Source organism: Mauremys reevesii, linkage group 5, assembly GCF_016161935.1.
Source record: "Mauremys reevesii isolate NIE-2019 linkage group 5, ASM1616193v1, whole genome shotgun sequence".
Lineage (NCBI taxonomy): Eukaryota > Metazoa > Chordata > Testudines > Geoemydidae > Mauremys > Mauremys reevesii.
In genome coordinates, this window is record NC_052627.1 from 125,396,424 (window position 1) to 125,460,387 (window position 63,964).

The following is a 63,964-nucleotide window of genomic DNA, read 5'->3' on the forward strand; positions in this document are numbered from 1 at the left end:
TCTTCTCCAGCAGCACTCAGGGCACGTATTTGACTACGGCCCCCTCTCTCCTACTTAAATCTCACTGGGTGGGTGTGTGTGTGAGGGGGGAAGCAGCATTGTTTCCTTACTGAAAGAGACCAGATGACAGCGCAAGGGACACACACCAGCCCACCACTTACCACTGTCTCAGCTGTTGGCTCCTGACAGACAGAAGCATGTGGTTTCTAAAAATACCCTCCTAAAGAAAATAGGTGCTCTTTCCAATGGGAGAGGGTTAATTAGACGCTGTGGCCATAACCTATACAAATGCTTTCAGCTTGGGAAATAATTCCAACGTGTTTTTCAGACGGGCTTATCCTAATGAAGCAAACAGTGCCGGTCACGCGGGACCAGCCCCTTTGATTTCTGGGCTTAGAACTATATGAAGTAAAAAGCTCCCCCCACAAGTGGAAAATGGTACAGCCTCATGTAGATGGGTGTGATGGGGACCATCTATTTCTAGGATTGGTCCTGTGGCAACCCAAAGGTGCTGAAAAAGCAGGAGTGACAAGGGACCTAGCTCACAGTGGGACACCTGCGTTGCAAGCCTGGTTTCCCTGACATGACACCAGGGGAAATGGAGATGGTGGAAGTGTTCACTTCGGAAGGCAAAGGCAGGGGGTTGAAGGCAGCCAAGGAATTCTGGGCTGGGGATGTCATCTTCGCGGAGCCAGCCTACGCTGCGGTAGTTTTTGACAGGTAAGAGAGAAGTTATTACACAGCAAAAAACCAATCTGTGCTGCTTGTGAAGCCCAATCTGGCTGCAGTCGGCGAAGGCTTCATTAGAGTCTGGATAATATCAAGAAAGGCTCAGAATCGCAGTCAGCAGCGCTCCACTGAGAGTCATTCTGTGGAGCTGCAGGTCACAGCGGCTGTCCTCTTGCTAGGACGGGATAGTCAGTCTGCTTGCCTGTTTTAAATACAGTGCAACCTGCTTCTGGGACATGATCTTGGAAGGTGCTCAGCGCTTTCAGCTTCCATTGAGAGCAGAGGGAGTGGAGGGAGCTCAGCGCCTCTCAAAATTGGGCCCCAGCAAATTATTCAAGTGAATTGCAGTGTTCAAGCTGCGATTCCAGTTACAATGAACCTCTAACTGACTTTGCTATAGGAGGCTTCCACTATATGATGCGGGTACAATATGCCATTATGCTTTGTTTTCACATATAACCCCTTTGACTATATACATAGAGAGGGCACTAATGCTGAAAGTCAGTAGATACATTCATGCCACTGATAGTTTGTAATAATTTGAGATTCTTTCATCCTGTGCCCCTTTATAACCAGTTACCCCCAAACAAATGGCCTAATACATAGAACTTGGCAGCAGTGTTGTACTTGCCAGTGGATGAATTAATGGGCTGGGCTGGTGCAATCATCTTTGAGAGGAAAGATTGGATTTCTGTAACTTTCTTGCGATATTGACGAAACCCGAAAGTGACTCCTGATGAAGACGCATTTTCCAGTTATGTTACTTGTCGTGAGCTTCTTACTTTTACATGAATAATATTTGATCAATTTCTCTTGTGGATGTGGATGTTGAGGGCTAGATCTGCAAAGGGATTTAGGCACCTAACTGCCATATTAGGCACCTAAGTCCAAAATTTAGATCCTCAAAACCCCTGTTCAGATGCTACCTCCCCCTGTAGATGCCAATTTTTGCTGTTAAAATCCCTTAGGCACCTACATTCCCACCAATGGGCATGCACAAAGCTTCCTGATTCCTGGTGCCAAGTGTCTAGCTCAGGGGTCAGCAACCTTTCAGAAGTGGTGTGCCGAGTCTTCATTTATTCACTTTAATTTAAGGTTTCACGTGCTGGTACTACTTTTTAGTATTTTTTAGAAGGTCTCTCTCTATGTCTATATATTATATAACTAAACTAGTGTTGTATTGTAAAATAAACAAGGTTTTCAAAATGTTTAAGAAGCTTCATTTAAAATTAAATTAAAATGTTGATCTTATGCCGCCGGCCCGCAGCTGGTCTGGGGTTCTGTTCAACTAAGCCGGCAGCAGGTTGGGCAGGGCCTGCAGCTGGGATCCCGGCTGGCAAGGGTCCAGCAGCCGGGACCCCAGACCGACAGTGGGCTGAGTGGCTCAGCCCACTGCCATTCAGGGGTTTCAGCTGCCGGCTCCTGCCAGCCGGGATCCCAGCTGCCGGACCCGCTCAGCCCACATACAGTGGGTACCTACCTTCTCCCTGGTTCTGGCCCATTCTCTTCCTCTCTCTGCACTGAGCTGAGGGTGGGAGTGCTCTGAGCACAGGGCTGGGGGTGAAGGGTCTGGCCAGGAGCTAGAATGAGGGAGGGGGCTCAGGGTTGGGGCAGGAGATTTGGGTGTGGGGCACTTACCTGGGCAGCTCCCATTTGGTGCGAGGGGTGCAGGTGGGAATGGGTATGTGTGTGTGTGTGCGCAGGAGCTCCCGTTTGGTGCTCAGGGTGGGGTGGGGAAGTGGGGGTGCAAGAGTCAGGATGTGGGGATGCATGGGGTGTGGGGCTGGTATGTGGGGGGTGCAAGAGTCAGGGCAGAGGGCTGGGGGGCATGGGAGGGGGGTGCAGGTGTCAGGGCAGGGGGGGCTGGGTATGTGTGGGGGTACCAGAGTCAGAGCAGGGGTAGTGGGGGTGTGTGTGAAGGAGTCAAGCAGAAGGGGATGGGTGTATATGAGCGGGGTACAGGGTTCAGGGCAGAGGCCTGGGGGGTATGCAGGGCTGCGGGGCTCAGGGCAGAGGACTGTGTGTGTGTGTAGCGGGAGATCAGGGCAGAGGGCTGGGTATATGTGAGGTGGGGTCAGGGCTCAGGGCAGAGAGATGGTAGTTGAATTATGCCTAAATACCACAATGGGTAGTGCTATATAAATGCCAAAATCGATTAGACTAACAGACTATGGGCTCAATGCTGCTGCGACTAGGCCAGATTCTGCCTCCCCTTACATTGGCCCTGATCCAGATCCCATCAAAGTTACTAGGGGTCTTTCCATTGACTTCAGTGGGCGTTGGGCCAGGCCCATTGAGTAACTTACTCTGCAATTAGTCCCACTGGAATCAATGGCTCTATTTGTGAAACAGGTAGTACTCACTAAGAGTAGGGGTGGCAGTACCTGGCAGTACCTGTTGAACTCAGTGGAAAAATGGAAGCAAGATCAGGACTAAGAGGTGATTTTATAGTGATTTGTTCCTAAGCTTGGTCGTTTAATGCCAGCTAATCATTCTGGCCAAAGCTGAACTAGGCTGGGTCTCAAGGGTCCCTATAATGAACTTTTTTTTTTTTTAAATGAGCAGCAGGCTAATTAAAATACCACCGGAAGGATGTTTTGTCTCAGGCAGAGACAGAAGTAGCTTGCACAGAATGTTCTAACCATATCTTTAAAATAAAATGGTTTTATTTAGTTAGGGTTTTTTTTTTAAATATGTTCATAGTAAAGGGACACAGCCCATTGAGACTAGTCTTAAAGATTGTAGCTGCCATTCAGACTCATCTAGAAATGGATCGTTATGATTATGCACCATTCTTGGAGAACTGTTCTTACGAGCCAGTTATGCTCATGTTAAAGGCGTAGATATTCTTCAGATGGATCTTTGCGTACAGATCCTTATCTCTATGATGAGCCCCTTTGACTGCAATGGAGCTACTCCACTTTACACCAGCTGAGATCAGGCCCTTAGATTGTTTTCTTTGACAAGAAAAGGCTGCTTGGTCTCTTGCAGCTAAGGATCTCAAAGTGCTTCACAAGCCCTCATTAATCCACACAGGGCCCTGTCAAGGTAGGTATTATCCTATCAGTGCTCCACCTATTCTACACTGCTTTATCTACTGAACACAGTAAGCCACATCCCCACGTGGTATAAATTGCCATAACCTATGTCTATGAACACCAGCTGGGGATTGGGACCAATATACGGAGTTTTGCAGGCTTACACGTGGAAGCAGTGTGTAAGGCACCTGTATAAAAGTCTGTGTCTACACTAGATTATTTTTCTTAACATTTCCTACCCTTGCTGCTACCAGTTCAGCTCCCCCTGTGCTAGTGGGGTGCTATGGGCTAGTGTAAACAGGCTACCTGCTTTGCCACCATGTCATCTTCCAGGTAAGGCCCGTGCCTGGGAGTGTGAATTGCCAGTGAAAGTCCTGTTAAAAGAAACTTTCCATTTTCTCCACCGCCCCCCACCTCTTTTTTATTTTTTGAAAAATGATCCTTGGAAAATGTCAATTATTATTGGGACTCCACCCGCCAAGTTGTTTTCAGTGTAAACAGAGCATAGTAATCCCTAGCCATACACCAGTATATTTATAGTCAGACTCCGGGGGCAGCTGTTTCAAAGCCTTGCAGGTTTTGAAATAATACAGTTTAAAAAAAAATCAGTTCTATAAATAATTCCAACATTGCCCCCCTCGCCTCAAAAATGTTATCTGGACAGAATAGCTTATACTGCCTGCAGCAAGGGACTAGATGTTATGTTTGCAATGGGATGGATTTCCTATCCTAACAGACCTTTTCCTTCCCGAACTTCTATCAACAGAACAACAATCCATCTAGGCTGGCATGCTGTTTCTAAAAGTATTTCAGAGCAAAGGGGGCCTCTGTATGATGCACCAAACTGTGCTACATTATACCAAGGAAAGACATTTTTCCCTAACCCCAGCTGGTGAGCAGTTCACCCCCTTGTTATTTGTATTACAGTACTGCTGAGAGGTCCCAGCTGAGCCCAGAGCTCCATTGTGAGGCGATGGGCAGACGCATAGTCAGTGATACTACTTCACTGCTCCAAAGAGTTTACAATCTAAATAGACCTGGCAGAAAAAGGAAGTGTTGTTATTCCCCTGTTACAGAAGGGGAGCTGAATCAAGCCACAGAGAATTAAGCAGTTTGTGTAAATTCAGGTCTAACTGGCTCACTTTAAGTAGTTGTTGCTCCGGTGGCTGTCATTGGGTCCTTAGAGCATATCAGTAAAGTTCAGCCCTCAGCTACATACATGTGACTGCTCCCAACTGGTTGACTAGGTTTGTATAAACGAAGGATAATAGAGCCGCATGAGTTCAAAATTCCTCTTGCATTTTCCATAAGACCTGGGCTGCTGCTTCACCTCCTGTCTTTAAAACCTCATGTGGTTTTGTTGTGCAATGTTTGAAAGGCTGCTGTGCTCCTCCCCGAGGTGGCTGCTTTTCAGAGATGAGTGAAATGCTCCCTATCCATGCTGCATGTCAGTTTTGCTTTGGAATCCTTCTACACAGGGATACTATGAATGTCAGATCAAAACCTTTACTTTCTTCCTGCTCTCATGGGGGGGAAAAAACCCCAACAGCCTTAGGTCAGTGGTTCTTCCGCGACACATCCTCCGGAAAGCCTTCCTTTGCTTTGACGGGTACATTTTTTTACAAACCCTTTTCAGCTGCTGTCTACCTGTGTGCAGCAAGAAGGCTCCCCTTAACGACGGTGCAGAGGACCCCTCCATTCCCAGGCATTATCTCTCTCCTTGCCTTGTACAGTACACTTGTGTGTTTTTATCAGTCCTGTGGCTCTTTGCTGCCTTACAAGGAGAGTAATCTCTGCTGCACCTTTCTGCCCCCATGACTTGACAGCTGATAGAACACAGCCTTGCATTTCTGACCAGCACCCAGTTCTGCCATTTGACTCAAGAGAGCGGGCCACTGCTCCTGCTATTAGCACGGAACCTGCTGGCCAGCCTGCCTCTTGTTGGCATTCCTGCATGCCTGATCGTTGTCATCCTGCAAGCCACTGTTTAACGTGGGACTTTACACTCTGCCTATAATCTTGTTTGCAATTGTCGCTTAATAAAACTCTGTTTGCTTGTGTTGCAAAACCTAGAGTGGAGGGAGCAAGGCGTATGTTGTTAGCAGCACAGGTAGCAATGCTAGACGAATTACAGCTGTGCTGGCCTTTCCATTGTAAGTAGAGAGGAAGGATGGCTGTGTGGTTAGGGCACTGGATAAGGCCTCTAAAGCTCTGGGTTGAAGTCCCAGCTCTAGCACAGACCTCCCATGCATGGCCTCTCAGAATTGGTAACACAACTCCCACCTTTTCATGCTCTCTGTATGTGTATATAGATCTCCTCAATATATGTTCCATTCTAAGCATCTGAAGAAGTGGGCTGTAACCCACGAAAGCTTATGCTGAAATAAATGTGTTAGTCTCTAAGGTGCCTGTTCTTTTTGCGGATACAGACTAACACGGCTGCTACTCTGAAACCTCCCATGCATAGTTGCTCTCAGCCTCAGTTTCCCATTTGCAAAAGGTGGGTGATAATCATAGGATTGGAAGGGACCTGGAGAGGTCATCTAGTCCAGTCCCCTGCACTCATGGCAGGGCTAATAAATAACGCTTCCTTTGCCTGTCTTGTCTATTTGCTCTTTGGAGCAAGGATTCTCCCTTCTAGGTGCATCACAGTGCCTACCTAGCTCCATCATGCATTGCTTGTGGCCTTTGGCTGGTAGGTTAGACATGGTTACGCTTATTTGGATTCTCTTGCACTCAATAAGACACGCTTAGACTTATCTACGCCCACTTACCATGGTTAAGGGTGTGTTTCCACAGCAAAAGCTGTGCACGGGCTAGCCCGCCTGAACTAGTTTGAACCCAGCTAGTACAGGTGACAACAGCATTGAAGTAGGCTCAGTGTGAGCTTCAATGTGAGAAGTACAAGCCCAACATGACCTGTCAGTACATACTCAGTTTGCTAGCCGAGGCTGTGCTGTATTCATTGCCTTTGTTACCAGTGCTAACCGGATTCAAACCAGCTCAGGCAGGCTAGCCTGTGCACATAGACATAGCCTAAGTTTCCAGTTCATTCATGGTATAACTCTGTGTCGGAGACTGGGGTGGAAGGGTCCTGAAGGTTCTGTGGCTTATGGCAGAGGAGAGAAATGGCTTCCCCTTTTTTTCCAAACAAAGCAAGTGACCAGGAGAGGCAGCTATACGGATGAAAGTTGTAGTTAGGTGCGTTATGGGTGGGCTTCTGCCTCCCTCTGAAGTATCTGACATTGGGCACTATCAAAGAAAGGATGTCAGATTAAACAGACCCTTGACCTATTGTGCTATTGGCACTTCCCATGTGTTTTATGAGAGTCACAAATGAAGCCTTTATGTGCTTAGAGAGGAAAGTCTAAATCTCACCCTTTGACGTGTAATCGGTAAGCTAGTAAACTACAGAGCCAGCTGGCTGCACCTGTTGTGTCCTCTGGATAGAAATGTCCCTTGCATTTCAAATGAACTTTCTGGGGACAGCTGGTTCTTCTGAGAAACCTGCCATTGCCAGCCAGTCTGCATGAAGGAGGAAGGTGTTCTAAAGAGTAAACACAAGGTTATAAACCCCTCTTGAAATGTGTGGCACATAAGCGAGAGAAGTTACTCGTTACCTTTTAGGTTTAATAGTAGGCTGGTGATGAGCGTATGAAGACACCAGTGACAAGTTCTAAATTGCTAACCTTTGAATTTTGCAAGTGCACGTGATTCATTACTAACATCCTCTGATGATTGTTAATGCTAGTCTCCTGGCTGCATTTGGCTAATATTACAATCTGCCACCTAAAATCCTACCTGCGTTCACTAATTTAGCATTTTTTCAGAATTCTTCTTTATTTCCTGGCCTCAGCTATGGTTTAATGTTGCTTGTATACTGTTAGACAGCTAACACATTGGATCCCAGAGGTGGCTGCACTTCAGTGATAGGTAAACAGATTCCTGTGTGTATATATGGTTTTATTCAGGAGAAAGCAAAGCTAGCTCCTTTTTTAGGGCCTGATCTTGTTGCCATTGAACCAATGGACAAACTTCCAGTGATTTCACTGGGAGCACAGTCAAGTCAGTATGAGACAACATTTCAATCATTACATATATAGGACCTGATCCTGCAAATCCTTACCATGAGTAGTACTTGTGATGCTGGCGGACCAGGTGCCAGCTCATGATGAAGCTCCTGGTTAAGTCACTTGTGTGTTAGTATAGATCAAAGTGATTGTTAAATGTAGAAGAGTGCATTTGTGTTTAAACTTCATGAAAACTAATGGGATGTTAGTTGCATTATATTCACTTATCTGTATCCTGTTATACTATAATAGCAAACATTTACTTTGTGCCTATCCCATAACTAAATAACCCATCAAACAGGAAGAGGCCTTGTGGAATGCAAATGAAGAACTTTAACAGAAAAGTGCTAATTTCAAAGCAAGAAGTCATTGTGTGCAACGATCGGAGGTCAAAGACTTTAAATGAGTTCTTCACTCTCTGTCATCAAAGGAAAAGCCCATGTGGGTAGTGACCCTGTCAGCTCGTTTCCTGTGAGAAGACACTATAAGTATGGATTCAAGGCAGGATCTCTGGACTGTTTGGACTCTTACAGAGAAATGTACTTGATGCAAAGCAGAGATCCCCACAGATAATCAGCGTACCTGAAAGACATTTGGGAAACTGGCAGTTTATTACATCACTGCCACCATTTGAAATTACAAACCATGATTCACCTGTGCATATAGTTTACCTGCTTTAACCTCTCAATAATTCTCACTAGCTTAGCTAATAAACCTTTAGTTAGTTTCCTATAGAATTGGCTGCCAGCGTTGTCTTTGGTGTAAGATCTGGAGTACCAATTGATCTAGGGTAAGTGACCGGTCTCTTGGGACTGGGAGCAGCCTGATGTGGTGTGATTTTTGGTGTAAGTGACCTTTTATCACAAAGTCCAGTTTGTCAGGGTGGCAAGATAGACTGGAGAGTCTAAGGACTCTGTGACTCCATGGTAAGACTGGTACAGTGATCCAAGAGTTCACCTTTGTTACTGGCTTGGGGAAATCTAATTATGAAACAAACCTTCAGCTTGGGGTGTCTGCCCTGTTTTCTGACAGTCTGCCCGGAGGTAGGCACTCACAGTTGTGAACCACGCCAGACAGCATGACAGTACTGCCTCATGCAAATAGTCCAGCTGGAGTCAATGGGGCCACGGGCCACTATTGGGATTAAAAACCATTCCCATGTGCTGTAGTTGTCTGTGCACACAGACCAAGCACACACTTTCCATCTGAATTATCTTTATTTTGCATTAAGGGAATAACTAAAACAAGAGACAACAAAATTAAAGACTTCATGGGAGAGCACAGAGAGTGTTTCCTGTGTAGCAGGCTGCATCTGAACGCCCAATGGCAGCTACCCCTGCAGCTGTGTGTATGTGGAGGGGCGTCTTCTCTCCGTTTAAAGGTGCACTACACAAAAAAGTAATAATGGAGACAAGTTCATTAATCATAACATGAGTTTGAAGATCAGGCCCCTAGTGCATAAAGTTTATAAAGCATTTGGGAATGAAAAAATCTGTGTCGGTGGAACTTGTTTAACTGACTTTCATCATATTATCAGTTTTTTAAACAGCACCATATCAGCAGTGCAGTTAAGCCTTTTCTAGACTGGCGGCCTGCGTAGATTTCAGTCATTAGTTGCCAGCCATTGAAGTACCTGCTACCAGCCTTTGGGATGGAATGTGGCAGCTGTTTAACAGTGTACAGGCAACACTAAACAACAGCTGAGGGCAGAGAATACAGACAAATTCTATGAAAGTGCAAAACTCCTGAACGCAGGTAGATTTTAGGTCGACACAGTAATATTAGCCAAATGTAGCCAGGACACCAGTATTAATGACCAAAACAGGGTGTTAGTAATGAATCAAGTGCTAGTTTAACCCCCAGTGTAGACAGACCAGGCTGCTGTTTGCACTAGTAGAGCTTACTTTGGTTTTGAGCAGGAGTAATCTCATCTGTGCAAACAGAGGTACGGCTACACGTGTGGTTGTAATCAGGGCAATATCCCCAGTCTAAAATCAAAGACCTAAATCAATGATGGGTATGAACCACTGGAAAGCAGCCCTGTGTATTGAAGATGGGACACTTGGGGATTCCCTTATACAGGAGTCAATTTAGGTTCTGAACTCCCCTGTGTATGAACCAAACTGTCTAAGGCACTTATATGGTAGAATGAGAGCACCTCACAACCTTTACTATCTTTATTTATCCTCACAACACCCCTTTGATGTAGGGCACCACACCCGCAGCTCCCCTACTATTGTTATTTGGCTAGCTAGATCAAAACTAGCTCAGGCATGTCTATGTGTGCTCTGATTACAGTGCAGACCTCTCCTTAGGGTACGTCTACACTGCAGCCAGGGCAGTGAATAGCAACTTGGATACAGGTACACACACTTCTTTAATCTAGTAGCTCACTGAAAGTAGCAGTGAGGACACAGCAGTAAGAACTGCTGACCCACCCGCCCTTCTCCTCCAGGCATGTGCTCGCTTGTGCAGCTCACGCTGCAGCATCCTCACTACTATTTTTAGCAAGCTAGCGAGATGAAAGCTAGCGCAGGTAACTGCACATCACGCACCCGGCTGCAGCGTAGATGTACCCTAGAAGCTAGATGATTTACCCAGGGTCACGCAGGGAGTCTGTGGCAGGACAGAGAAATGAACCCACGTCTCTAAAGTCCCAGGCTAGGACCTGAACCACTGGATCCTTCCTCCAACTGTCCCTAAGCTTGTGTTCAATGTCTATTTCTACGTATTGTCAGCACCATGGCAGAGAGGACATTCCTGTTTTACCCACTTGCTGCCGTACCCACTTTACATTACAGACTTTTTTTTTAATTAGTGCTTTAATATTTTAAATTCCTGCCAGACACAGGGTGATCTGCAGTAAAAAAGTGCATTTGTTTTTCCTATTCCCACACCATAAATTATATGCTATGTTTCAGGTGGAAGAGTTGATAAGGTTTCTATGACATTTTCCTTATTTCCCAATCCGAACTGTGTTCTGGAAACTTTCAGGCTCCTAATATTTCTTTAGGCAGAGGATCATGTCTGCAATGCATCCTAACAGTCACAAACCTGTTTTTCTGGGAGTTAGACAGGCTCTTAGAGCAAAGAAAAATGATGCAGTAAACAATAGCCAGGTAGATGGCGGGAGCTATAATTGTGACCAGGAATAGTTGCAGAGAGAAGTTGGTAAATGCTTTGTAAACAATGGTAGTCAGTCGTGTGGTAACAAGCAGTACTGTTCCCATGGATTGTCCTAAGTGTGCACTTTACTCGGACAGGCCCCTATTCAGCAAGGTACATGAGCTAACTTTAAGCATATGAGGGGCCCCTTTGATTTCTGTGAGACAGCTTACATACCTAGCTGGTGAAGCAGAGCTGTAGCCATCCATTAGAAGGCAGTGGTGCATGCCAACACTAGCCATCTTGTTACAAATCTCTCCAGGTGATTTATTGCTATCCAGTGCTCTTGCCATGCCTCTATGGTGGTGGGTAGGTTACGGGTGGTTTATGCCCTAGGCAAATTCTCTGTGGTTATGTCCCGGAGAAATCCTAGGTCTCTCTCTCTCTCTCTCTCTCTCTCTTTCACACACACACACACCCTTCTCAGCCCTTCCAGTAGAGTTGCTACCTGTACAGGTTTTTCCCAGAATTGTCCCCTTTTTTGAGGTAGCTCTCAGAAATCAGTAAGGGTGCTCAGTAAACACGGTCCTATTTTATGGTCTCAGGATCACCCCAGATGTCCCCTTTTTTGTACCTCAGAGGTGATCACGTCTTAATTTGTGCCAGGGCTGAGCCCTGGCACCTCTAGGCTTGGCACTTCATAGTCAGTTACGAAAGAAAAAAAGATTGCATGAGCTCTGGCACCTCTTTCATTATAAATTAAGGACCGGTGGTGGAAACCCTAAACTCTCAATGAAAATGGGAGGTAGAAACTGGTATCCCCAAGGGGGTGCCCAAAATCAGGACCCTCCCAAGTAATGTGGAAGATGGAACAGCTCTGGCTGGGGCCTTTGGGGACCATCTTGTGGAGAGCAAGCCAGGGTGTCCCATGATGTGTATCGCTGGGGTGTGTGAAGGTGGCAGAAATGTCCCAGTGGACAAAGCAAGCACTCCTGTCTGTCAAGATGGATTTGCTAGCAGCAGCCCCTTATGGGAGATGTGAAGAATCAGAGTAATCACTCATGAATTTCTTGGCTGAGGGAGGGTGAGTCAGTGGGGAGGGAGGAAGGAGAGGGAATAAGGGAGAAAAAATAAGTGTCGGGGGTGGGGACTGCCTGGGGCAGCACTCCTAGGTTTTAAACCTCAGCTTGGCAGCTATTCATTTGACACACAGGGAAAAAAACTCACATTGGTGAGTGTCTTTACCTGCTTCATGGGAGAGGAGTTCTTGCCTCCCGCCTCCCACTCCTCTTTGCTCCCAGTGCACTGAGGGATTTAGGCCTGCCTGTCCCACCCCTGCCATTGCATGGGGGAGAGAGGGGGCGAAAATTAATGCTTCTCTCTCACCTGTGAGAAATGTCCCCCGTGGAGCCACAGAGGGCTTGTCAGCTGGACTCTCACGCAGGTTTGAACTCAGTGTAATCTGTTGAATTCAGAGGAGTTACTCTCAAGTTACACCAGTGTAAAGAGGTCAGGATCAGGTCCTCCGCACTGAGTGTGGCAGTTTTTTTCTGGTTCTGTTGAGTGACAGACTCACTAAAACAATGAGGAGTTCTTGTGGCACCTTAGAGACTAACCAATTTATTTGGGCATAAGCTTTCGTGGGCTATAACCAAAGTGAGTTATAGCCCACAAAAGCTTATGCCCAACTAAATTGGTTAGTCTCTAAAGGTGCCACAAGGACTCCTCATTGTTTTTGCTGATACAGACGAATACTGCTACCCCTCTAAATACTCACTAAATGAATTTTTAGGGCAAATTCTCAGTGGACAGGCAGCTAATGTTTTAACAAGGGCCTATGGGAAAAACGGTGTCCCTTTAGCAACGATGATACGAACCAGGAGTGCATATGCTAGAGACAGGAAGCTTGGCAGACTGGGGAATGCATCCATTTGTTCCCTCTTTTAAACAAAAAAGCTCTCTCATCCTTATAGCCCAGGAAAGAGTCAACAGCACTTGGCAAAGACATTGATATTAACTGCACTTTGCTTGAAATGTTTATCCTTCCTTCCCGCTAGGCATGTGGAATATATTGCTCAGCATTATTCAGTTTACTGGGTATGATGCCTCATGGGGTTGGTGTGATGGGTTTGGTCACAGAGACCCCCTTGGGACTGTCACCTGATGTGCTGAAGTTACCTCTGAGCTTGAAATTTCAAATTACCTGCCAGCTTGGGACTCCAGAACCCTGCCTTGTTGAGCCAGACACACTAGCCTGCTGCAACACAGACCCAGGGTCTGGGCCACGCTCCCAAAGCTGCAGACTTTAAAAACAGCTCAGCAGGTTACCTGTCTCCAGCACCCAGCCACCCAGCTCCCAATGGGATCCAAAACCCAAATAAATCCGTTTTACTCTGTATAAAGCTTATACAGGGTAAACTCATAAATCGTCTGCCCTCTAACACTGATAGAGAGATATGCACAGCTGTTTGCTCCCCCAGGTATTAATCACTTACTCTGGGTATATAACAAACAAAAGTGATTTTTATTAAGTATAAAAGTAGGATTTAAGTGGTTTCAAGTAATAACAGACAGAACAAAGTAAGTCACTAAGCAAAATAAAACAACACATGCAAGTCTAAGCCTAATACATTAAAAAGCTGATTACAGGTAATCTCACCCCTAGAGATGTTCCAATAAGCTTCTTTCACAGACTAGACACCTTCCTAATCTGGGCCTAATCCTTTCCCCTGGTACAGTACTTGTTAGTTCCAGCAGACATCTTAGGTGGTAAACAGGGGTATTCTCATGACTGGGATTCTTTGTCCCGCTCCACCCCCTTTTATAGTTTTGAAACAAGGCGGGAATCTTTTGTCTCTCCGGGTTCCCACCCCTCCTTCTAAATGGACACATGCCACTGTAAGCCCTCATTCTTCATTACCTCGGGCTGGCCCACAGATACACAGGAAAACTTGCAGGTAAATAAACCATTTACAACCAGTTGTCCTAGTCAATATGAGCCATCAAGATTCTAAACCACCATTAATGGCCCACACTTTGCATAATTACAATAGGACCTCAGAGTTATACTTCATATTTCTAGTTTCACATACAAGAATGATATATTCATACAAATAGGATGAATATATTCAGTAGGTTATAAGCTTCGTAATGAGCCCTTACAAGAGACTTTTGCATAAAGCATATTCCAGTTACCTCATATTCACACTCATAAGCACATTTCCATAAAACATATGGATGCAAAGTCACAGTTGGGACCTAGGCTACGCTCCCTGGGAACGTCTCCATGGAGCCTGGGGCCAGCTGGGAAGTCTGGATCGGGATCCGATGGACTTTTCCTGGGTGCTGACTGCCGTCTCCTTTTGTCTTTTTAGCCTTACTCATCTGGTCTGCCACACCTGCTTTAAAAGGCAGGAGAAGCTCCACCGTTGTGGTCAGTGTAAGTTTGCCCACTACTGTGATCGAACCTGCCAGAAGGACGCCTGGCTGAACCACAAACATGAATGCTCTGCCATCAAGGCGCATGGGAAGGCGCCCAACGAAAACATCAGGTGAGCGGGCGAGGGGGATGATTTTGGTTTGGTTCCTGAGGAGGCCTGAAAAATGTAGGCTTGAGGAGGGGGTTCTCTTCTGTGCTCGCTCCTCTCCACCCCTCTCTACCTGTCGCTTTCCCTTAAGGTAGGAAAAAAGTGGAAGTGCAGTGGTCTCCAACCTTTTTACGCCCAAGATCACTTTTTGAATTTAAGGGCAACCCAGGATCTACCCTGCCCGTTCCCTGAGGCCCCACCTCTTCCCTGAAGCCCCACCCCATTCACTCCATCCCCCCCTCTGTCCCTCGCTCACTTTCACCAGGCTGGGGCAGTGGGTTGGGGTTCAGAAGGGGATGCAGGCTCTGGGCAGGGGCCAAGGGGTTCACAGTGTGGGAGGGGGCTCCGGGCAGAGCCTGGGGCCAGGAGTTGGGGTGCAGGAGGGGGTGAGGGGTGCAAACCCTGGGAGGGAGTTTGGGTGCAGGAGGAGTCTCTGGGCTGGGGCAGTGTTAGGGTGAAGGAGGGGGTACAGGGTGTGGGCTCTGGGAGGGAGCTCAGGGCTGAGGCAGGGCTTGGGGTGCTGGAGGTGGTTCAGGGTGCAGGAGGGGGTATGGGGTGCTGGCTTCAAGAGGGAGCTCAGGGCTGAGGTGCAGCCTCCTGCCGGGCAGCACTTATCTCTGGCAGCTCCCAGGTGGCAATGCAGCAAGACTAAGGCAGGCTCCCTGCCCGCCTTGACCCCATGCTGCTCCCGGAAGGGGCCAACATGCCCCTGCAATCCCTGGGTGGGCAGGGGGCACGTGGCTCCGCACGCTTCCCCTCTCTGCAGACTCCACCTCTGCAGCTCCCATTGGCCACAGTTTCCTGTTCCCAGCCAATGGGAGCTGCGGGGGCAGTGCTTGCAGCCAGGACAGCGCATGCAGACCCCTGTCCCCCAGGGCTGTGGGGGCATGCTGGCCACTTCCGTGAGCAGTGTGGGGCCAGGGCAGGCAGGGAGCCTGCCTTAGCAGCAGTGGTCAGCCCCACTGCACCACCAGCGATCGCGATTGACGGGAGAGTGTAACGGCATGTAGACTAACCCGGCGGCGTCTCCTGCTGGTCATCTCGGGGAATTAGCTTCCAGCCTCCAGAGCACCCCCTGTTGGATGGTGTCATGCTACCGCTGGCCCCCTGTGTCCCTCCTGGACCCTGGGTGACCCTTTCACTGGGTGCTGCCCCCTGGCAGTACCCCGACTGTTTCTCCACGTCTCCCCACTCAGGGGAACCCCCACCCACTACCCCCACCTCATCTCACCTCAGTCATAGGCTACTGCCAGTCACCAACTCACCCCCCAGGCCCTGGGGCAGACTGCAGCGTAAGCCACTCACCATAGGCAAGGTTGAGTCTGGACCTGTTGCCTCTTCTTATTGCTAGGCTCCCCCTTTGCAACCCCAGTGCTTGTCTTAGGCCCTCAGCTAGGCCCGCAGCCTGGGGGCTTTCCAGGCAGGAGCTCCCCAGCTCCTCTAGCCTTCCCCCAGCCCTGCTCCACTCCCCAGCAGCCAGGCCCTTCTCTCTCTACAGGCAGAGAGAGAGTGTTTGGGTTCTGGCTCACAGCCTCTTATAGGGGCCAGCTGGGCCTGATTGGGGCATGGCCCCAGCTGTTACTGCCTTCCCCAATCAGCCCAGGCTTTGCTTCACAGCCCCAGCCCTCTCCCGGGGCTGGCTTTAACCCTTCCAGGGCTGGAGCGGGTGACCGCTCCGCTACAGAGAGTCTCTAGGATTGACCAGTCGATCGCGATCGACCGGTCGGTGACCATTGCTCTAGTGTATGGAATCAGAACTGCTCACTTGTGTGACTTAGATTCTGCACTGGAAAGAGCAATAGGGGATTCCCTTTTAGCTCAGGTGGTAGGAGCCTGTGCTTCTTGGAGCAGGCAGATTATTTGTATTGTGCTAGCGCCCAGAAGCCCTTATCCTGGACCAGAACCATTGTGCTAGGCGCTGTACAAACGTTAGACTGTCCCTGCCCCAGGAGACTTACAGTCTCCATCCCTGCTGTCTCTGGGAAGGTCTGAAAGGCTGTGGCATGCAGCTTGGTGAGGATCATTGGTGGCTAAAGGTCCATCTACAATACACAGTGGAGGAGAATGCAACACAAAGAAAGAGTCAGGTTCCTTCCTCTCTCAAACCATTTCCTCACTCGTCCCTAGAAGCAGCTGAGCCCTCAGAGCTGCACATGGCTGAGTGTGCTTTGCATTGCATCACGCCGTACTGACTGTGCACAGTGTGTCAGGCGGCAGGCAAGGGCCTCCAGGGAAAGGAGACAGAAGGGATTTCTGAAGGGGCTCTGGGAAGGGGTTATGCTCTGTGCACTGCATCACCAAGAGGGATAGGATGGGGAGAGTCCCTTTTCTCTCTTCCCTTTGCTGTGACCAGGGCCGGCTCCAGGCACCAGCGAAGGAAGCAGGTGTCTGGGGCGGCCAATAGAAAGGGGCAGCACTCCATCCATTATTGGGGTGGCACGTCCGGGTCTTTGGCGGCAATTCGGCGGCACTCCTTCACTCCCTCTCTTCCTCTTTGGCGGCACTTCGGCGCCAGCTCAATCGGGTTTTTCTTTCTTTTTTTTCCTTCGCTGCTTGGGGCGGCAAAAAAACTGGAGCCAGCCCTGGCTGTGATTCTCAGTTCTTGGCCTGCCACCTACACTGCCCACCTGCCATTTGCTGTCGCGGATGTTTGAATTCAGCACGCAAACATGTTGGGCCTTACAGGGTGTCTCGGGTAACGTAATGCTGTAGCATAACCCACTCATTCGAGGAGGATATGAGTTGTTACAGCCCCCAGCTTGGGTGCTGGGCTCTAGCCAGGGGTGAAAGTAACTTACAGGACTTACCGGTACTGCCGGAATCCTAAGGGGGCGTGGCCTCATCCGGAAGAGGCGTGGCCTCAACTGGAAGAGGGAGGGCTTCTCAAGATTTAAAGGCCCTGGTGCACCAGCTGTGGCTGGGAACCCCAGGGCCTTGAAATCAACCCACGGCTCCCAGCTGAAGAGGTGGCTGGGAGCCCCCGGGGCTCAGGGGCAAATTAAAGGGCTGTGCTGTGTATGCTTCCAGCCCTGTATAAATAATGCAGCAGAGGAGAGGAAAATCCATTCATTGCTTGGGAAGCTACTGAATGTTTGGAGTTGTGGGGACAGACAGCTTAGAGCAGTGAAGAGAGCTGGGAATAGCTTTGGCCTTTCACTTGCCCTCTCCAAATAAATAGGGGAATCTGCTGGTAACCCTAAGGAAGGTATGTCTAAAAGCCGTTCCTTCCAACAGCAAAGTTGACAGCTCTCGCCATCCAGAAAATAACAAACATTTCTGCAGTGAAGCAAGTTAATCTCCCCTTAAAATAAGAAGTTAAAAGGCAGGTTGGCTTTCGCTAGGACATGGAATTGCCACCTGCTTTCCCTGGGTTTAGTCTGTCGAGTTCCTTCACTTATCAGGCTAGCTATTAATAGCCTCTGTATAAAAATACCCCTTTGTGATACATGAGACTGAAAGGTATTATTAGCTAGTGGCAAACATGGCTCCAGGGGCTAGCAATCACTCAGACGGCGCTGGCATTGGAGTGTTTGTTGCCAACCACCAGTGTGGGTGTTCAGCCTGCAGGACAAGCAGAGGAAGGATGGAGACCTCATTTTAAAGTGGCGTTAACAGTCGCACTGTGCACATCGTCCACCCACAGGGCCTGTGGAGCTCAGGGTGCATTATCCTTCAATGGCTCCACTCCACAGGGGGATCCCCTTCATGGGGGTCCACTGGGCAGCCACTAGGTCTGGGAGCTCTGCCAGGGGTGGTGCTGGAGTCCCAGAGGATACACATAGAGTGGAGTGGAGAGTGGGTGTGTGGGGTGAGTGGAGAGTGGGTGAATAAGATGGTGCCATTTCTCAGCTCAATAACTCTCTAGAGGAAGGATTGACTAGTGGTTAGAGTGATGGCTGGAGACCTAGGTTCAATCCTCCGCTTTGCCATGGACTTTCTCTGTGATCTTGGACAAGACACTTAGTCTATTTCAGTTCCACATCTGTAAAATGAGGGTAGTAGCACCCACTCCCTGCCCTTGGAGGATGTATACATTAAAGAGTGTGAGGTGCTCAGATACCCAGCGATGAGAGCCAGGTAAGCACTGTAACTAGAGCCACAAGTTGATACATTTTGTACCATGTTTTAAAAATGAAAAAATTACCGAACTCCCTGGTTTTAGAGTTTCGTGCTTTACTTTCCACGACTAGAGAGAGGACACGAACAACAGAAAATTCTCGTCACTTTTCTCCTTTAAGACTCTGCATTGTTTTCCTTCGGTGCTTTGACGGGCATGTTCAGTTGTATTGGTAGCTACCTGCAAAGGGAGCCAGGAGCCATTGATTGAACTAATTCCAGATGAGAAATTCATCAAGGCCAAATCCCACCCCTACTTTGCCCTAGTGCAGTGTGATGGCCTCCATTCGGTCCCTGCCACCTTGCTGGGCCTGGGTTTGATTGTCTGTGAATTGCACTAGCACACTGGAGTTTCCTAACACGCTTCTGTATTGGCCAGGCTGGCAGCCCGCATCATGTGGAGGATAGAGAGAGAGGGAGGTGGCCTTACGGAAGGCTGCTTGGTCTCCATCGACGACTTGCAGAACCACGTGGAGAACTTCGGAGAAGAGGAGAAGAAAGAGCTGAGAGCCGACGTGGAGAGTTTCCTCAACTTCTGGCCCCCCCAGAGCCAGCAGTTTGGCATGCAGTACATCTCTCATATATTTGGAGTGGTATGTCAGCCTCCTGGGAGAACAAAGCGAGAGCTATTTATAATGCCCAAGGACGAGGGCTATGCTGAGTTCACAAAGAAGGCTGAAAATGAGCCTTCTGCCACTGACTCCTGTAGCCAATTAGTTCATTTTATCATCCATTTATCATTGTGCTATATGGCGTTATGGTCAAGGCATATGCTGTTGCATATATAATCAATGTATGCTAAATAGATTTAAGTTGCAGGATTATAGAAGTATAAGATTGACAAGTATTTAGGAGTGATGAGTGTGTATTAGATACATGAGTAAAGCATGGCTGGAATGCAAGCCTACAGGCTGAGGCCTGTAAGATCTTTGCTTAGACAAACTAGGCCATAGACTTGACATGAGTGGATGACGTAGGAATAACGCTATGTCAGTAAGGCCACAAGACTACTGAAAAAGATGTGCCAATAGTTAGCATTATGGAAACCTAGATTGCAATAAACTGCAAGCTGTTGTCCAAGATCATGAGACGCCTGATTGTAAAATCATGGAATGTCCTGTCCTGACTGCAGGGTACATGTTGTGTGTAGCTGCTATGAGAATAAGAGGAACTAAGAAACAACCTATGTAAAATGGGTCACCCCAGTATTCACAGGGTGTGGATGTACAAATAAGGAAAAGAGGTTTGAAAACCTCATGCATATGCATAAGGTAGGTGTGGTCAGAACAACACTTCCCAGTAAAGTAGCTTGCACTTTTCACTAGAGGCTCTCCCGACCCTTTACAAACAGTGAGGAAAAACGAGGAGTCCTTGTGGCACCGTAGAGACTAACTAATTTATTTAGGCATAAGTTTTCTTAGGCTAAAACCCACTTCATCAGATGCATAGAATGAAAAATACAGGAAGCAGTATATATATTACCGCACATGAAAAGATGAGAGTTGCCTTACCAAGTGGGGGGGTCAGTGCTAACGAGGCCAATTCAATCAAGGTGGAAGTGGCCTATTCTCAACAGTTGACGAGAAGGGGTGAATGTCAACAGAGGGAAAAGGAGGAGGAGACAGAAGGGGGTGGGGTGGCAGCAGAGCGGGGGTGGGAAAAGGCGGGGTGGGGTGAGGATGGAGCAGGGGCAAGAAGAGGCGGGGTGGGGGTGGGGTAGGGACAGGAAGAGGTGGGGCAGGGTGGGGCCTTGGGGGAAGGAGTGGAGTGGGGGCAGGGCCTGGGGCAGAGCAGGGGTCGAGCTCCCCCAGGGAAATGAGAAAGTTGGCGCCTGTGGGCCGCAGTGAACCAGTTATGGCTCTGATTCTCTGCCTGTCCCCGGTACTGGTGAGAGTCGACATGAGGATGCTGTAACATAAACAGTCCCAAAGATCCATCACCAGCTGAGGATAGATGGACAGAGTGTGCTCCAGTGATTCCTTCTCCCTGCCCCAGGGGCCAATGGGAGGATTGCATAGGAATTGGCTATGCTGACGCTCAGCCTGCTGGGGGAATCCCCAGCTAGGGGGATGCAGCCAGTCTCCGCTCCCTCTGTGCTGCTCCAGCAGAGGGAACCTGTCCAATGGGTCAGTGGCAGGAATAACAGAATCCAGACTCCCTCTCACCTCTGCTAACTGCTAGACTACACTCTGCTGGTCCTTGGCTGGAGGATAGGATCAGGGAGGCCAGGAAAGGAAATAAAACAGATAGTAGTTGAGTGAATTATTATTGAACAGTTCATTTGACGGATTTCCCCTCATTTTCTGTCTGTGCATTGTCTTAGAACAGCCTATGTTTTTTGTTACTGAAATTAGTCACTGAATAATGACTGCAAATCATTCTCAGTTTGTCGATCATTTGGGAGTTGCCTGGATGTGGTAGGCGAAAGTCATTACGAACTGGGTTATTTTTATTTGGATACAGAGGTCAAGTGACATTGTTGTGTTCTCAGATTGGGTGAGTGTAGCCTGTAGAATTAGGCTGATCCAGGTACTCTCACAAGTCTGGAATTTGCTTCCTGTGGCTGTTCTGCACAAACTGCTTAACAGTCCCTTTTCCCACGTGACTCGTTTGCTGGAATATTTGCAGAACGTGAACACAAAAGGGGCTTGGACACACTCAAAGCAACAGCATTTACAAATGGGAATAAATATTAGCAGACAGTATTTTGCAGTGTTTGCTTTAGATCATGCAGTCTGTCTGCTAGAGTTCTGCATTGAGAACTTTCTCGTGCTTTGTCCAGGCTAAAGGAAGCTGTTTCTAGCACTCCCTGTGTGTATCTCTCCCTTGTTCCCAAAATTTGAAGGCCACACCCCTATGCCTGGAGCACAGAAAATACACATTTTATGAAGAATCAGTGAAAAATATTCCAAAATCTAGGGTGCTACTGGGGCTCATTTAAGTCAATGGCAAAATACCTGTTGAATTCAATAGGGCCAAGATTTCATCATTATTCTCCTCCCCTAATACTTTTTTTGCCTATGTTTTGGGGGCTAGATAAACTGCAATGGCTTCACCCTGAGTGACCAAAGGGGTCTGCAAGCTGTCGGCGTGGGCGTCTTCCCCAATCTCTGCCTGGTGAACCATGACTGCTGGCCTAACTGCACTGTCATATTCAACAACGGCAAGTGAGTACGTTTCCATTCCAAGGGGCAGGGGGAGACGTTAGCCCCAGTGCATGACTCATTTTCCAGATTTGGTCCCAAGCCTCACGTTGTGCACTTTGGGAAAATCCCTTGGTTTCCTCTTTTTCTGGCTTGTTTGTGGAAAACAAAATATTAGACACAGGAAAGCCAGACCCCTTCGTGGTGAGCTGCAGGGCTGCTGCTTTTTCTGTCTTTTGTTGTTGTTGTTGTTGTTGTTTTTTGGTGCACAAAACAAATACGCAAAAGACACCTGGAAGGCCTGGTCCAAACCATTGAAGCCATTGTTTCAATTGATTTTAGTGTGCTTTGGATCAGGCCCATAACACTCAAATGGAGTAAAATACTAACAAGACGTATCGGTTACACTTTATATTAAGGTTCCACTTATAAATAATTTACAGTGAATGGATGCTTATGGTAAAGCAATTGTTATCAGAGTCCAGGTCAATAGGTTGCTTATAACTGTGGCTTGTAACCACATATAATACCTTGAGGAGTTTATAACCATCTATAACACAAAATACTCATGTGTCTGACATGCTTATAATACCTAGCAATCATTTATTAACCCTTCATAAACCATTTATAAATGGAACCTTAATATCAATTGTGACTGATGTATGTGAACGGAGACCCTCATGTAAATATGGTGCCGAGCACCCACAATTCCTCCTGGGGTCACCTAAAAATAATAGCTGAGACTGAAAGGGATTGTGCAAGTTCCAGTGGAAAACACAGCACCGGTTGGACAGGGCTGGTAGGTTGCCAGCTGCCAGAACATTTGTCCAGCCAAGTCAATGGGAGGAGTGCGTGTATGTTCAGCACCTCTTGGGATCATGCCCGCAGATTTTAACATACAAGGAAGGCCAGATCCTCAGCGGGTGTGAATGGGCATTGCTCCATTGACTGACATTGACCTATGCTGAGTTACACTAGCTGGGGATCTGGCACACAGCGTATAAATCCGAGCAAAACTGCTGTCACTTTAATTAAAATAAGAAACCCTCAGAATGGCTGTATCGTTCGTAGGGTTTGTCACATCCTGTTTTCACAAAAACTAAATGTTGAGCCTAAATCAACCTAACAGTGTCCCCTTAATTATCTTCCTTGTGCACCAAAACTGGGAGCTTTAGGGGTGCCAGGAATCAGACTGTAACCCTCATGGCATCTACCGACCATTCAAGCTTCTACGCCCACCAATGGGGAATGAGAAAAGAGCAGGAAACTGCTTTGTAACTGTTAGATTTGGGGAGATAGGGCCTGATCAATGGGAGTCTTTCCATTGACTCCAGTGGGCTTTGGATCAGACCTATGTCATGGTGATGGAACCTTATAAGAACCTAGATAGATAGCGAAGTAGTGAGATCAACAACTCTCACATCTGATCTTGGCTCTTTGGCAGTTATGTACGCCCAGGCACATGTTCTATTACTGAATTTAAACCATTTGGTTATTTTTTTAAAAAAGGCATTTCAGTTCACTTTCAATAGGCACTGCACACCAGGCCTGGGTTACTTGCAGAGCTATCTGTCATGCCAAGTGTTTGCCTTCAAAAGATGGAGAACATTTTGAGCTGCATTCTAATCTCAGATGTGTGGCAAACACGGGCCTGTCTCTTTAGGACTCTGCTACTGTGCATATACCCCAAATCCTCCCCCGTGAATGAGGGTACATGCATTGTTTCTTTAATCTGTGGCAGGAAGAGGGCTGGGGATGTTCTGAGGCAGAAACTCTCCAGGGAAACAAAGAAAAAGTAGATTTCAGGACAATACTGTTTCCCTGCTCCTAATAAATGTCCTTGTTCAGTGCTAGAAGAAAGTGACTCTTTCTGTGATTATTTGCCATTGCCACCTGGCACGGCTGCACAGACCTGGGCTGCACACTGCAGATCTACCCAGGGCCTGGGCTGCAGGAACTTTTCCTCTCTGCTCCCAGGATGGCAGTGGAGCTTCTCCACGCTTGCTACTCCAGCCACAGCTGTAGGACTAGCTTCCACACTGCTTGTATCCCTCTCCATTGGGAGCGATGGCCCAAGAATCCATGTGACAGCTGATCCAGTGGTCTCCCCTCACCTTGCTTCCAAATGCCGACTGTGCAGCCATGGGCCAGGACTCCTTCTGGAGCTGGCCTCTGCAAGGCACAGGCTGGCCAGAGCCTGCCCCTCTGTATTGTGATGTCAGTGAGGTCCTGCCACAGACAAGGTCTCCTGGGTCCCCATACACTGTGCTGTGCTGAGGAAGTGCGAGCACACTAGCAGTGTGCGAGCACACTAGCAATCGGTTACATAGACATGCATCAATGCCCACCACATGTCTGAGCTTAGAATCTGTGCCTTTGCTTGGAATATTGCTGTTTCTCATGGGTCCTGAAGCCTATTACTATTTTAGCTCCAGGACCCGGTGTGGAGTGAGTTGGAGGTCTCAGTACAGTGCTTAGGAAACAAGGGTTCATCTGGCAAACCAAGGGGCCCTGCAGCTGGCAGCTTCAGCTGAGTTTCAGAATTAACTTCCCTGGAAAATGTGGAGGGTTTTTCTCCATGAAAAGTCATACATTTAAGATGGTTTAAATCATGACTTTACAGATGGTTTATTATCTGGTTAGTTACTGCTCTCCCAAATCCCCTCTCAAAGAAAACGTCCCAGACACTGGTATTCTCCAGATCTCTATGCAGTTTTCCCCCCAATGAATTTACCAAGACTTGCAAAGTGGGTAAACATGAACAAATATCATGTTCAGGACATCTGCTGACCACTCAGTGGAGTCAGGAAGGACACTCTCCACCCCTCTCGCAATTGGCCAGGGGCATTATGGCCGTTTCTTGTCTTCCTCTGAAACCAGTAATAGGTAATGGGGCCTGCTCCCATGACAGTCAATGGATATTTTGCCATTATTTTTAATGGGGCTGATCAGATATGATCATTTCTATGTTTCTAATAACTGGGTCTGATTTTCCTTTCACACTGGTTTTAAGCCAGTTGTATATCTATTGGTGTCAATAGAGTGATTCATGATTTATGGAAAAAAATCAGATCCATTCTTTCCATAATGTTGCAAAACATAAGTCTTTCTCATCCAGTGACTGAGGTTGTCCATATATGCCCAGATCCTAGCAGATAACACCTGTCCATGGCTAAACTAACTGCAGATAGACCTGATTCCCCCTTGACACTCACATGCAGTCTTGTGCAGAATGCTCCTTAAGTCACAGTACCAGGACAGCTGCCAGCTGAAATTGTCCCAGGCCACCGATGGCCGATTCGGTTACAGCAGCTGTATAGTGACAGCAGAGAGCTACATCGCTTCAGACTCCACCCTGCAACCGGATACGTGTCTGTCCCTGGGACCCCTGTATGTCCCCCGGACCGTGAGCAGCTACTGTTCCATATACTGTATGTGCCGATTCCATTTTGCTTGTGTCATACGTGTACCTGTGTAAACTGCAGATGTTTGTTTTGTCTTTCAGTCATGAGGCTGTAAGATCAATGTTCCACACACAGATGAGGTGGGTTGGTCTTGTAAGCATAATCCTTCCCCTTTGACCTTCCCTTCTGACCCTGTGTTAACTAAAAGCCACAAGCAACAATGATGAGGCTTGAAGCTGCCTCAGTTTGTGGATAGTTTCACTCTACCCATTCTCGGAATGTAAATGTTCCCCCCACCCCACCCCCCCATGTGTAAAGTCCCACTAAACCCAAAGCCTCCCTTTGTAACCTCTGCATTTTGTAGTAGATTTTTAAAAAAGCGGACACTATTCAGTATGCTCAGACCTGCCACTTGTTAATGCCCTCTCTGTCTCCTCCTTCCTTCCTTCCCCTGCCCTGCTTCAGTATTTCCCTTCATGCACTCTTCACTCCTGTTCTCTCAACTACAGAAAGAGCATGAAAGTCCAGCAAGGCCTCGCTAACCTTGCCCACCCCCAAATAATTGCAATAAAACCCGGTTTATTATGAGATGAGAAGTGATTGCATTACTGACAAACTAAATACTCTGTTTCTTTGTAACAAACAGTTCCCTCTGGATGCACTGACTACAGTGGCAATACACTGAGATTTAGATGTTATCCATTTTTATCTTTACAGTTGTGCCTGTTATGCCTTTTTACGATGCCACTGTTACCTGTTCAAAATATTTTCCTGTATGATGTTTTAAAAGGATTTTTAAAGGTGTATTTTTTTTTAATTCTCTGGTTACCTCATTGCACTTAATATATTGCAATCTGTTTCGTTTAAAGAGACACTGTTGTCTTAACATATATGATCCAGAATCTCAACACATGTAAACCAGCAGAGCTCCATTGACTTCAATAGGATCTGCATCCAAAACAAGCAGGCAATTCATTGTCATAAATTAGAACTGAAATATTTTTAAATGATTTTCACCATTAATGTTGTTTGTTTCCTCAGTGCATTTCCATGAAAATAGACTAGTGAGTTTCATGTTTGTTTACAGACATCATATCTGGTCAACTTCACTTTCTGGCTGTTTTGTGTCCGCACACTGGGGCAATGCTCCGGTTACAAACACTGCAAGTTCATTGGAATCTTGGAGGAAGAAGGGAAGGTCGTGGGAGCAGTTTTGTTGATCTTAAAGTCTTGTAAAAACCCTGTTTTCAGCCCTTATCAAGCAGACAGTGTCCCTGTAACTGTATAGTTCCAAACAATTCCTGGTATTTCTTTTTTTCCCCAAAATGTTGCCAGTTCCTTCTATGGTACGGCGGGCTGGTTAAAAATATCTAAATGTCTACTGTGCTTGGGCTACCAAAGCATCATCAGAGTTCAAAAGCTTGATTTTGTTTCTCCAACTTTATGATTGGCCTTAGTTAAGGCCCCACTAAGTCTGAAAAGGGATGTGCATATATGTAAATCTTCACCATGGATACTGTACCTTATGCATTTTCTCCTTAGAGTCACAGCTGGTTGCACCTTACTCTGTGTAAATTTAGTACTTTCTTGTGACATAGCTAATAGCTGTCCTTTTTGACGGCACGTCCAGTGATGAGTCTAGTATGAAATAGCCTGTTGATTATAATCTAATGCCAACAGGTGGTCAGGGTCAGCCGCACAGGATGAGTAACTTAGGTAGCAGCCCTAGAATTTTATGGCTGAGAGACTCAAAATTGCAACCCCTGCATAAAGAAAAACAAAATGAGGTGTCCTTGTGGCACCTTAGAGACTAACAAATTTACTTGGGCATAACCTTTTGTGGGCTAGAACCCACTTCATAGTTATGGTCAAAAAACATAGTTATCCTGTGCAAATTTTAATCCTCTTGGGAAAATGCAGTAATGAAAATCACTGAGGTAGATCTGCTCCATCCCTTGAAAATTCTGTGGGTATGCTTTTGGCTCTATTTGCACTAGATGCCACTGTTTAAATGAAAGTCAGGAGTTCCCATATGACCTACCCTGTACTGCTGAAGTCAACGGGAATGTTGCTATTGACTTCAATAGGGACAGGCTCAAACCTTTAGTAAAAGAGGATAACTATTTGAATTGTTTCACTTCCCAAGGCCCCACTTTCCTCCTGCTCAGGTCTGGTGTGCTGCTCCATTTAGCTCTGCAGTTTACAAACTAATGTCGTTACTGCTGCTCTCAAGGTAGTGAACACTCCCTGTAGGGCTTTATCCTGCTCTGAGAGCGGGGTGGGGGTGGGGTTCTCTGGATATGATTTGCTGAAGTATAGACCTCATTCGCTACAAATCCCCAGGCCTCGTAGAGAGGTACGCAGCCCTTTGTGATGGGTCATGCAACTAACCAGCTGAGTAATACCAGGATTGGGAGCATGGTGATAGATTAAAACAAGGTAAAATGTACTGTAGATCCGGTCACTGGACTAGCTCCATTGTGCTGATATGTAAGTATGCTTAGCAATGCACAAATACATTTTGCCCACTAACTGGCATTGCGGGAACAGCCCTGGAGCTCTGTTCCCCAAAATGGAGTGATCTAGTGCTAAGGAGTTGCTAATAGGTGGATGGGGGGAAGGGTCAAAAAGGGTCAAATAAAGGAGATATAGATATAAACAACCTAATACTTTTAACCATCTCCAAGGTCACTTGATGGAGCTTTCCCCACCTTAAATCGTAACCCCATTGGGCTAACTTCTCCTCTCAGTCACACCAATGCAGCCCATTAACGTCAGGGGGCTTGTACCAGTGTAAAGCAGAGGAGAATTTGGCCTGCTCCAGTGAAACAAGCTATGGTGGACTTTTGAGTATCCCAGGGCGTTTAAACACATGCTAGGGGATGAAACGAAGATGCAAAGTGCTGGCTCTTTAAAGAGGTGGGCTGGCATCATTCCGCAGCTTTCACCAGATCACTGTAGTAGCAGTTGGTATTTTCTGTATGGTCAGTGAAGACAATAGTAACATGCTGGCAGTTAGAGACATGGGACAGTTTTGTTAGGAAACCTGAAGCCCTCGTGAGACTGGCCTCAGTGTACATTTGAAGCGTGGCCATCTTCACTGAAGGATTTGCTTAATCTGTGAGTAGAGACTGGTGAAGGGACATGAAAGTCACTTTCAGATTCCTGATCCAGGGCTTTGGAAAAACCAAAGAGTCTCTCCCACCTTTCAGGAATCCACTCCACGTTTTACACTGAGTCCAGTATGGCCTGGGTGGGGTGGGGTGGGGAGGCAGCTTACTCAGCGCTTTGTGAATATTCACAGGGTGCAGACATGATCAGAAAGGCTAGTTTTAGTGGTAGCTGTGTACTATCAAGTGTCCGTGTCTTCATTTGAGGAGATTCCCCAGTAAATCAGGACACAGCAATGGCCTGGAACCGAAGATCCACATCCAACTACCCTTAAACATAATAAAAGTTTGTATCTTAGATTCAGCCCTTAACTATATAAGTGGATCCAGATCTGAATATCACAATTCAGGCCATTTACTACTTTCAAGTGAACTTCTGGTTGGGACAGAGAGAGGGGCAAGAGACGGTGAAGGGTTTGGACGAGGCGTTTTGTAGTGTGATTTAGAATAGCTGAAGTGCTGCACAGATGTGTATTTTCTTCAGTATTCAAAGGGTTAAAGTGGTCCTTTAAGACAACAGTTTGCTTATCGGAGGCAGGATCTTTAGTGGAAATTGTCCCTTTCCGTTTTGCAAACAGTGTCCTGGACTTGAGATGTCACTTTCTAACTCCACATCTCTTCCTGTCTGAAACCAGAATCGAGCTGCGTGCGCTGGGTAAGATCTCACCTGGGGAAGAGCTGACTGTCTCCTATGTTGATTTCCTCAACGTCAGCGAAGAGCGGAGGCAGCAGCTGCAGAAGCAGTACTATTTTGACTGCACGTGTGAGCACTGCCAGAAAGGGATCAAAGATGATCTGATGCTGGCTGTAAAAGAAGGTGAAAACAAGGTACATCCCTGACTTCATTCGCAGCTCTCAGTCATGGGGCGATGCTTCTTCTTCACTGTTTGTATTGCAGCAGGCAGTAGGGGCTACCGCCCAGGCAATAGGAGGCTGGGTAGGCCAGAGCTAGCCCAGCTGGGTTAAAAGTAAGTTTCCCTGGTTACAAACACAGGGTCTAGGTCAGTGTTTTGGCCGCCAGGGGCTTTTCTTGGGTAGTGATTTGGGGGGAAGGGGCAAAGCAGCGGCCCCTCCTCTGGGGCTGCCAGGAGGGGTTGGATTCTGCCCACCTCTGGAGCCACAAACACCAGAGGAGCCGGTGTGAGTTCCCCACCTTCCCGGGGGTGGTGGGACTCAGGCTTCTGGCTTCAGCCCTGGGGTGGCAGATGGCAGGGTCCGGCTGCGCAGCAGCGGGCTCCTGCCACTGGCTCTGACGTGGGTCTTTGTGCTCCAGGCTTTGGCTGCACTGTGGCGGGCTCCATCCCCCGGCCACAGGACTCCATCCCTGAGCTGACCCCTGCCCCCCCATCACCCTGTTGCCTCCCTACTCACCTCCCCATCCAAGGCTTAATTTGTGCCCCAGCTTGCCACAGGGCTGAGTAAATCTGCTGGGAAAAGTGAGATATGAATGTTTGTTAATATCACTTTCGCTGCCTCCCATCTAGCTAACAAGTCTGCTGCTGTGAAAAGTGATATTAACAAACATACAGATGTCACTTTTCACAGAAGCAGACTTACTAGCTAGCAAGTCTAAAAAAATGCAATCAAAAAAGCAAAAGAAACAATTAAAAAAAGACAAGAACATGCAAAGCACCTTATTTGTGTTTCTATTCTGTTTAGGTCCAGTAAAGAATAGATACAACTGTACATTATTTTGATTATTGAGTCTGCAAAAAAAAACCCTCCATAAATAAGTTGTTATGATTTGGACATGTAAATGTGCATATTTATATGTTTTTCATAAAGTTAATTAAGTATTTTAGGAAAAATTGTCTGAGTGGCCACCAGCAAGAGTTGGTGGCCGCACTCTGAGGCCACCAAAAAAATTGTTGTGAGAACCCCTGGCTAGGTCTTTGTGGGTGGCTGCATTGGGTCGATTCTCTGTGGGGAGTTCACACGACAGGCATAGTGAAGCATAGTGACTTGTGTTTGTTGATTATTCAGCTTCACCTGAGTTCTTGGAAGAATAGCTTTATTCACACAATGATCAGCCCCTCTCTAAATCGAAGCACAGCTGAACTACCTTAAGGACCTAATCCTGCAACTTTGCACTCATGCAAGTAGCATCACTGAAATCAGTAAAAGCTTGATCCTGCCATGTGAGTCTTGTACTTGATTTTGTTAGGGTTACTCCCGCAAGTAGAGGTTTACAGGTTCAGGCCCTAATTGAAGTCGAGGGGACTACTTGTACAACCAGGAACCACTCACATGAGTAAGGGCTGCATGCAGCCCATAACTCCTACTCACTGCTGGGAGACCACTGCCAATTAAACGGTTTCGTTTTTATTATTTACTATAATACTTCATAGCGTACTAGTAAATTACCAGTCTCTGTTCTGTATCTGTGGCCACTTGTACCACACTTATCACTGTGGGGTCTGAACACCTCCAGCAATATATTCAGAAATCTGAGATCTTTCTGCAGCACCTGCTGTTAAACCTTTAGGCTACATCTACACAACGAGTGAGGGAATGCGATTCCTTGGCTCATGTACATATACTTGTGTTAGTTCTCATCCAGCTAGCGTGGGTATAAATAGCATTGTAGTCATGGTAGCACCGGTACAGGAGCGGAGGCACATACCCACTGCTTTTCAGGTGGGCTTGTGCTCAGCAGGGCTAAGCCAGGCCTCTGCAGCTGCTCATAGCGTAGAGACAGAGCCTTAGTGAGTCTCTGTGTGTGTGTCATTGGGGATCTGCTATACATACAGTCAGCGTGTGTCACTTTCAGGGTGAATATTTTCCATATCTTTTAGTGACCTCATGGAAAAATCTCCCTGCACCTATGCAAGGCCTGGGATTTTACGTATTAAAAATACTCTCCATGCATAGGTAATAAATCTTGGGATTGACCTTAACAGGAGACAGTGTCTGCTTGCTGCCCGGCTTTTCTTCATTCCCCGAATTCAGGCTCAGTCCCTGGTTAGTAGCAGCCCTCACAGCTGCATGGAAAATGCCCTCTGAATATATGCTGGAATGACAGTTTACATACTCAACAGCTGTTCCATTCTCTGATCCTTCACCCTTTCAGATGAGTGGCAAAGCTTCCATCGATTTCAGTGGGACCAGGATTAGGCTCTTAGTGAAGGCAGGAAACAGCTTTCATTTGACAATTCATGTAGGCAAATGGGGTAGCCCCCCTTCCCCGCAAGCATATGCTGCTACTGTTTAAGTGACATTTCAAGTGCCCATTATAGGAGTCCCTTACTCAGCCAAAACAACTGGCACTGACATCAAAATGCCTTTTGAACAAAGTCTGCAGGACAGGCTAGGACCCCAAGGGTACGTCTACACAGCAGCCGGGAGGTGTGAGCCCCAACTGGGCTAGAAAAGACATACACTAGCTCTGCTTGAATTAGCATGCTAAAAATGGCGGTGTGGATGTTGAGGCACAGGTAGCGGCATGAGCTGGCTGGCTGCGTCCAAGCCTGCCTGGACCCACGACCACAATCTGCTGGCTAGCCTGTGCCACAATGTCCATATTGTTATTTTTAGGATGAGTTTGAGCAGTGCTAGCATGTGCCTGTCTACCTGGGCTGGGAGGCGTGCTCTCTCACCTGCGGTGTAGACATATCCCAAAAGCACTATTCAGGCTTAAACCCGGGTTAAAATCTTAAAATCTGGTTATCTTCAGTAGTTTCAGTCTTTTAAGCTATAACTCTGTATATAGGCTCCGAATAAAAGACCATTCTTGTTCCTCATATTGTAAATATTCAGGGCCCTTTCTAGCCTGGCTGTCATTAGGATCACAGGTGGCTGTCTCCACTAATTTAGCAAAATCTAGCACAAAGATTCTCCAAGCCTCCCACAGTCCAGATGTTAAAAGCAAACAACGGGACAAACCTAGAGCGTTGCATCCAAACCCCTTCTTCTTTCAGGAGGGATCAAAATCTATTCCTCAGGTACAAACCCAGGATTACTGCTTTGGTTCTTGGTCATATAACAGTGCTGTCAATTTTATTGTGAATTTCACAATAAAGGGTGTTTTTCTTGAAGCCCCACCTCAAGGCATCATGTGATTATAAAACAACTTCAGCTTTCCTTAGAAACAAAAAAAGTAGATTTCTAGCCCTTGTGATTGCAGGGGAAACTGTAGCGTTTAATTTCAGAAAGGGGAACTACACAAAAATGAGAAAGTTAGTGAAACAGAAATTAAAAGCTACAGTGCAAAAAGTGAAATCCCTGCAAGCTGCATGGAAACTTTTTAAAGACACCATAAAAGAGGCTCAACTTAAATGTATAGCCCAAATTTAAAAACATAGTAAGAGAACCAAAAAAGTGCCACCGTAGCTAAACAACAAAGTAAAAAGCAGTGAGAGGCAAAAAGGCATCCTTTAAAAAGTGGAAGTTAAATCCTAGTAAGGAAAATAGAAAGGAGCATAAACACTGGCAAATTAAGTGTAAAAAATGAATTAGGAAAACCAAAAAAGAATATGAGGAACAGCTAGCCAAAGACACAAAAACTAATAGCAATTTTTTTTTAAGTACATCAGAAGCAGGAAGCCTGCTAAACAGCCAGTGGGGCCACTGGATGATGGAGATGCTAAAGGAGCACTCAAGGATGATAAGGCCATTGAGGCGAAACTAAATGAATTCGTTGCATCGGTCTTCACGGCTGAGGACGTGAGGGAGATTTCCAAACCTGAGCCATTCTTTTTAGGTGACAAATCTGAGGAACTGTCCCAGATGGAGGTGTCATTAGAGGAAGTTTTGGAACAAATTGATAAACTAAACAGTAATAAGTTACCAGGACCAGATGGTATTCACCCAAGACTTCTGAAGGAACTCAAAGGTGAAATTGCAGCGCTACTAACTGTAGTTCGTAACCTATCATTTAAATCAGCTTCTGTACCAAATGACTGGAGGATAGCTAATGTGACACCAATTTTTAAAAAGGGCTCCAGAGGTGATCCCGGCAATTACAGGTCGGTAAGCCTGACTTCAGTACTGGGCAAACTGGTTGAAACTATAGTCAACAACAAAATTTTCAGACACATAGATGAACATAATTTGTTTGGGAAGAATTAACATGGTTTTTGTAAAGGTAAATCATGCCTCACCAATCTACTAGAATTCTTTGAGGGGGTCAACAAGCATGTGAACAAGGGAGATCCAGTGGACTGTGTACTTAGATTTTCAGCAAGCTTTTGACAAGATCCCTCACCAAAGGCTCTTAAGCAGAGTAAGCTCTCATGGGATAAGAGGGAAGGTCCTCTCATGGATTGGTAACTGCTAAAAAGATAGGAAACAAAGGGTAGGAATAAATGGTAAGTTTTCAGAACGGAGAGAGGTAAATAGTGGTGTCCCCCAGGGGTCTGTACTGTGACCAGTCCTATTCAACATATTCATAAATGATCGGGGGAAAGGGGTAAACAGTAAGGTGGCAAAATTTGCAGATGATATAAAAATCAGCAAGATAATTAATTTCAAAGCAGACTATGAAGAGTCCCAGGCAGATTGCGAAGAGCTACAAAAGGGTCTCTCAAAACTAGGTGACTTGGCAACAAAACGACAGATAAAATTCAATGTTGATAAATGCAAAGTAATGCACATTGGAAAACATAATCCCAACTGTACATATAAAATAATGTGGTCTAAATTAGCTGTTACCACTCAAAAAAGAGATCTTGGAGTCATTGTGGATAGTTCTCTGAAAACATCCACTCAATATGCAGTGACAGTAAAAAAAAAAAGCTAACAGAATATTGGGAATCATTAATAAAGGGATAAATAATAAAACAGAAAATATCATATTGCCTCCATATAAATCCATGGTACACCTACATCTTGAATAATGTGTGCAGATGTGGTCGCTCCATCTCAAAAAAGATACGTTGGAATTGGAAAAGGATAAAAAAATGGCAACAAAAATGATTAGGGGTATGGAACAGCTTTCATATGAGAAGAGATTAATAAGACTAGGACTTTTCAGCTTGGAAAAGAGATGATTGGGGGGGCGGTTAAGATAGAGGTCTATAAAATCATGACTGGTGTGGCAGCAGGTTTAAAACAAACAAAAGGAAGTATTTCTTCACACAACACACAATCAACCTGTGGAATTCCTTGCCAGAGAATGTTGTGAAGGCTAAGACTATACAGGGTTCAAAAAAGAGCTAGATAAGTTCATGGAGGATAGGTCCATCAATAGCTATTAGCCAGGATGGACAGGGATGGTGTTCGTAGCCTCTGTTTGCCAGAAGCTGGGAATGAGCACTTGATGATTATCTTTTCTGTTCATCCCCTCCGGGGCAAGTGGCATTGGCCACTGTCGGAAGGCAAGATACTGGGCCAGATGGACCTTTGGTCTGACCCAGTATTGCCGTTCTTATGTTCTTATTGCAAAGAAGTGGGAACCCCAGAAACTCAAAAACCAGAAGGCAAAGAAAAAGAACCCAACATTAATTAGTTTTTAAATTGCATGATTTTTTAAGACAATCTCAATATTTTGGGGGCCTGACTTGTGGCTTTGGAATGCTTGCAGCTGGCATTCCAGCATGGAGAGATGGAAGGAGCAAGCTTTCACGGCCAGGTGGGAAGGCATGTTTTGGCCCAAATGCTGACAGTTTTTCCAGTATGTAAATAAAATATAGGGTTAAATTCCTCCCTGGTATAACTCCATGGCAGTCTTAGTCCATGGCCCCAATCTTGCCATACATGGTGCACATGCAGCACCTGGTGACTCCATGTAACCCCACTGAGGGCAGCCTGTTTTCTGTCTCCCATGCTCAGTCTTTTTCATTCCCCCGTGAGGTTTGCAAGAGTCGCCCAATTGCCAGTCACTAACTTTTGACATTTTGCATGAACAACAAACAAAACCAAGCCCCCGAAACCACTCAGGTCTCTCCTCTGCCCCCACACCCCCATCCCAGTGAGAGCACAGTCAGGCCATATATATGCATTCGCAGCTCTGAGTGACATTGTAGGTTAGTACAGGTAGGGGCTGATCTGCTCCCGTTGAAATCAGTAGAAGTTTTACTATTGAGTTCAATGGTAGCAAGCTTCAGGACCTCAGTGTGGCAGCTGGTTCTAGTCCAGGGAGCATGGGTGTTACTTCAAAAGTGAATTAATTTCAATAGCTTTCCAATGCTGTCCCCAGCCCTCCCAAGATGTAGTGAAGGAAGTTCTTCAGTTCTCCAAGGACACCCTGGAGAAGATCAACAAGGCCCGCTCCGAGGGGGTCTACCACGAAGTAAGTCACAGTGTCTTTGGTCTCTCGTTGCTGCAGAACTTCAGGGAAAGGAAGCTGGCTTGGCTCTCTCCTGGCTTTCTCACCGAGCCACTGGGCGGACTCTGACAGCATTTGTATTGTCATATTAATGAAACCGTCCTGCAGACAGGGGCAATAGTTGCATACGCAAGCTGATGGGTCAGTTTGCTGATGTCAGTTTTTATGGGGCAGACAATGAATGAATACACTGAAATTAATTCACCAGTATCCACTTCCTTCCTTCCTGGCTCATTCATTCTCCTCTGCCCATCTCCTCCGCCACTCTGTCCACAGCCTGCCAGTGAGTGACCCTTCCACTGGCGCTGCCCATCGCGCTGGAACTCTCTTGTTCTCTCTCCAGGGCGATGAAACAGGGATGGGACCAAGTCACAAGGGTTCTGAGCTGGATCCAAACTCCCCCGGTGTCCAAGGGGATCAGATCTAGTCTTTCCCCTCAGATCCATCTCACAAAGGATGAGCCTGAACCTCTGGGGTTGATGCTGGATCCACCCTTCACCAGCACATGAGAGGTTCAGAGCCGGTGTCACTCTGGTCCCATCTCTCTGCTGATGCCCTTTAGTGATGGGAGGAAGTTTGTGTGGTGGCCGCCATCTTGGCCAGCACTCCAGGGATCTCCAGAGCTACAAGCATGAGCTAAGAGCCAAGACTCCCTAGGGGAGGCTGAAATAGTCTCATGTCCTTTGCGGATGGGGACACAGGGGAAACCGGTGACTCGCTCACCAGTGGGTTACATTTGCACCCTTCACTCTTACTTTCCTCGCTTGTTTATAACTGACTCTCTCTGCAGAGCAGCTCTTGAGCAAATAGGATAAATGTGAAACATACAAAATACAGCGCTCTGCCATGGCAGATGTGCAGGCAATGCTGGCAGGCAATGCTGTGACGTTCTCTTGAACTCATTTGCCTTTCATGGGTGCCTAGGTTGTGAAGCTCTGTCGTGAGTGTCTGAAGAAACAAGAGCCCGTACTGGGAGACACTAACATCTACCTGCTGAGAATCCTGAGCATCGTTTCGGAAGTGCTCTCCTACCTCCAGATGTTCGAGGAAGCATCAGGCTATGCAAAGAGGATGGTTGATGGTTACATGTATGTGATCAAATCGCCCGTTTTCACGGTGGCTCTTTTTGATTCTATAATTTAATTAAGACATTTCTACAAAGAATCTGGACCTGACTCTGCTCTCACTTTACAATGGTGTAAAACAGGAGTAAGTCCACTAAGGTCAACAGAACGACCTTGGTGTAAAGCCTGTATAACTGAGCTCAGAATCAGGCCCTGCTTTTATCAGCAAAGAGAGAAAGAGTTTTGCTCACTTTGTGAATGGAAAGTTCCAAAACAGGATCATTTTTCAATGTATCTGCATGTAACTTCAGAGGGGGACTGGACAGGTTTCATTAACCCATCTCTTTTGTCTGAGAAACTGCCCAGAGCTGCTTAGATGGTGTCAGAAAAATTAGACACGGAGAAGACCTATCATTATGTAAAGAACACACTGTGCTCCTGGAATGTGATCTCTGACTGGTAAAGAGATGCTACTGTGATAAGAAAACTGCTGGTGGATTGCACAGGTGTTACCAAGTGCAAATTTTTGTCTTGCCCTTTTACTTTGCACCACTTCAGGTCACATCTAGCCCTTGCTCCTGCTAGTAATTGTTCCTTGCAGTTTATTCCTGGGTGTCAGAGTCAGTGTTTAAGGCCAGAAGGGACCACTAGATCATCCAGTGTGACCTCCTGTATATCACAGGCCACCGACACCCACCCAGGACCTGCACACTAAACCCAACAACTGAAGTCAGACCAAAGTAAATGAAACCCATGGAAGACTAGAGTATTGTGTGTGACAGGCAGAGAGCAGGAGGGACTGAGGTGCACCTGTGCCCGAGGCCCCCACAATGGCAGGGAAATGATTAAATGAGATACACCCAGATAATCCTGGCAAATCACCTGCATCCCTAGCTGCAGAGGAAGGCGCAAAATCCCCAAGGTCCCTGCCAATCCGATCTGAGGGAAAATTCCTTCCTGACCACACACATGGTGATCAGTTAGACTCTGTGCATGACAGCAAGAACCAGTCAGCCAAGCCCCTGAGAGAACAAATGCTTGATGCTACCCCAGAGCCCTGGCCCACCTCGCCCAGTGTCCCCTGTGGCATCTCTGATGCTTCAGAGGAAGAAGATTAAAAAAAACCTCTCCCAGAATACATGGGGAGAGGGGGAAATCCCCTTCTGATCCCCTGCAGATGGCTTGGCCCAGTCCCATTTTAAAGGACTCAAGTGATGGGGGTTAGGGGACAGGCCTTTAGGAAATAATATGTATTCAAACTTGTTTTGGCTGTTGAGCTTTTCCATTGTGAAATAGTCTCTTGCTTTGTTGAAGCATCTCCACCTGGAAGCTGCCTTCCTTCCTTCCAACAGTTGGCCATCAAGAGGTGATTGGCCAGAAACAAATACCCAGTTGGTCTAGAAAGAACCTCAAACCATCTAGAATTTCCTTCCATCTTAGCAGCCCAGCAGCATCTTATCTAGGTGCTTCCCCCATGTTGTGATAATTTTAATGTGACTCCTTTTGGACAGCTCAATCATACATGATGGACATTGCTGTCTCCTTTGAACACTCTGTATCTACTTCTTTACGGACTAAACCAAGTTTCTACTGCAAAGCCAGTAAAGCTATGGAAAAGTGGGTTGGGTTTTATTCTGTTCAGGCTAAGGGTACCCGATCTGGCAGGTAGTATCGATCTATCGGGGATCGATTTATCGTGTCTCATCTAGATGCAATAAATCGATCCGCGAATCGACACCCGTACTCCACCTCGGCAGGAGGAGTAAGCAGCGTCGACGGGGGAGCCGCGGCAGTCGACTTGCCGCCATGAGGACAGCCAGGTAAGTTGAACTAAGATACTTTTGACTTCAGCTACGCGAATAGTGTAGCTGAAGTTGCGTAACTTAGTTCGATCCCCATCCCCCCAGTGTAGACCAGCCCTAAGGCTCTGCAATTTTTATTTTTCCTCCCTCATATTAAGTGTAGCTCAAATGACAAAGTGAGCACAGATTCTTAGAAATCACAGGTTTTAAAATCATAGACATTAGAAGTAGAAAAGGCCTATCGTGTCACCTAATTCATCCTCCTGTCAAAGAAAAATTGTTCCCAGGAGTGTGTTGTTTGCCATTTTGTCCAGTTTCATTTTAAATGCCTTTGACCGCTGTTGTTTTATGAGAGGCCACGTGGTCCAGGGGAAGGATCATAAGCCTGGAAATGGAACCTACATTTAAGTCCTGGCTTTGCCGCTGATTTGCTAGGTGACATGAGGAAAGTCATTTCACCTCGCTGTGACTCAGAGTCCCCATCTGTAAAATGAGGACGAAGAAACTTCCCTTCCTTTGCAAAGTGCTTTGAGATCCGCAAATGAAAAATGCTATATAAGAGCTAGGTTTAAATCTAAATTCAAGCAATTGCTCACTGTGCTGGAACTGCAATGTTAGGGGCATAGCACCAGATCCTGACTGCAGTTATATCGATGGCATGTGGTGTTACAAACCTTCGGAGCCTGTATCAGACCTTAACGGACTTTGCTCTCAGCACATTGTTCGTTCCCAGCCAGGTTCTGCCACGCCAAGTAGCAGCAGTTTGATTGATTTCAATGGGGCTACTCACAGATTGAGGTACCGCTCAGTGTGAGTAAGCATGACAGAATCTGGCCCTCAGCAAACAGTGTTTTCGGGTAATATTTACATTTGGAAAGTTAGATTCTCACCACAATGAAATTTCTCAATGTTTTCCCAGGAAAATATACCATCCCAACAATGCACAGTTAGGGATGGCAGTGATGCGGGCAGGGGTCACCCACTGGCATGCCAGTCTCATTGAAGCAGGGCACGGCATGATCTGCAAAGCCTATGCTATTCTTCTGGTGACCCATGGACCTACCCACCCAATCACCAAAGACCTGGAGGTAGGTGGCCAGAGTCTCTTGGACAGTTCCTACTTTGACATGTGTCTGTGTAATCTGGTTTGTTGTCATATATGAAGAGTTAAATTTAAATAAATGGTGAAGCAGATGCCTAAAAAGCTGGGAACTGCTCATATAAAGCTTGCTTCATGCAGTGTCTTGTTAATATGTTTTCCATTAGATTTCACTAGAGCTGGTTGGAAAATGGAATTCCTATCCTCTGAGACGTTCCAACGTTTTAACATTGGTTTTCATCCCAGTTGGGAGAAATAGTCAAAATACAGTATTGAAAACATTCATGGAATGAAAAGCGATAAAAAAATGTTGAAACCAGATGTTGATTCAAAATGAAGTGTTTCATTTTGGAACGTCGATTTGAAGCGAAAATGTTCATATCTAACAGATGTTTTGACTAAAAGTTGACATTTTAAAGTAAAAATGTCAATTCAAAACAAAGTGTTGCATTTCCAAATGCGGCGTTGGGAAATTGAAAAACGTGACATTTCCCGATGAAGTTGTTTCGCTCATCAATATGTTAGCTCCAGAGCTGGAGGTAGGCTTTGCTGGCCCTTTGGAGAAGTGACATGTTCTCGTGCCAGCTCCGTCCTCACCTGAACTTGGACAGTGGCACTGTGACTGCTAGGTCAGGGGTGTGTGTGTTTGAGAGAGAGAGACATGCATAGGTGTTTCTGCAACCGCCTCAGCAGTATAGTCCTAAAGTCACTGCCAAATGTGCATTTTATTTCCTCAGACCATAATAAGGGGCAGTGTGTTGCTGTGCTCTCCCAGGAAAGGAATTGTGCTTTAGGGATCCACTTCATTCCATTGTAATGCCAACAGGCCCCAGTGGGCAGGATCGAACCTGGGACCTCTGGAGCTTAGTGCATGAGCCTCTATTGCATGAGCTAAAAGCCATATGCCCCTTAGCTAAGGCTGTAGAGCAGATTCATTTTATCTCTCTCTGAGTGGTCTTGGTGCCACTCAATGGGACAGAGCACCACACCCAGGAGGAGTGTGGGTTACATATGCTCTCCCCTTGCTCCTGGGATAGTAATTTGTTGTGGGCCCTCCTTTGTCCCTGGCGCACTGACTTAGCTCAGTTGGCTGGTGTACTGGAGGATGGAGTCAAGACTCTGCTCATTCCCTGTTGCTCCTTGCCCAGCTTCTCCAGGAGGAGAACAGTGGGCTCACAGCATCCACTTACCCTTGTGTGCCTGGATCCAAGGCCAGCTGGCCTGCAGAGGGGTGTAAAGGGAACCCTTAGCACCTCTTCTCTGCCTGTGTAGGCACAGGGGCAGCCCTGTAATCTAACACTGGCCGTGAATTTGTGCTCAGGAAGAACTCTGGGTTGACAACTTTGGGAATGGGAACCTGTATTTGTCTGCAGAAGAATCACAGCAGACAGTGGCAGTGCAATCTACGCCACGCTGCCTCACCACTGATTAGCCTGGTCTAGGAGGGACCATGACTGGGTTTGGGAGAGTAGCTGAGTCTCTGTTTTTGGGCAGCCTTTGGCCTCCCTGATGGGGGACGGGTTATGGAACCGGTCTGAGGTCATTCTCCCTTGTCACATGGGCCACTGAACAGTGATTAGATGGCACCGATGTTCAGCCATCTAACAGAACTGTGGAGCAGGAGGCCGCTATCCTACCTTAGAAGGTACTTTATTTCTTTACTTTGAGAGATATGGTAGAGTTTTCACCACTTGGTCTGCCCTTTGATTTCATCCCTGCAGGTCATGCGTGTCCAGTCGGAGATGGAGCTGCGCATGTTCCAACAGAATGAGTTCATGTATTACAAAATGAGAGAAGCAGCCCTGAAGAACCAGAAGATCCAAGTTATGCCTGAGCCCACCAATGAAGCTCCATCAGGCCTCTTCCACACAAAGCAGTAACCACATAGCTTCCAGTTATCTGTATTCCTGCACATCTGGTAGAACATCAACCCTTTCCTTCCAAATCTGAAGAGGTTATTTTTAATGAGCACAATGCCATCTAACTAAGAACACATAAATCTCCCGAGAGCGGCTCTTGACAACTATTCTTCCAGGAGCTCAGGGCACCAGCTAAGAAATATTTCACAGGAAATAGATCTTGTTTCCACAAATAATAAAAGGGTCATTATAGCATCGCTTCCGCAATCATTCATTTTAGGGCTAGTTCTCTTCATATAAGGCCAAATCTTGAAGTCCTTCACTTAGACTTTCAATCAGTTCTTTCTCAAGCAAAACTTCCATTGGAGTCAACGGGTGCTTGCCTAAGTGAGGATGGGGATAAAACCCAGTAACAATGAAGATGGACTACAGGGTTTGGCCCAAAGAGAGTCTTATCTGTGTGAGGATTGAGTGAAAACTGAGGAAAGCTATTAGGATTTGGCACTGAGGAAGTTTTAAGTAAAGAAACTTTTCCTGCCATTTTTCTATAGTTCAAAAATGAGTTTGTAGTGTAGGAACTAACCTGCTGAATGGAGCAGACTTTAAGCAGTACTTATGACCAGTATGCAGATTAATTAGAGATCCTACCTTAGGTAGAAGAATTTAGGTACCATTAAGGCCGTATAAACTAGGGTGGCGATGGCTCAGCTGACACTGGCCTGCCAATTAAAAAGTGCATAGACACTTGGTTTAAATCTCAGCATGGATGAAGTCAAACCAGGTTAGGACGGTGGTCAGAAATGGGGCTCTGGTGTAGGTCCAAGCCAGTGGCCAAAGAAGATGGAAACAGAATGGTTAGCTTCCATCACACCAACCAACGGGCAGGGAGCGGCAGGGAAGCACGGCTTCCCTCGGCCACAGTGTGGGAGCTCCCATCTGCTGTTAGTGGAGGAGGGGGAGATGTCCTCCTCACTGCTCCTACTCACTTTAGTCCCCAGTCCTAACCTGGGCTGGAGCACTATCAACTGTGTCGTGCTTACCTTGTTTCAATACAACAACATTTAAACCACGTAAGTGTGTTTGTGGTGTGTGTGCAGATGGGCAAGTGAGAGTACCACAGATGGCTCTAATGTAGTGTATAACCAGGGGGTAGTGGTGGGGTGGGGTGGCTGTTAGTGTGATGACTGAATGCTGGGGGAGAAGGTAGAAAGGGAGGTAGGTAGAAAGAAAGAGAATGACAGATGTCACTGCCAATATCTTTCCTGCATACTTGGTTTGGTTCAAGAAATGTCAAGTTCAGCTTGGATTTATTTGGTGGTTGGTAAGGAATGGTGGTGGTATAAATGGGTGTAATGAGCCATCATCTGTATTGTTCTTCTGTGTTCTGTGTGTTTGTCTTTTTTATAATTCTCTCCTCTCTCTCTCTGCCAAGGTCAGAGTTATTCAATAAAAAAAAAAAAAAAAACTCTGGTGAGGCTGGAAAGAAATGTAAATTACATCAGTTTAGCTTCACCTTTGTATTTGGCCTTCTGTGCCATATTCAGCAGGTTTAAAACAAACAAAAGGAAATATTTTTCGCACAATGCACAGTCAGCCTGTGGAACTCATTGCCAGGGGATGCTGTGAAGGCCAAAACCATAACTGGATTCAAAAGAGGATTAGATAAGTTCTTGAAGGATAGGTCCATCAATGGCTAATAGCCAAGATGGTCAGGAATGCAACCCCATGCTCTGGGGGTCCCTAAGCCTCTGTTTGCCAGAAGCTGGGAATGGGTCACGGGATGAATCACTTGATGATTGCCCCGTTCTGTTCATTCCCTCTGAAGCACCTGGCATTGGCCACTATCAGAAGGCAGGATACTGAGCTAAATGGACTATTGGTCTGACCCAATATGGCCGTTCTTATGTTCTTTTGTTCACCATCTGTAAAGTGCAGGTTCATAGATTCCCAGGCCAAAAGGGACCATGTGCTCATCTAGTCTGGCCTCCTGTATAGCACAAGCCATTGGGCTTCCCTGAATTAATTCCTGTTTGAATTAGATCATGTCCCTTAGAAAAACGTCCAGTCTTTATTTTAAAATTGCCGCTTATGGAGATCCACCCCAAACCCTTGGCTGTTTGTTCCAATTGTTAATTACGCTCATTGATCTAGCCTGAATTTATCTAGCTTCAGCTTCCAGGCAGTGGATCTTGTTCTATCTCTGTCGGCTAGATTAAAGTGTCCACAAAGGTACTCACAGATTGTGATCAAGTCACCACTTACCCACCTCTTGATTAAGCTAAACAGACTGAGCTCCTGGAGTCTAATTGGATACCAAGCCCGTCTCACAGGAGTGCTGGGAAGATGATTAGATAATGTTTGCAGGGTGTTAAGTGTTGTTGATTTTCACTGCATGGAAGAGGCACAGCAATCTGACAACCAGCTTTGCCCCTGCATGTATTAACACAGCGGCTCTTTAAACCTTCCTGTAACTAATCCTATTCAACAGATGCACCTACAAAGCAATTCTCATCCACTGTTAGTGAACGCTAGACCATGACCATGCTGCTAACATCATCCTTGAGACTGGTTTGGGTTCTGTACAGTGCCATTAGCAGGTTGTGTCACTAAGGCTGTCGGTTTTATGTTGAAAAGGAAATACATTAGAAACAGCATTTTTAAACAAAAAGGTGTTTTCTGTCTGTCTGTATTTCAGAAATCAAATTCTGCCAATTTTATCAAGCCGATAAAATTAATGGCATATTCAAGAAGTTTTTCACTACTCCCGACCAGAAAGGCTGGTGAAATAAGGCCAGGTTCTTCTCTCATATTATTAATTGACTTTGCTGCAGTTACTCTAAATTAACATGGGTGTAATGCAGACGAAAATCTGTCCCTTAAGGCCCACCTTACATTAGTCCATTGTGTGTATGGTATCTGGGCTCCAGTCTGGCCAATCCCTGATGATTCAGGGGGATGAAATTCTTTCTTGACCCCTACAGTGAACACTTCACATCTTTAAATAATGAGAATTTCCTACCTGCTGCTATTGTCCACAGCTGCTGATGTTATTAAAGGTCATAAAACTATTCAGGGAGACAAAGTGGGTGGGCTAATATATTTTATTGGACCAACTTCTGTTAGTGAGAGAGAGAAGCTTCCAAGCTTACACAGAGCTCTTCTTCAGGTCTGGGAAACACAGGGAAAGTCCACACTTAAAATGCTGCATTGATGCAGCTGCACTAATGCAGCTCTGAGGCTGTAGCACTTTAGTAAAGATGCTCTAAGCCGACGGGAGAGAGCTCGCCTGTCAGCGTAGTTAATCCACCGCCCCAAGAAGCGGTAGCTATGTCGGCGGGAGAAGCTCTCCTGTCAACACATCACTTTCTGCATGGTTTAGGTCGGTATAACTACGTCGCCCAGAGGTGTGGATTTTTCACACCCCGAGCGCTATAGTTATATCGATATACACCTGTAGTGCAGACCAGACCCCAGTGTGTCATAGCTACATACAAGATGGACTGGATTGTTTAGCAAAAGTAACTAACACATATTTCAAGGGCCCATTCAAGGTGAAGGGGCCTGTTAACAGCCCTACGATGGTGGGGGGGAAGTAAGAGGAGGGGAAGGCATCTGGGCGGAGGTGGGGGGTTGTAATAGCCCTCCAATCACAGGGGGAGGAAGAGGAGGGGCAGGAAGCTGGGGTGGAGGGTTGTTAGTGGGTTATAGATTGTCGTAATAAGCCATAAATCCAGCATCTCTGTTCAGTCCATGATTTTCAGTGTCTAGCAAAGTTATGAATTTAAGGTCCCAGGCTCGTCTTTTGAAAATGTTGTGGAGGTTTTCTTTGAGGATGAAGATTGATCGGTCAGATATGGAGCGATCACTCTGTGAAAAGTGTTCACCCACAGGCAATGTGGTGTGTTTGTCTTTTCTCATTTTCCGGTGTGAGTTCATTCGAGAGCGTAGTGATTGTCTGGTTTCACCCACCTAGCCGTTATTGTGGCATTTAGTGCATTGGATGAAGTACACCACATGTTGTGATATTACCTCACCCACCTTGTCTCTCTAATATCCTGGCACCAACACGGCTACAACACTGCATACATAAAACTATCCAGTCCTTTACAGATGACTACAACATTTGACTCTCTGGTCTCAGTCATACAAGTTAAAGACCTGATCTTGTGCCCACTAAAGTTAGTGTGAGTTTTGCTATTGCTTTCAGTGTGTGGAAAATTAGGTCCTAGGAGAGTCATGATACCCATCTGCTCAGAAGCTTCCAGTTAGGAAAGTGATCCTCCCTCCTTACTGCTGTGCTAATGAAGTGAAGGAGGAATCAGAGCGGATGCCATGGAGCTGAAGACTTGGGTGTGTGAGACAGAAGTTGCTGCAGGGTCATGGCAGGGAGGCCATAATACTGGGTAGAGGTAGGGGGACAACTTACCATTTTGGAAATCATCTTGTTCTCCACATAGTCAACTGTAATGGGCATGCCCAAGTGTTTCCTTTTAGCCCAAAGCTGCCCATCCATATGGGATGGTTTAGGTTGTGTTCCTGTGTTCTACTGCCTTCTGCTGGCCTGGCTATCACACCTAGTCGCTATGCAGCATACTGGACGAGCTGACAGTGTTACTTCTGGAGTTTTGTGACTGACCGTGGTAACTTTTTCCGCTTCTTTACTGCTTGCCATTGGCTGATGACCTTGGTCTCTGTCCGCACACGTCTCCGCTGATTGCTTGTTACGCATCATTCTCTATCCCCACATAGCTGGGTGAACAGAACGTTGGGAATCATTAAGAAAGGGAGACAGATAATATCATATTGCCTCTATATACCTTCATGCAGGGCTGTCCCTTGGGGGCCCGGGACATAGGTGCCAAGTTTCCAGCATGCTCCCCCGGCTCCGTCCAGGCCCTGTGACCACTCCACCCCTTCCTCCAAGTCCCCACCCCCACCCTGCCTCTTCCCTGCCCAGTTCCTCCCCCTCCCCAGACCGCGCTGTGCCCTCGCTCCCCGCCCCCAGTGCCTCCAGATGCCGCGACACAGCTGATCAGCGGTGAGTGCTGGGAGGGACGGGGAGGTGCTAATTGGCGGGGCCGGCCGGCGAGCAGGAGGCGCTTGGGGGAGGTTGGTAGAGGGGCTCCTCACCTCCCCGCCCACCTCCTCACGAAGCACAGGACCCCCCAGAGCATGGGGCCTGGGGTGGTCACCCCATTTTCCCATACCCTAGGGACGGCTTTGCCTCTATGGTACGCCCACATCTTGAATACTGCATGCAGATGTGGTCGCCCCATCTCAAAAAAGATATATTGGAATTCGAAAAGGTTCAGAAAAGGGCAACAAAAATGATTAGGGGTATGGACCAGCTTCTGTATGAGGAGAGATTACTAAGACGTTGACTTTTCAGCTTGGAAAAGAGATGATTAAGGGGGGATATGATTGAAGTCTATAAAATCATGACTGGTGTGGAGAAAGTAAATAAGGAAGTGTTATTTAGTCCTTTTCATAACACTAGTCACCAAATGAAATTAATAGGCAGCAGGTTTAAAACAAACAAAAGGAAGTTTTTTTCCTACAGAATGCACAGTCAACTTGTGGAACTCCTTGCCAGAGGATGTTGTGAAGGCCAAGACTATAACAGGGTTCAAAAAAGAACTAGATAAGTTCATCGAGGATAGATCCATCAATGGCTATTAGTCAGGATGTGCAAGGATGGTGTCCCTAGCCTCTGTTTGCCAGAAGCTGGGAATGGGTGACATGGTATGGCTCACTTGATGATTATCTGTTCATTCCTTCTGAAGCACCTGGCATTGGCCACTGTCGGAAGACAGGATACTGGGCTAGATGAACCTTTGGTCTGACCCAGTATGGCTGTTCTTATGTTGATGGGCTGACACATATAAGCGCCTGTCTCAATTGGCACAGGAGATCACAAGAGTTTCCCTGAAACCAACTGGTATTGTTGTTAGGGCTGTGGAAACAAATTCTGCCCACCAGCAGACTCATCAAAACCTCACATTTCATCAAACACGCATTGTGACTTTTCCCCATGGCAAAAGGGAAGTGAAAGAAATGATTCTCCATTTGTTTGAAAGTATGTATGAAACATGAGCAAGGCACTGCTTTGAGCCAGAGGCATGAGCTAATACCCCAGAACTAGGGGCCAGGAACTCCTGAGCCCAAATCCTGGGTCTGCCACAGGTTTTCTTTGCTGCCTTGAACAAATCACTCACAACTGCTCTATCTGTGCAAGGGAGATGATATTCACCACTGGATGAGGGAGTCATGAGGATTAGCCAGCTAATATCTGTACAAGATGCTGAGGATTAAAAGTGCTAAGTAGTCTATGAAGGAAAAGAACAAAAAAGAGAGAGGAAAAAACAACCCAACTTCTCAGAGCTACTGCTGCGGTGAGCTAGTGTCAGGAGCAGATGAGTCAGTTAGACAAAGGAGCTGACAATGGACACTAGAAATAAAAAAGATGGACCAGAGAAGAGATGAATCTTGTGTGGGTAGAGCCCCTCCCACCAAACCTGATTGGCTGGGGGGAGTGCCGCTTAGGGTGACCAGATGTCCCGATTTATTGGGGACAGTCCTCATATTTGAGGCTTTGTCTTATACAGGTGCCTATTACCTCCCACCCCCATCCTGATTTGTCAGACCTGCTATATGGTCATCCTAGTGCCGCTGCAAAACAAGGACACAGAACTGGCTACTGACCATCTGGGAGGGTTTGAGCTAATAAGAGATTGTGGGGGGGCTCAGGGGGCGGGGAGGGATATAAGCCCAGGAAGTTTGGAAGGAGGAGAACAAAGCAGCAGCAGCTGCCCCAGGAGGAGCAGAACCAGCAGCACAGAACAAGGGGCAGGCAGGCACCAAACAGCTGCCCGGACAGCTGAGCCCATGCAGCAGGACTTACCATTCTGAGTGCACAGTGCATGATAGCTAAGTACGGGGGCAGTGTGCGGTATGGTATACCAGGGCAAGGGACGCTGTGGAACCCCTGCCAGAGATCTGTCCCTGGGCTGAGTCTTTATGGTGTACAGGCGGCAAAGAGTTTGTAACTCCACCTAGAGGTCTTCCCCTGGGTTTGCTCCTAGGTTTGCCTGGCATGGGGAAGGAGTTGTTCTATCATTAAGCGTGGTACTTTTTCCAGGAGTTTAACTCTGATGCACCTAGGAGAGAGGGTTGGTGTGTGCGTGGGGCTGGGACCCCTTCCCCAACCCTGGGAATGCCCAACCTGACACTTGCAAGTAAATTGGAGAAAATTCCTCTGCAAAGTAATTAAGGTTTAAAAATAAATTTCAGACTCTCCTGCAGAGAGCCTGAAACTATGGCTTCTGAATGGCTGAATTCATATCAATGGGTGTAAACTCAGAGGCCAATGGAGACACTTTAAATGCCCAAACTGTTCACTGTTTGACTACCCACCACAAGGCAGGAAGAGGGAACATTGTATTTAAAAATCTACCATAGTGTTTCCCAAAGTAGGGGGCATGCCCCGCTGGTGCAAAGGACTAGTGAGGGCAGAGGGTTGTAGAAGATGTGCACATTAAGATGGGTCAGGCCTTTAACAACCCAGTGAGGTTGAAGGGTGTGTGTGTGTGTGATTAGTTTCATGTTCCTGAAGCTGTGTTCAACTGTATAAATGTTTGGAAACTTCATCTTAATGGGACATTTGATACCTGGAAAGATACTGGGACAAATTATTCAACAACCAGTCTGTAAGCACCTAAAGGATAATAGGGTGATAAGTAATAGCCAACATGGATTTGTCCAGAACAAATGATACCAAACCAGCCTAATTTTCTTCTTTGACAGCATTACTGGTCTAGTGGTTAGGAAGGAAGCAGTAGACTAGATGTATCTTGATTTTAGTGAGGCTTTTGACACAGTCCCACATGATATTCTGATAAGCAAGCTAGGGCAGTGAGGTCTAGAGGAAATTACTCTAAGGTGGGTGCACAACTGGTTGAAAAAAACATAGTCAAAGAGTAGTTATCAGTGGTTCACTATCAAACTGGGAGGATGGATCTAGTAAGGACCTACAGGGGTATAAACTCAGAGGCCAATGGAGACACTTTAAATCAGGGGTCCGGTATTATTAAATATTTTCCTTAATGACTTGGCTGATGCAGTGGGGAGGAAATATAACATTTGTGGATGACACCAAGCCAGGAGCAGTTTTGCAAGCACTTTGAAAGACAGGCTTAAAATTCAAAATGACCTAGATGAATGGGAGAATTGGTAGGCAATCAACCAGATGAAATTCAATAAAGAGAAATGCAAAGTCCTTAGGAAGGAAAAAAATCAGCCGCACAACTACAAACTGGGACTATCTGGCTAGGTGGTGGTACTGCAGTATCTGGGGGTTCTGGTGGCTCACAAATTGAATATGAACCAACAACGTGATGCCTGTGTTTAGCAACAGAACAAATACAGCATGGGCCGCAGCAATGGGTCTCAATGCTGACCCGGAGGAACCACTTCTGTGGCACAGAGCGTAGTACAGTCGCTATAGCCCGTTCATACTGGGCCCTCTGTGTAGAACTTGCTAGCCAGTTTGCGCCAATCGTGGTGGTGGCTTTTGTGATATGGATAGCTGTTCACTCGGAAAATGGAGAGAAACTGTGGCCAATACAGCTCTTACAATAGGCATCTGTGAATCACAACATTGCCACCAAATGACAAGAAGGATGCCAATAATAATAATTAATAATAATAACAACAAAGGTGCTTTAATACAAACTGTACTTTATTGGGCACATTTTACACAGTATAGGAAATGCACAGGATAGCTAGATTCTCTTGCTGATTCGCGTGTAGCTGATGTCTCCCAGGATCATTGTCTAAAAACCAAATAGAAAGCACAAAGCGTTAGTCTTTCACCGAGGTAGCCTGCAAATATCACACATATCAAGGCTCTGATCCCGCAGACCAGAGACCCACACTTCAGGGTGGGGCCCAAGGCCAACCAATTGTATCTCCTTTAAATTGCACTGCTAATCCTTTAACTATATTAATAAATACTCAAAAACATGTGTGTCCAGTGTGACCTTGCTTATTTGAAACCAGTCGGCTGAGCCTCCTCCCGTTTTTTCCGACGCAGAGTCATGCCCCACAATGTCTACCATAATGAGAGTGAAAACATTCTTCACTTATCTGAAACCTTGATTATTCACACTTTTCAGTGGCCCCAATGCCCGTTGGATAATTAAGGGTGTACAGCATGTAGCGTACCTCACATTCTCATTGAAAATGGCCTAAAATGGCCACTTGATTGACCCGCCAAACTTAAGCACCTGGGGTAGACGTTGGTCATTAACAAAAGGCCAAATTACGCACACGCTTGTACACGATATATTTAAAAGAACTGATTTTCATACGTTACTACCTAATAGGGCAGATCCTTAGCTGGTGGGAATCAGCATAGCTCCACTGAACTCAGGAGAACTATGCCAATTTATACCTGGGGAAGTTCTGGCCCGTGTATAAACTAGTACTCTGGGTCTGTATTCTGTGCTGATAGCTACTTGCTGGTCTCCATTAGAAACTCCCACCATAGCCTCATGCTGTAAGCGATGACGTTTTTCAAATGTTCTATATAACCTCATATACTTACGTTGGTGACTATGTCTCCCTTTATTTCAGTGACGGATTTGATTTTGTTCAAGTTCGTGACGAGTTTATTGTCACCTTCCATTTGAACAACCGCCTGATAGAGAGGGAGTAGGGGAGAAGAGAGACATGAACATTACTGCCTGTGGAATAAAGACCAATTTGCACGCTCATGTGTCTAATTATTTGATATATTAGGCAAGTGTAAGACTCCAAATTAACTAAAGGTGTGAATTTGAAGTGGATTAGTTAAATCACATTAAATCCCTGGATGGATGCTGTTATTCAGAATTAAAAGTGGCCTTAATTCCATTTAGTTACTAAACCAAATTAAGGCCACTATAATTTTGAATGAGGGTGTTCACACGGGAGTTTAATGCGGTGTAACTAATCCATTTCCAGCTCACTCCTTTAGTTCCTTCAGACTAACTTTCCTGGATGTCCCTGTGTAGACGAGTCCTAAGTGGTTTAACATCACTGCTAACTGAAATTACATAAGTAAAAGTCTTTCAATAGGAAAACATTATTTATTTGTCTACCTCCTTAGATTGTAAGCTGTTTGGGGCAGGGAATGTCCTTTTATTCCACGTTTGTACAGCACCTAGCACAGTGGGGTCCTGGTCCATGACTGGGGCTCCCAGGCAGTATGATAATACAAATAGTATCAACCTACATGCTCCCTAGTGGCTGTTATATAGAAGGTAAAACTCTTATAGCCACACTTGCAGAGGATTCTCCTTTAGCTCAAGTGCTGGTGGCCTGTGGTTTGCTCCAGCAGTTCATGATGCTATCCCCAGTACAACACATGTGGGATCTCAGCGACCTCTAGGTGTGTAGCATTGCAGTGCTATTTCAGGTGACTGAGGAATTCCTCCAGCCTTCAAAAGATCTAGAAAGCCACCTGCTGATGAGATAGAGACGGTGAGGTGCAGGAATTGCCAATGCTGGGGTTTTAAGTGAACCGTTGTATCTGTCCTTTTCCTTCCAGGAACAGGAACCATCCAGTTTTAAGAGCTACGAACCCTAATTCCACATGCAAACAACGGCAGAGGAAGGAGCAGTCAGAGCAGCCAAAGAGCCTGCGCATAATCCTTCTTTAAGAGGGCAGGTTTTTGTTTTATGCCTGTACATCTCTTGCCACATTTCATCACCCCCTTTTATAAAAATAAAATGGAACTCGTGTCTCTCTTGTAATGTAACAGACCACGTGAAGTCAAACCTGATTCACTGTCTAGTCTGGAAGAACGGTATTTAACACTTTTACAGAATTGTTCATCTGTGGCTCTCAAACATGTTACACATGGGGAAACTGAGGTAAAGAGAGGTTGCAGCCCGCATTTTCAGGGGTGGCCTATAGTTTAGGGCATCTAACTTTAGACATCCAAGGCCTGATTATCAGAGGTGCCGAGTGATGAGTTTAAGTAGGAATTTGGTAACAGTGAGCAGCCACACATCCAACCGAAGTCAATGGAAAGTGCTTAGCACCTGTGGGAGTTAAGCCCTGGGGTTCTAATATAGGGCACTCAGCAAGAGGGGCACCCAACATTTGAGGCCACTTTTGAAACTTTGCTGACACGCAGCCAATGGCAGCCCATGGCAGTGAGCGCCACGCCCAGGACGACAGACTCTGGCTCATGCCACAGTGCTAAGAATAGCTGTGATAGATGGTGCTCTTAAGCTGCAGTTTGGGCTCTAAAGCCCACCCCATCCCTAGGTTTCAGAGCCTGAGCTCCAGCCCGAGCTGCAACGTCTACACAGCTTTTAGCACTGTGGCCTGAGCCCAGTGAACTGGAGTCTGTTGACCTGGGCCTAGTGAACCTGGTCTCCTGTCTAGAACCTCTGCTCCTGTCTAAAACAGGGCAAGGCATGGCACCCAAGTGGCCAGACGTCCTCTCCATTGTGCAATGCTTCCCTCAGCTACAGTTTGGAGCCTTACTTCCCCTCCACTACAATAAATCACACATGGCCAAGCTGTGAGCCACGATCAATCCATGAAGTTACACAATACAATCCATGGCCACCTAAACTTCACTACCTGGGACTCAGGCCACAGCAACTACAGGTCCCAGCATGCAGTGCTCCACTTTGATCCATGTGCATGCTGGGAGCTCTAATCATTGACAGCCACACATCCCTCTTACACACCAGGCACCAAATTCTTTGCCAGTGTAAATGGTGCAATCCCACTGAAGTTAGAAGAGCTGCACACATTTAAACAAGCAGAGAATTTAGCCCAGCAGCAGTTACGGGCTTTGATGCATCTTGCAGATCTCCAGGGCCAAGCTGATGGTGTGTTTGTTAGTTGAGCAAATCTGGGGCACCGCTGGGTTAGATGAAAAGGAAATAAAGTGCTACAAGTCCACTAGAAATCAACTGCCTTGTACTGGGGGCAATGTCAGTTCAGCCCTTTCTGTGGGATAGTGTAGCTGGGCCGTGGTGTCAGGGCAGGATCCTGCAAGGTGCAGAGGGCCCCTTCCAGGGGATTGAGCACTCTCAGGGAACTCAGCACCCCACTGGAGATGCTCAGCAACCCACAGCCCTACACGAAGGGAGGACCGGGCACCTACCTTGACCTTCTCTCCAGTTGGTGTCTCCAGCTCGGCCTCCTCTCCAATAGTGAACTCATTGGTCAGCACTTTGCTGCCGGTTGTCACGGTGACCTTGAACTTTTTGCCATTCTGTACAATTTCTGAGATGCTCTTGATGTCCTTGCCCTTCTCGATCAATTCATCAGAAAGACCTGGCCAGAAAGAAAAGCCTAGGCTTAGTGAGCGTTCTCAGGAGCTCTACTTCCGGGGCAGATGGGGAAGCCACACAAACAGAGCCAGCTTTCGGGGCTGTGAAATCCCCGGCTGAGAGGGCTCCTTCGCTGGTGCACAGTGGCCTCACTCTGAGGGACACTTCCTAAGTTAACATAGGACCAGGCAGTTGGCTGCTGTTTGAGTGCAATGAACAATGTCATTCATAGTCTAGTCTGGGAAAGTCTCCAACCCCAGGACTTGTCCCCATTCCTACCCGGCTGGTTAGAAAGAGGAAGAAATGCCACCCCTGCCCTCACCTTGAAAGTCTAAGGGGAAAGAGAAGATCAAGCAAAAGAAAGTGGATGGAGGAGAGGAGAAGACAGGAATTTTTGTGGGAGATGTAGAGAGACAGGAGAAAATACAATCCCTGGCCAGAAAATTATTGAAAATGTAAGCCAACATTTTTCAAACTTGAGTGTCTAAAAGTAGGCACCTAAATCTACCTTCAGGCACCTAAATAAGTGACCCATTTTACCTAGTTCTTGCCAAGCAGTTGAATCAGAGGTTCCATACAAAATGAACAGAGTGACAGATTAGCAGAGTCAAGGCAAAATCAACAGAGATTCATTTAATAGATTCCTAGGACCAGCTCCTCAGCCAGTGTAAATTGGCATACTTCCTCTGGCTTAGGTGGAAATTCACACCCGTCTGCAGTAGCTGAGGATCTGGCCCGCAGACTCTTAGGGCAGAAGGGACCATTATGGTATTTTAGGCTGATTTCCTGCATAATACAGGCCAGAAAATGTTATGCAATGTTTCCTGCATGTCAATCATAGAGATTCATTCCATCATGTGTTCTTTTCATGAATGCATCAGACCACATGTATAAAAATTAAGGACAGTAAAATTCAATATTAGAAATTAAAATTATTTTCATCTAAATCCTGAATGCCTGCGCGCAATAGACTCAGATTAACCAATGTTGGACACTACATACGGTCAGAGGCAACACACACTAAACATAGTTACATGTATCTGATACTTACCAAGGGCTTTCATGAAAGGCTCGAAATTTTCATGGGACTGGAGTTCAAACTTTCCATTGAAGCTCATGATGGAGATGTTCTCTGTGGCCTGTCAGGAGAGAATGTAGCTTGTCAATAACCAGCGCTTGGGCTTTATAAAGATTCATTGCCTTGAAAGTTGGTCAGAGGTCATATGATGTCATTCTTTTATGGCCTTGCTCAAACATTAACATATGACTGAGCAATGGTCAGTGATAAATTGCCCTCAGCTGCTGACCTAAGTTTGCAAAGTGGGGTAGGTTATTTTTGACAAAGACGTGGAATTACAGATGTAACAAAATACACAGCAGCATCTGTAAAACTAAAGAAATGGGGGGGGGGAGTGCAGAGAGATTTTGTCTGCTGGTTGTCAGAGAAAAAGCCAAATGACTCAAACCAACTAGAGCAGCGGTTCTCAAACTGCGGATTGGGACCCTAAAGTGGGTCATGAGCCCGTTTTAATGGGGTCACCAGGGCTGGCTTTAGACTTGCTGGGGCCTGGGGCCAAAGCCTGAGTCCCACTGCCCGGTACCAAAGCTGAAGCCCAAGCCCCACCACCCGGGGCTGAAACCCAAGGGCTTCAGCCCTGGGCGGCAGGGCTCTGGCATTGGCTTCGGCCCTGGGTGGTGGGGCTCAGGCTACAGGCCCCCACACCTGGGGTTGAAGCCCTTTGGTTTCAGCTTTGACCCCTCCCACCAAGGGAGGCGGAGTTCAGGCTTTGGCTTGGCCTCCCCCCCGCCCCAGGGTGGCCGGGCTCGGGTGGGCTCAGGCTTCGGTCCCCCCTCCTGGGGTCATGTAGCAATTTTTGCTGCCAGAAGGGGTTCGCAGTGCAATGAAGTTTGAGAACCCCTGGACTAGAGCTCTGGAACCACATTAGAAAGAGCAGGGCAGCTGGGAAGATATTTTGACATCTGGGTGTGGTGCTGTGTGAGACGTAGAGATTTTCATTTGCTCTTCCCAACATATTGTCACAAAGAGCAATGGCTATGGGCCAACAGCTACACATATCACCCACTTGTAATGCTTGGCAGCATCAGTGTAACGGCAACTTGTGTTGCAATCCAGGGTTATCTCTGGATCTCACAACAGTATTAAAAAGCAGTGACCATCCTCCAATAGGCCAATGAAGCTACAGATGAGTCTGAACCAAATCCCCAGCTCCAAACTTGGAAAAACTTTGTTTCAGATCCAAGCTTGATCACTGGCCTTTGTCTCCATATCCGGGCTGAGCTTATGAAAAAAGAGCTGGTTGCCACTAGATCAGTGATGGCAGTGGAGGTGATAAAGCCCTGTGCTACCATAAAAGCAGGGGAAAAGAAACAGCAACAAGCCATCCCTAGACTCCCCCATCCCCACCCACCCACTGCCAGTTGGCTACTTAAGGATAATCACTGCACTCAGAGCTGCATATTAGTGTCTCTAAAAAGCTGCGTAATTTGTGAGGTGACCAGCAGCCTCCATGCTGAACTGTTGCATGATCCTTCCATCCAAAAAGCTACTGTGAAAATCCTCCTCACTGCTTGGAATCATCCTTCCTTGGCTGGTCTCTGCCTGGTTTGTGCATCAAATCCAGGCTTCCATTTGTCACTCTTAGAGGTTTGCACAGTGCTGCGCCTTAGTCCATCTCTGATCTCATCTCTTCCTACGGACCCTGAGGATTTCTGTCATTCTTCCTAAGCCACCAGCCTAATTAGTCTCTTCTTTTTCCATCTTCCATTCTCACCCCTGTTGCTTCTTATGCTGGGAAGTCTCCTTCTTTACTAGATAACCATTAGGGCTAGGAAAAATTTTCTATCAAAACTTTTCTCTATAGAAAATTGAGGGGTTAACTACATGTAAATTTGTGCAGTAAGTTTCTGCTTCCCTCTGATTTTTTTTGTCAGAAAATCACAAAACTTAAAACCCCAATTTTTTCATTTTCAGCCAAAATTTTTCAATTTTTCAATGAAAAGTCACAAATTTCCACAGAAAACAACTCCATTTTCCAACCAGCTCTACTGACCAAATTTGGTTCTTCCGAACCCCTCCTTAAACCTCACAGCTTCCATTAAACGTTTCAGGGATGACCCACTAAAGAAATCCACAACTCTTCACTGTCTGTGACAAGAGCTTTCTTTGTTCAGCTGGTTTATCACAGCACATGTCTGAGCCGCATTGTCTGGGCTATATTAATCCAGTTAGCATCTGCTGGGGTAACCTTTGTGTTACCCCTTTTGACCCGAGCAGTTAGTTAAAAACCTGGGCTCTTGCATGCTGTTCCAGTTACAAGAGGAAACTGATGATACGGCCAGGTATTGTTGATGCAATCCTGTTTCCCTGAACACAGGACGAATCAAATCACAAGAGCCAGCTGTTTTTCTCTCAGCTCAAAGCCTCTTTCAGCCAGCTCTCAGCCCCAAAGGCTCTGTCTCTCTAGGCTTTTCTCAAGGCCATGCTCCCAGTTCTAGTTCAGGCTTTGTCTGTTGCTTTCTTCCTGCCTTTTCTCTCAGATTCTCTGGTCTTTTTGCTGTTTCTCTCAGACACACAAACCTGCACAAAACAATAGCCAGAGAACCCTCTCCTCTCATGGGTGCCTTTGTTTGTGTTCTCTCCCATCTAGTGGCACCGAGACCACTTAGAGAGAGTTTAATGAGTCTGCTCTACAGCCTTAGCTAAGAGCCGTATGGCTTTTAGCTCATGCAGTAGAGGGTTATGCATTTAGCTTCAGAGGTCTCAGGTTCAATCCCACCCACTCCTGACCAGGGTCTGTCGGTGTTACACAGGGACCCATTTACACCTTCTCCAGCCAGCTTCAGGGCATATCAGAAACAGGCTGTCTCGTGGGCGTAATTTATCACTCACTCTTGCTGGAAGGATGAGTATTCCAGGGCCTATGGTGTTTGACCAGGCCCCGTCTCTGATTCTGACACTAACCTCCCACCCACTTCTGCGTGTGGGCGGAGGACAAAATGTGGATTTTGAGTCACCAGGGCTTTGCCAGGCTGCAGGAGTTTTAACGAGCCTCTCAGCCAATTTTAGATCCAATTACAACATCCTGCACTCAGGGACCTTGCACGTGTGTGCCACTCCCTGAGAGATTTGGCTTCATTACCCAATGGGCAGATCCCAGTGAGACAACAGTGCCAAATGAAGCCAATGGCCCAACGCCTCTTCTGCCTGAGAAAGGGCTGTGTAAAAACATCAGGATCTGACAGAGAGTGTTTTAAATTGTGACAGGTACAAATCCTAGTGAATCAGTCGAACTGCAAGTGTAGACTAGGACCGATTTCTGAGACCCTGGTTAAAGCCTGCTCTAGTCTTGCACTCCTAGGTATGGGAACTAGGGTGCAGGGGGGGAGGGTGCTGTAGCACCCCCAGATTTTGTGCAGGGTCCCAGCACTGCTGGCCCCGCGCCTGAGGCTCTGCTCCTGGCCCACACCCAGGGTCCCGGCTGCTGCCAGCCCTGTGCCTGGAGCTCCGCTCCTGTCCCCATGCCCAGGGTCCCAGCTGCCGCCTGTCCCGCACCCGAGGTTCCAGCTCCTGCCAGCTCCCGCTGGGGGCTGCACTCCTGGCCCCGCACCTGGGGTTCTGCTCCCACCCGAGCTGTGGTCCCAGCCTTAGCCCCTTCACCCCTGTCCTCTCCACCCCCTGGCGCCACAGCCCAGTCCTGGCCCCAGCTCTGAGGAGAGGGGGCATGGACAGGCATAAAGGGGGGGGGTGAAGTAAAAAGTTTGGGGACCCCTGACTTTCAGCACCCCACTGTAAAAAGTCTTCCAGCGCCACTGCTTGCACTAAGACTGTGTCCATCCCCATTTCAATTTCATCCAGCCCTGACACCCAAGGCCTGTCTATGGGTACGTCTTCACTGCGAAGTTAAGGGGTGATTGTAGTGTGGGGGCTGGGCACGCATACCTGTGTTAGCTTTAATCCAGCGACAGCCGTGAAGATGTGGTGGTGCCCCACCCTCTCCCTATTGCCAGAGTCTTTCCCTGGACCCTTGCCTGCCGCAGGGAAAGACTCCAGCACCGGGAAAAGACTCTGGCAGCAGGGAGTTGCTGAAGCTTTTCCTTGCTGTCTTCCCCTGCCAGAGCCTTTCTCTGCCCTATGTAGCTACACGCCACACAGTGTGGACACAGCAGGCTTTTCCCTGCGGCATGTAGCTTGACATACTCGACAAGCACCTCCAGTGATGTGCAGTGTAAAGTCAGGTGAGTGGAACCACTTTAAAACCAGTTAGAGTTGGGGGGAAATTTCCCCAGCGTAGGCCTCATCATCAACAACTGGTAGTTTTCCTAGCACAGACCAGACTTTAGAGAAGCACTTTTCTCTCATCTTGGTATTTACTACAGTGGATTTCACTCTAACCTGATTATCTCAAGGCTGTTCAAATAAATTGCTGTTCATGAGTCTGGAAAACTAAACCCAAGCCCCTATTCATATTTGTTATAAGTTGTTTACAATAATTGATTGATCACAATGCTAACTCCCCCTCCCCCCGTTTACACCCTTTGTCTGCAAATCCTTTGGGGGCTTTAGGTTCTTTTATTATACTCAAATATACAATACAGAGGAACATTTTTAAAAAAAAAGAAAAGAAGACTTCACTGAATGAATTTTGGCTCGGGTAATCATTATCTAGACAGGCTTGCTGACAAGTGAGATAAACTTAATCTCAATAGCAAAGGTCAGGCAACTTCTCCTTATTGAAATGTGGGTTATTTTAAAACATGAGGTCAGTTTAACCTCTCTAGCCCAAGAAAGGGTGTCCTGAACTGCATTATTATAGAATACATATCAAATCAATTGATTGTTGGGTTAAAATTAATTCATTGCTCCCTACGCTTGAAATCTCAAGGACAGGTTCCCAGTTTGGGTAAGGGGTGGGGAAGGAGAAGTGGAGAGAGAGAGAGAGACACGCTAAGGTTTTCAAGAGTGACTAGTGATCTTGGAAGTGTACATTTTTGAGTGCCCACCTTGAGACCTTTTAAAGTGGTCTGATCTTCAGAAGGTGGGTACTCAGCCCTTTCTGAAGATGACGATTAAAATTTTCAAAAGCACCTAATATGATACATAATGTAGTTGTAGCCATGTTGGACCCAGGATATTAGAGAGACAAGGGGGGTGAGGTCATATCTTTTATTGGACCAACTTCTGTGGATGAGAGAGACAAACTTTGGATCCACACAGAGCTCTTCTTTGGGTCACCTGAAGAAGAGCTCTGAGTAAGCTCAAAAGCTTGTCTCTCTCACCAACAGAAGTCTTGGCCATAGGTTTGTTCAACATATTTATAAATGATCTGGAAAATGGGGTAAACCAGGGGTCAGCAACCTACAGCACACATGCCAAAGGTGGCATGCGAGCCGATTTTTGATGGCACGCGGGGTGGGCTGAGCCACTCAGCCCGCCGCCGCTCTGGGGTTCCTGCTGCTGGCCCCTTGCCAGCCGGGGTCCCACTCAGCACCCGCTGTTAGCCTGGGGTTCCTTCCCCCAGGCTGGCAGCGGGCTGAGACCCCAGCCGGCAGGACCCAGTGGTGGAAACCCCAGAGTGGCGGCAGGCTGAACTGCTCAGCCTGCTGCCGCACTGGGGTTCCCGCTGCTGGACCCTTGCCAGCTGGGGTCCCGCCGCCGGTCCTACTCAGCACCCCCTGCTGGCCTGGTGGAAGGAACCCCAGGCTGGCAGTGGGCTCTGAGCCCAGCTGGCAGGAGCCGGTGGCTGAAACCCCAGAGCGGGGCTGGTGGAAACACTCAGCCCTCCCCCGAAATCCCAGGGCTGGGCGGGCTGACCCGCTCAGCCCGCTGCCGCTCTGGGGTTCTGGCTGCTGGCCCCTTACCAGCCGGGGTCCCTGCTGCAGCCCCACTCACCTTGCTTCCAGCGCAGGCCCCTGCCAGAGAGGGTCCAGGCTTCCGGCCCTGCTCAGCCCTACCAGCCGCCAGCTCCACTCACCTCAGCTGCTGATCTGGGGTTCCAGCCGCTGACCTCCTGCCAGCCGGTTATCAACTGATAACTCAGAAGCCTGTGTGCAGCTTAAAGTATCCAAATACGTGCCAGCAGACATTGGAAAGCTCAGCAGGGGCAAGGATCACACTAAACTAATAAGATCTGCATTTTAATTTAATTTTAAATAAAGCTTCTGAAACATTTTGAAAACCTTGTTTACTTTACATATAACAGTAGTTTGGTTATATAGTATAGACTTATAGAGAGACCTTCTAAAAAACGTTAAAATGTATTACCGGCACGTGACGCCTTAAATTAGAGTGTATACATGACGACTCGGCACACCACTGCTGAAAGGCTGCCGACCCCTGGGGTAAACAGTGAGACAGAAAAATTTGCAGATGTTACAAAATTATTCAAGATAGCTGAGTCCAAAACAGACCCAAGACTTATAAAGGGATCTCACTAAACTGAATGACTGGGCAACAAAATGGCAGATGAAATTCAATGCTGATAAATGTAAACTAGTGCACTTTAGAAAAATATAATCCCAACTATACATACAAAATGAGGGGCCCTAAATCAGCTGTTACCACTCAAGAAAGAGATTTTGGAGTCACTGTGAATAGTTCTCTTGATACCAGTCAGCAATGTGTTCTTGGGGAACCAGGGTGCAGTATCTAGCTTGTCTGACTCATGAAAGACACCCCCCTCCCACCAGTCTCTGCTTGAACCAAAACCAATCAGAGAAAAGGCTTGCAGAGAGCAGTGAAGGGCATTGGGAGACACACCTAGACCGCTCCTGACAAGGGTGACAAGATTAAGACATCTCCATTTACATACAGAATGGAGAACAGAGACAACTCCCCTAGCTGCATCTGCATGAAAGATGAGACAGGGATTCATCTCATTAACATATGGAATGGAGAACAGAGAACTGTATGGAACTCTGGGACCAGGAAAGCAGGGCCACACTGCATCAAGGGGGATCTCTGCTCCAGATGTTAATGAAACTACACCTGGGCACACACCCAGCTCAGCAGTTACCAGACCAATTCTAGTAAGGAGTCCTTGATTGCTATCCAAAATACTGAAGCTCCCTAATTGCATTGTGAGCTCCCGGCAAGAAACATCACCCATAGCTAGGAGTGATCATCTCCTATTGTCTAGCCTAAAGAAAACCCTTGAGTCATCAGTTTACCTATAAACAAATCTAGTGTTCTCCCTTGAACCATTGTATTTTCTCTACAAAAATCCCTACTCACCCTCCCAGTCAGTGTTCTGATGCATAGACCCAAACTCTGCATCAGTTCCACTGGAACTCCATCTTCTCCTGACTGACCGTGCTGGGGGCTCTGCCTATCTCCAGCACGCAGGACCCTGAGCTATCACCATCACCTGGGAACCCCGACCAGTTCAAGCCTCATGGAGTGGGTGAGAGCCCTCCCTCTCTCTCTCTCTCTCTGTTTTCTTTTCTACTTTAATAATGTAACTGTTATGTTGGTTTAGCCCTTCTTGGGTCGTTATCACTATTATTCAATAAATAACTTTTATGGCTGAGCTGGTTGCTTCTCTCTCTCTTGCTGAACTTTACTCTTTTGTGTTTTTAGCTTCCCTCATTTACTCTGCAGCAACGCTTCTTTTACCTAAGCTAAAGATCCCTGCAGCGCCCAAAATACAGTGGGGTTTGCTCATCAAGTGGGTTACTACCAGTACCATTGTGATGTGAGAGCCGGGAGAGGGACATGCTGAATCTGTGACACATAAGGGTGGCAGCTTGAAAGTGCTGCTTGACCCAGCCCATTGAGTCCAGGGACATATAAGGGGGCCAGCTTGAAAGTGCTGATTGACCGGGTCCACTTGGGTGTGTGTGTGTGTGTCCGTCCCCGGAACCTAGGTCCTGCAGGCTAGCTCCAGTGGGAGAGGACTTGCATAAGGGAGAAGTAGAGCTCCATATGAAAACACGCATGACACAAGCAGTACATTGATAGAATTACAGAAACCCCCCCTCCCAGAAGAGTAACCTGAATAAATGAGCGTACCCCAAAGTAATGGGCAAATCTGGTAACACTCTGAAAACCCCACTCAATGTGCAGTGGCAGGCAAAAGAGCTACCAGAATGTTAGGAACCATTAGGAAAGGGACAGGGATAAGACAGAAAAATATCATAATGGCGCTATATAAATCTATGGTACATCCACCCCCTGAATACTGCATTCAGTTCTGACTGTCCTACCGCAAAAAAGATATATTGGAATTGGAGAAGGTGCAGTGGAGGGCAACAAAAATGATTAGGATATGGAACAGCTTCCACATGAGAAGCATTTAAAAAGATGGGACTTTTCAGCTTGAAAAAGAATCAACGAAAAGGGCTATGATAGAGGTCTAGAAAATCATGACTGGTGTGGAGAAAGTGGAAAATGAAATGTTATTTATGCCTTTGCATAACACAAGAATCAGGGGTCACCCAATGAAATTATTGGGCAGCAGGTTTAAAACAAATAAGAGGAAATACTTCTTCACACAATGCACAGTCAACCTGTGGAACTCCTTGCCAGGGGATGTTGTGAAGGCCAGAACTATAACTGGGTTCAAAAAACAATTAGTAAGTTCCTGGAGGATAGGTCCATCAATGGCTACACTGCTCTACAGGCAAAATGCTTCTGAAATAAATGTAGTCAAACTTTACTAATTCTGGGTCACTGAGAACGAAAATGATGCTTAAAATTGTTGATTGGCTCTAGTTTTCAAGTTATGCTATTGGGTCAGTATATACGACCCTTGACTTGGGAATAGCGGAGGATAAGTGAGTTATAAAGGGAAGGGATCTCAATTTAAACCAGAAATGACTAAAATACATCTTTGACTGGATCTATGAATAAATCTATGACTGGGTTTGGACAGTACTTGCTTTTTAGGCAAAACAATGAATGATGCAATCTGAAGCTGGTATTGCGTCATACATGATATGAATTGCATCATGTTATTCCTAGACGTCATGGATGATGCAATCATAACGAAGCTTACATCACTCTGCTGAACAAATTGCCCTATATCAGCTCTAGAAATCATACAATGTCGTGCTCTCTTATTTGTCAGTGTTTGATTTTGCAAAGGGACACATTTCTGTTTAGCCAAAGTGAGCAGAGATGCCTCGTACTTGTGTGAACAGTGCAGATAACTTCTGCTATG

General features: G+C 46.7%; 2 protein-coding genes across 4 annotated transcripts; one reads left to right on the forward strand and one right to left on the reverse strand.

The window, feature by feature from the left end:
- Nucleotides 1-583: 583 nt before the first annotated feature.
- SMYD1 (SET and MYND domain containing 1) lies at nucleotides 584-52,116 on the forward strand. Of its 3 annotated transcripts, XM_039541754.1 has the most exons (11): nucleotides 584-720; nucleotides 14,317-14,493; nucleotides 19,025-19,238; nucleotides 21,682-21,812; nucleotides 25,294-25,332; nucleotides 28,998-29,190; nucleotides 35,498-35,590; nucleotides 36,551-36,714; nucleotides 39,412-39,580; nucleotides 41,313-41,509; nucleotides 52,039-52,116. In XM_039541754.1, the coding sequence occupies exons 1-10, from the start codon at nucleotides 584-586 to the stop codon at nucleotides 41,469-41,471; spliced, it is 1,476 nt and encodes a 491-aa protein (XP_039397688.1). In that variant the 3' UTR covers nucleotides 41,472-41,509; nucleotides 52,039-52,116. The 3 variants fall into 3 exon arrangements, with proteins under 3 accessions (XP_039397688.1, XP_039397687.1, XP_039397689.1); XM_039541753.1 differs by lacking the exon at nucleotides 52,039-52,116 and having other exon boundaries at nucleotides 41,313-42,503; XM_039541755.1 differs by lacking the exons at nucleotides 25,294-25,332; nucleotides 52,039-52,116 and having other exon boundaries at nucleotides 41,313-41,471.
- FABP1 (fatty acid binding protein 1) lies at nucleotides 50,167-54,972 on the reverse strand. Its single transcript, XM_039541756.1, has 4 exons — nucleotides 54,838-54,972; nucleotides 53,618-53,790; nucleotides 51,055-51,147; nucleotides 50,167-50,281 (listed from the first exon to the last, which is right to left on the reverse strand). The coding sequence occupies exons 1-4, from the start codon at nucleotides 54,902-54,904 to the stop codon at nucleotides 50,231-50,233; spliced, it is 384 nt and encodes a 127-aa protein (XP_039397690.1). The 5' UTR covers nucleotides 54,905-54,972; the 3' UTR covers nucleotides 50,167-50,230.
- Between the last annotated feature and the right edge of the window lie 8,992 nt (nucleotides 54,973-63,964).

Coding starts and splice junctions, on each gene's coding strand:
- SMYD1 (XM_039541754.1), top strand. CDS start 584: ATGACACCAGGGGAAATGGAGATGGTGGAAGTGTTCACTTCGGAAGGC. Junction 19,239..21,681: donor TCTCTCATATATTTGGAGTG/GTATGTCAGCCT, acceptor TTTGGGGGCTAG/ATAAACTGCAATGGCTTCAC. Junction 25,333..28,997: donor ATGTTCCACACACAGATGAG/GTGGGTTGGTCT, acceptor GTCTGAAACCAG/AATCGAGCTGCGTGCGCTGG.
- FABP1 (XM_039541756.1), bottom strand. CDS start 54,904: ATGAGCTTCAATGGAAAGTTTGAACTCCAGTCCCATGAAAATTTCGAG. Junction 53,791..54,837: donor GCCTTTCATGAAAGCCCTTG/GTAAGTATCAGA, acceptor CTTTCTGGCCAG/GTCTTTCTGATGAATTGATC. Junction 50,282..51,054: donor AGGGAGACATAGTCACCAAC/GTAAGTATATGA, acceptor TTTGGTTTTTAG/ACAATGATCCTGGGAGACAT.